The 67,957-nt window shown below is 37.5% G+C and overlaps 2 protein-coding genes across 5 annotated transcripts; one reads left to right on the top strand and one right to left on the bottom strand.

Annotated features, from left to right (window-relative positions):
• Positions 1–28,949: 28,949 nt before the first annotated feature.
• Positions 28,950–34,531, top strand: LOC306864363 (E3 ubiquitin-protein ligase RNFT1-like). 4 transcript variants are annotated; one of them, XR_013783774.1, is made up of 10 exons: positions 28,950–29,140; positions 30,427–30,833; positions 30,924–31,000; positions 31,507–31,607; positions 31,736–31,889; positions 31,976–32,134; positions 32,230–32,295; positions 32,380–32,481; positions 33,145–33,490; positions 33,767–34,399. XR_013783774.1 is itself a non-coding variant. In XM_079408352.1 (9 exons), exons 1-9 carry the CDS (start codon positions 29,118–29,120, stop codon positions 33,277–33,279), a joined length of 1,224 nt encoding a protein of 407 aa, XP_079264478.1. In that variant the 5' UTR covers positions 28,953–29,117; the 3' UTR covers positions 33,280–34,531. The 4 variants fall into 4 exon arrangements, 1 of the variants encoding a protein (XP_079264478.1); XR_013783775.1 differs by having other exon boundaries at positions 33,145–33,519; XR_013783776.1 differs by having other exon boundaries at positions 28,956–29,140; positions 33,145–33,544; positions 33,780–34,399.
• Positions 34,452–48,493, bottom strand: LOC306864362 (ribosomal protein S6 kinase beta-1-like). The gene is made up of 15 exons (XM_079408351.1): positions 48,094–48,493; positions 47,088–47,131; positions 46,847–46,964; positions 46,242–46,310; positions 45,229–45,376; positions 45,029–45,086; positions 44,160–44,260; positions 43,939–44,029; positions 41,418–41,508; positions 39,706–39,813; positions 39,553–39,615; positions 39,383–39,460; positions 39,164–39,271; positions 38,043–38,155; positions 34,452–37,706 (listed from the first exon to the last, which is right to left on the bottom strand). Exons 1-15 carry the CDS (start codon positions 48,163–48,165, stop codon positions 37,451–37,453), a joined length of 1,518 nt encoding a protein of 505 aa, XP_079264477.1. The 5' UTR covers positions 48,166–48,493; the 3' UTR covers positions 34,452–37,450.
• Positions 48,494–67,957: the final 19,464 nt, after the last annotated feature.

The following is a 67,957-nucleotide window of genomic DNA, read 5'->3' as shown; positions in this document are numbered from 1 at the left end:
TCAGATGCCAGCTTCATTCTCTGCTTTTCTAGTGGGGCTTGTCTGGCTGAAGTGCATTTAGAAAATGAAAACTTCATTGACGAGCACACAACCTATTAGCCACATTGGTGCTTCACAATAAATTACTTTAGGTCTATAGATTTGTACAAATATTAAAATAATACGTCCACTAAATTAAACACTTTTACTTTAGATAATGCATATTTGTCAGAGGTGAAATTCTAAAGGCTTTTGATGTGAAGGGGAAGGATGGATCCAAAGAGATTATTGGATTGATGGCTGCATTGATTTAGAAGGTCATGCCTAAACACAATAGATCTGTCAAAGAATGGCATGCACCTCTCTCCTCACACACTCACATATTCCCATTGTTTGTCCATTACATAACTTTTTTGTAACACATGCAATTATTTACAAATTGCCAAATAAAATGAATTTCTCTTTATTTAAAAAAAAATATTTAATGTTCATGTTCATTTTATTGTCATTTTTAACAATAATATTTTTGTTTTTGTCAATTTTCAGTTCGTTTTTGTCAATCAATCAATCTATATTTGACTGATGCATTTTATCCGTATGTCCTGCCTGCAAAGCTGATTCGCCACCTCCTTGACGTTTAAAATTCCTCTGATATCCACACACACACACACAAGTTCACATGTTGTCACACGGGGCACATAAGACACGCGCTAGCAGACCCAGGACTCATCAGTGGTCAGTGGAATGTGTGTCAATAGGAGTTGCAGGGCCACAGTTCAACAGCAGACCTGCTGTTTACACAGGCTAAGTGGTGATATCCTTCCTGCTCCTTTCAGCAAAAGTGGAGTCAAGGAGGGATTCAGAGGTTCAAAAAGGGTAATGCGTGTAAATACAGGAGCAGTCCGACTGCTTCTTTCAGTGCACACAAGAATATATGCGCACATGCATTCACTATCACACAAACACATTTATAGATGTCAAATGGCAACTCAACATAGTATCAAGATTATACAAAGCAAATGATTTAAATTCCTTAATATTATGAGCTACATTACTGATCAAAAGTCTGGCATCATTAAGATTGAATGTTTTAGAAAGAAGACTCTTCAATGAGAACACTCATCAAGGTTATATTTATTTGATCAAAATATAGTAAAAGCAGTAATATTGTGCATACATCTTAATGCAGTAATTCTTCAGCAATTACTTCATGATTCTTCAGAATCATTATCAGTGTTGAAAACATTGTGGAATCTTTTTTTTTTTTTGGAATGGTGATTCAGGATTATTAATCGGTTGAAAATTTAAAAAAAGTTGAAAAAGAAAAGCATTTATTTGAAGTAGAAATCTTACATAATATAAATGTCTTTACTGCCACTTTCATTTAATGCATCCTTATAGAAGTATATATGAATAAATATTTTAAATCTTACTTACACCAAACTTTTGAATGCATCACTGTTTCCACAAAAATATTAAGCAGCAAAAAGAGTTTTCAACATTGATAGTAAAAAGAAATGTTTCTTGAGCATCAAATCAGCAAATTATAGTGATTTCTGAAGGATCATGTGACATTGGAGACTGAGTAATGGCTACTCTTTTATTTTTAACTATTTAACTATTATTTTACTATTATTTAACTATTAATTTTCCAAACTTTTCGTAAATCGCTTTAAATAAGTTTACCTTTGAAATAAGTCTAACGATAATTACATTTTATTAACTTCCTTCATTTGGTCAAATGCTTAAGCAAAATGAGTTATTATTTCTGATGAAGTTTCTCGGTTCCAGATCTCAGCTTCTCTCTTTCCCATCATCACAGGTGTGGATTAGTCACCAGAGACACCCTGAACGAGGGGTCTTTGAGGACCTCTTTGCTCTTCCCAGCACTACAATCAGCCTAATTCCCTGTTAGCTCTTCAAGCTGAACCAGAGTACACAGTAAGGGTCCACGGTTATTTTGGTAAGAGCTCCAAACCACTGAATGGGTCATTTAGGGGATAATTGTGGCCCTGGCTGAGTTCTCCACTGGATGTCCTTGTTTAGAAACACTGAAGGATTGAACAAGCATCTCTGCCCCTCTCATCTCTGAAAATGCCCAGTGCTGTTTCTGTTTGCAGAGAGGACCTGCTGACCACAGACGGAAGCTGCCTCCGACCATAAACCTCCCCTGAACAGTGTAAGATTGTGTCAGTCAATACCTTTTCAGCTGAACTCTGGGAAAGCCTTCTCGTGTCTATACAAAAAAAATGTATAGCAAAATCTCACTTACTCACACAGGGAGTTTTCAGCAGGTTGTTAGCAGGAGGAAAACTGGTCACTGTTTGGTCTGTCTATTACCAGAATTCTGCAGCATTGGAACACCAACAATGTTCTACACATTTTCAGCCCCTTGTTTTTTCATTCAATATTTGTCTACAATAAAACATGTGATGATACTTTTCTCCAAAAAAAAAAAAACTCATCTACATCTTGGAGTAAATTTTAGCAATTTTTAATTTCTAGGTGAACTACTGAACAGACGGGACACAAAATGAGCATCATTTCATTGACCCTAATGCTTACAGTTCTCTTTGACACATTTTACCATGTTCTGCAGAATTCCACAGATTTGCTCCTCAAAAAAAAGTCAGCAGATTCCACCTGGATCTATTACTTAGAAGCTAGGATTGCTTTTGTGATACTGCTGTGGAATACAGTAGAGGCCAGGGCTGCAAGACTGGAAAACACTGTTGAACACACAGGAGATTAGCAGAAACATTCCCCTGTACACAAATGCAGACATGACAGATGCTTTTGTTGTGCACCTGATGCGGGGAGCGGTGTTCTGCAGGGCAGCTGCCTCTCCCAGCGACACACAACTACAACTGAACACCCTGCTGCTAAATAATCTGACACACTTTCCCTCTCCCTGCAGCCTATTGCCTTTTCAGCACTGTTAGAAATCATGTCACCTCTCTCCCTCTCTCTTCTATCTCGTACCCACTCCCTTCCCCTCTCTCCACGAGCAGATGGATGAAAAGCGGCAGTATCACGGCTTCTTTTAGTTAAGCTGCAGAAACAGCATGAGATTAATAAATTCAATATGAATAGAGAGTTAATGAAAGGAGCTTCTCCCCCTCCCTTTCAGCTGGGTTTTCTGCCGTCTGAGGAGCCTGTAAGTAGCACCATTGAAAAGCAGGAGTCAGCAGAAACAGCCCCTGGATCGCAGACAGACTTTGACCTCTGCAGATTCCTCTGTGGCAGCTCACTCTGTCATTCCTCTGCAGTTCCTTTACCAATAAACACATCAACACTTACGTCTGACACAATATGGGCACAAAAACACATTTTTGTAGTCAAAGGACAAACAGTTGTAGGCCTAAATGAATTCACTATAAAGTTATTGCATGAAGTTAATTAATTGTATTATAAGGGTGAAACAACTGGGAATGTTTCTTAGTTTCTCTCACTAAGGTTTTCTATACGGCAGGGGTTTTCAAACCTTTTGCAACCACAGATCCCCCCCCAAAATATTCAAAAAAAGAATTCAACGTAAACAAAACAAAGATTATTGGAGTACGCATTACAAGTAAATGCTGTCTTTCTACTTCAAAGTTTTCGGAGAATTTTCTGAGAGAACATTGTTTCTACACCAAAGTTTTTTCAGTGTACATATCAACGTAAGGAAAGGGTAAAATATATAGACAATTACATATATTAATGTATAAAGAGCCTTAAAAAGTATTCACACTTTCAGAAAGTTTTTTTTCCCTTTAACTTTGTCATTATACTAAAGCTTTCAAAGCAAGTTGTAAAAATAATATCTGGAAAAATACTTTTAAGACAGTGCAGTATATTTATTGTGGAAAAATGATACAATCACTTTCTGTTCAAGTGAAATCGTAAAATAAAAAGACATCAAGATTTTTTATTTCTATTTACTTTAAAGAAATGAATAGTTTTATTCAACATTATGCATTAAGATTTGGATTTCAAATAAATGCTGTTCTTACTCTTCATCAAAAGAAGCTCAAAATAAAAGTATTGCCATTTCATACACACACACACACAGTGGGGCAAATAAGTATTTGATACACTGCCGATTTTTCAAGTTTTCCCACTTACAAAGAATGGAGAGATCTGTAATTTTCATCGTAGGTACACCTCAACTGTGAGAGACAGAATATAAAAAAAATCCAGAAAATCACATTGTATGATTTTTAATAATTAATTTCCATTTTATTGCATGAAATAAGTATTTGATACAATAGAAAAATATAGCTTAATATTGGTACAGGAACCTTTGTTTACAATTACAGAGGTCAGACGTTTCCTGTAGTTCTTGACCAGGTTTGCACACACTGCAGCAGGGATTTTGACCCACTCCTCTATACAGGTCTTCTCCAGATCTTTCAGGTTTTGGGGCTGTCGCTGGGCAACACAGAGTTTCAGCTCCCTCCATAGATTTTCTATTGGGTTCAGGTCTGGAGACTGGCTAGGCCACTCCAGGACCTTGAAATGCTTCTTACGGAGCCACTCCTTAGTTGCCCTTGCTGTGTGTTTGGGGTCATTGTCATGCTGGAAGATCCAGCCACGACCCATCTTCAATGCTCTTACTGAGGGAAGGAGGTTGTTGCCCAAAATCTTGCGATACATGGCCCCATCCATCCTCCCCTCAATACGGTGCAGTCGTCCTGTCCCCTTTACAGAAAAGCACCCCTTTGCAGAAAAGCACCATGCTTCACGGTTGGGATGGTGTTCTTGGGATTGTACTCCTCCTTCCTCCAAACACGGCGAGTGGAGTTTATACCAAAAAGTTCTATTTTGGTCTCATCTGACCACATGACCTTCTCCCATGCCTCCTCTGGATCATCCAGATGGTCTTTGGCAAACTTCAGACGGGCCTGGACATGTGCTGGCTTGAGCAGGGAGACCTTGCGTGCGCTGCAGGATTTTAATCCATGACGGTGTAGTGTGTTACTAATGGTAACCGTTGAGACTGTGGTCCCAGCTCTCTTCAGGTCATTGAGCAGGTCCTCCCGTGTAGTTCTAGGCCGATCCCTCACCTTTCTCAGGATCATTGTTACTCCACGAGGCGAGATCTCGCATGGAGCCCCAGTCCGAGGGAGATTGACAGTCATCTTGAATTTCTTCCATTTTCTAATAATTGCACCAACAGTTGTTGCCTTCTCACCAAGCTGTTTGCCTATTGTCCTGTAGCCCATCCCAGCCTTGTGCAGGTCTACAATTTTGTCCCTAGTGTCCTTAGACAGCTCTTTGGTCTTGCCCATAGTGGAGAGGTTTGATTGATTGAGTGTGTGAACAGGTGTCTTTTATACAGGTAACAAGTTCAAACAGGTGCAATTAATACAGGTAATGAGTGGATAGGAGGGCTTCTTAAAGACAAACTAACAGGTCTGTGAGAGCCAGAATTCTTGCTGGTTGGTAGGTGATCAAATGCTTATTTCATGCAATAAATTTGAAGTTAATTATTTAAAAATCATACAATGATTTTCTGGATTTTTAAATTTTATATTCTGTCTCTTATAGTTGAGGTGTACCTACGATGAAAATTACAGATCTCTCCATTCTTTGTAAGTGGGAAAACTTGAAAAATCGGTGGTGTATCAAATGCTTATTTGCCCCTGTGTGTGTGTGTGTGTGTGTGTGTTTTATATATTATATATTTCGCCTATATAGGAAGCAACACAACCATTTGATGCAAATTCAGCTTTGCCCAATAAATTATATTTTAAAATATATTAAAATAGAAATAAGTCAAATTGGCATAAGTTCACTATCACTTTTACGGTTTTATCAAATAAAGGTCTCGATAAGCATAAGAGACATTTTCAAAGTGTTAAACCCAAACTTTTGAATGACAGTGTACATACTGACAAACACATGTAATGTGTGACATGCTTATTTTTTATTTTTATTTTACGTTTTCACTTTTTACACAAAAGGCAAGACATATTCCTCTGAGCTCCACCAGCAGATGTTCAGGTAAGGGACAGAGCCCGTAAGATTAAAATCCTTTTGACATTCAGTCAAATCTGCAGAGCACATGACAGATATAACAAAATAAAAGCACTGAAAGATATCAAATAAAAAAAATATTAAAATAGCACAACTTCAAATTTAGAATATTTTTTGACATTTTGACAAGTGTCTCTCGAGGGACTTGGGAACAGATACGCATCAAGCATTCTGTGGAATCCAGAAATAACACCCGTGAGCATCACTTCAGCAAGCCTGCAGAAGTCCAAACATGCTGAGACATCCACAACCAACAAGACACTGAGAAATCAGCCACCCACACAATCTGGCCCTGCTTTCCCTCCGCTCGTCTCAAAGGACAGAATCAATGACAAATGAAAACCACGGTCCGCTCTTAAATCAAAGCGTGCACACGCTGCAGTTTCCACCTTGTGTCTGGGTATAGAGGCTGCCAATTAGACATGAAGCAGTGGGTAGCTGTGTCCTTGCCAGGTTATCCTCAAGGACAGGCATCAGAGGAGGAGGGGGATGCTGCCACAGAGGACATGGCCACAGGTTGGCCATCTGACCACAGTCGTACAGTATTTTAACATGAGATACATGCAGAATGATTATGTAGGCATTTACACAGCTAATATGATGGGAGCCCCCTATATCCAGCTAAAAATAATTGTTCAACTGTGTAAAATAAATATTAAAAAGTTAAAAAGGTAAGTTCTCATTCTATATGGTGAAAAACTGTCAGATTTAATGGGACATTTCATGTAACCTGAAAAGAAAAAAAAAAATGGTGAAAATCCTCAGGTAACTTCGACTGAAGCGAGTCATGTATCTACATAGCACGGCCAGCAATGCAGTACTCGTTCCAGTATCTCAGGGAACCGAGGTTGCGTTAGTAACTGAGTATGTTCCCTATCAATACTTCACTCATACTGCGTCTTGCTTAAGATGCTAAGGGGAACCAGTACAATCCCACCGTGCTATGCTAGAGGAATGACTAATACTTGAACTTGCCTTAAGCACCAGAAAGGGGCCCAGAGGGACCAAGTATTTTGCAGGAAAAACCCGCAGGAGGCAATAGGGCCAAACTCCGAGAGGTCGGCCCGGCCTAGAGTAATCGTCCCAAGAAAATCTTTGTACAGCCTCGGAACTCAGTGAGGGCCAATAGCGTACTAAAGGCGGCAAATGCCAGAAAACACTGGTTTTGTCATATGACAAGAGAGAGCCAGTCATGCAGAAAGGACCCGGGCCTGTAAGGCCGGGATGTCCAGATTATAAAACCTGGTAAAATCGCCTGAACCATCATCTAGTGGCACATAAAGCCAGGTCGGTCGCACTGTGCAGCTCCTTAAAAGCTACGGGGTCCAGGCCGGACTCGTCCATGCAGCGGAGGAGTTTGGCCTAAAAGACCATGGAGTGAAGCGCCGAGGCCACTTGTCCAGCTGACGAATAGGCTGGTCCAGCGAGAGCTGAAGTTGCCCTACACTGCTTGGACGGGTGGGCGGCCTTTGCCTTCCAACCGATGGCCGTGGGCGGGCTAAGATGCACAGCCATTTACTCATCCAGGGGAGGCAGTCTGTCGAACCCTTTTTCTTTGGCGCCGTCGACTGATGTGAGGGCAGACGAAGAAGAGGCACGGAGGCGGACCGAGTAGGGGGCGAGCCAAAATCTGGTGATCTCATCATGGACCTCTGGAAAGACGGTGCCCTGGCAAGAACCATCAGAATGCTGAGTTCCTCTGCCCTGCTACTTTTTCCTCACAGGCTCCTGGAAGGAAGGAAGCAGGAGGGCGCAAGGGGCGGAGTCGCTTTCTGAAAAGAAAGCTAACCACGAGCGCAGAGAGGCGAGACTCCTATCCTTACAATGAGGACATTCCGTCTCAGTGAGTGCAGTTTCAGCATGTCCACTCACTGAGACGGAATGTCCTCTACGGAACCCAAGCATGAAACACACTCGCCGTGTTTGTCAGTGTTTGTTAGCGACAATAACGGCAAATTTGCTCTGACAGAGAATCGCCAGATGGCGGCAGGGGACCCGGAAGACTGCAGTTGCTGAAGACGCTGAAGGCGGCTGGGGAGCAGCGATGTCAGCCAAGCAGGAAGGGGTCTTGATCCGCTGCGAGGCTAGTTCACGGCGAAGGATTCGAGTCTCGTAAAGTGAAGATCTAGCAGTTGTCGCTGAAGGAGAAGAAATCTGAGGATCCTATGGCGAAATGCCTGCTTATAAAGCCAGATGGCCCCGCCCATTCTGGTGGGGTCTAGCTGGCTTCATCATCATAGGCTCGTGCAGCGCAACACTGCGTTGTTGAAAAGGCTTCAGTAATCTGAGAAAAAGGAGTTTTCCCTTAGCGTCTTAAGCAAGAAGCAGTATGAGTGAAGTATCGATAGGGAACTTAAATTGACATTCACAGATTTTTTTTTCCGTAGAAAATTATGTACATTAGGGTTTTCTGTTATCTCATGTTGTCAAATTAATGTTTATTAGATTATTTTAGTGTCGTGCTTTAGCAAGACTTGTATATGTGTAATACTGTACACCTTTTATATGGCTATTAGTATTTACCACAGCTTATAGAAAAGCTACTTTTGCAGTAAGCTACTTTACCACTTGCACTTTAAAAAAATAAAAATACTAAAAAAGGAAATACTTAAATCTTTCTTCAACAGTTTGTTTAATTCAATGTATGTCAATGCTGTTTCTTTGTATTTGGTTGTAAAATTTACTAGCAATTTATGAGTGAAAATTGTTTCTACATTTTTTTGTTATAAGGCGGTTATCATCAGTATATCTCATAAAGGCAAAAACTAATTTTAGTAATTGAACATATTAAAATGATTTATAAGTTAATTAAATATATTCCTATAACTGTAAGTGTAATGTCAATCTGTAAAACTTAAAATGTTGCTACAGTATTTTTTACAGTAAAGTTCTGGCAATCACAGCTGCCAGTTTTTACTGTAAATTTCACACAATTTTTTACTTATTTTTTTACACAGTGTACCGCATTAAATTGCTGCAGAAATACTGCTGATTTCATGCATAAGAGATTAAATTTGGAGTTTTTAAACAGTATTTTATGGAGTTGTAACTGGGGGAAGTGATGGCTTGTGTGTGACAGACTGACTTTTATCAGAATGTGGACACACATAATTAACGGGTAACAAAGAGCTATAAAGTGCGACAAGTGTGCGATAAACACTGATGATAAATAGTAATATGCTCAGTGGAGGATATGGCAAGGATGTGCAATCTGACTGTGTGTGTGTGCACATGTGTAAAATTGAAAACGGTCGGAATCAATATGGGTATTATAGCATTAGCCATGGAGAGATATACCATAAACTGTTATACATGCTCCCTGGCAAAGCAATTTACACACTTGCTCAGTGCTTATGAATAATGCATGCTCATATCAGTGCTGCAGCAGAGCCCTGTACTGTAAGTTTCTTTAATAACTGCATGAGTAAAGTCACCTTTGATACTAATTCAGTCTTTATAGAGATATGGAAGTGTGTGTCTGTCTTATCGGAGTTTATCTTAATGATATTAAATAATAATTTACTGTCTTATTCTAGTTATTTTATGGACTTTACCCGTTTACACAATAAAAGTGATAATCATACTCATTTTATTTATATTTGCATTATGTCTAACAATAATGGACACTACCTGCTTACATTAAAAATAACAATCATGATCATTATTTATATTTGCATTAGATTAACAAGACCAAAATCTATAATATTAATACTACTAATAATAATTTATTTATAATATAATGAATTCAGTATTTAGAAAAATAACATTTGTATTTTCCTTATTCTCATTTTAAACAAACAATAAATAACCATAAATATATTTTTATGATTAACAAATAATAATAATAATAAATTTATTATTATTAAAATAATAATAATTGGAATTATAATAATAACTATTATTTGTTATAATATTACAACAACAATAATACTACAACAACGTCAACAATCTTTTTTTTATTACTACAACTACTACTACTAATAATAATAGTCAGCAGACAGACACAGTACACAGAGGTAAGTGCAATACAATCAACTGGTTTGAGTAGCAGCAGAGGGGAAGGAGATGAGCAGAATGTCCAGGTAAGCAGGCGGGGAATGGGAATGTCTCTAGGGGCTTATCTGAGTGTGAATGTCCTTTTTCCTTTTCCAGGGGATCCGGAGGTAACAGCGGAGCGTGGAGACGGTGGAGAACGGGGATAGGAACACTGGAGCAACTGGTAAATAGACAAAAGGTAAGTGGGTCAGGTTAGTCAACGTGGAATGTTTGAGACCAGACAGTGAGTGAAAGCGAGGAGTGCAGGGATATAGTGCTGTTGATTAGTGCTGACAGGTGGCAGTGATCAGAAATCAATAATAGTACCGGTAATAATAAAAACAGTAATAATAATAATGCTAATATCAAATAATTTGTAATTATTAATTCTATGTAATAACAGTGAATGATAATTAATATTTAGAATAATAATAACTTATTTGTATTGCAATTATTATTATTATTATTATTATTATTATTATTATTATTATTTTTATTATATTACAACAACAAAACAACTATTATGATTATTATTATTTTATTATTACTACTACTAGGACTAATATTAGTAGTAATAATAAAAACAGTAATAATGTTAATAACTATATCCACTAATAAATACCAAATTCTAATAATCTATAAATATTATACACTACTACTACTACTGTTGTTTAAACGGGTAAGCAAAAACTTCTCTCTTTCCAGCATTCCCTCTTTTTATTTTTGGGTTATTTATAAAGCAGGCTCTCGTTTGCATCATCAGGATGTTTATCATGTTTTGATAGTTCTTTCAAATGCGTTTCCACACAAAACATACAACTCATGAACTCCAGCTCTGTGAAAGTTGTGAGTCTGGGAGCCCTCAAGCAAAAACATTGTGTAATCAGTGATTGAACAGCCAACAGTCTGCAAGAGTTTTGAAGTGTTCAGTCTGCCGTTTGAACATGAGTCCACTCCCAGGATCTCCAGATCGTGTTCAAACCATTAATGTGGGTCTGGTGATTTCAATCGCACAGAAATACTTTTGATTGAGGGCTCATCCACACACACATTCCAGCATGAAGAGCAGCTCAGTGATACGGGTACAGCAGTCAACCCATATTTCAGCTATGGGCAGCACAATCACACAGGTTTCCTTGAATAGTCTAACCTCTACCTCTAAGCAAATAGCTTTAATATGTCAGGGATATGGTGAAACACGTCCTCTGTGGAGACCATTCATCTTCACAGCATTTTGTTTTCCTATGTCTTTTGCACGGTGGATCTGCATTGCACAACTCATCTGTCACGAGAACCTGATTATTGTTTTTTTTTTTGTGGATAGGACATTGTTTCTTTATCATTATACTGTAAAAACGTAAGATTTCACAGCAATTTCTTACAATAAAAGTGTATTTTTCTAGTGAAATGAATTCAGGCTAGGTCATTTTCTGTGCCTGTTATTTATAAAAAATAAAATGACTACACTTTTAACAATCAAATATTAATATAATTGATAAATAATTAATAATATTAATATCTAATATGAAATTCAAATCTAATGTGAAATATTTAATATAAATTTACAAAACATGTAATAATTTTTTTTATATAATATAATTTATTTAGTAAATAATATTTACAATATTGCATTCTAAAATCTTAAACAACTTTATTAATAATAATAATAATTATTATTATTATTATAGGAAGAAATCAGTGCAGGCTAGATCATATTCTGTGGCTAAAAATGAAATAAAATGATTAAATGAATTTAAATAAAAAAATTACAGCATTAGATAACAGTGAAATTATCACACTGTGAGAAATAAAGTTACAATTATCTTTTATTTTATGGAGGAAATGTGTGTTTCACAATGTGTCATTTATTAGCAATAAATTACATGCAATGTAATAATAAAAATAATTTTATAACAATACTAAATCAATACAATGCTTCTACTACTATCTCCTAAATGACCTAAATATTGAAAGTTATTTATTATTGAAATAAATGTATTTAATCATTTATATTATTTATAAGACATAATACAATTATTTTAATGAATTATTGTTAATGAATTATTGTTAATTATTTACGGATTTCACAATATACAGCTGTCATTTTGCAATAAATTGTAGAAATAATACTATAAACATTACAGTGAAAGTACGGCAAATTGTATTGTACTTCAAAGACCTGTCATTTTCCACACTTTTAACATGTCACAAGAGTCACTTTCTCCACATTCTTATTCCGCAGTTGTGTTCCTCTTTTCTCTTCCTGCTTTTCCTCTATGGCTACAGGAAGCCGGCTTAGTGCGGTGTCTGAGTTTGCCAGGTTTTCTATGGAGAGAAATACATAATTAATGAAGAGTGTGCTACTTCTCTGAACACACAGGGAATCGCTCCTTTCAACTTTGTCTCAGACCCCCAGCAGGCAGCGTCTGCAGGGTTCTCATGACACACAAACACACACAAGCACGACCCCCTGGTGCCCTCTCCCCCCCCCCCCCCCCCGTCTCACACTGAACAGACACAAAGGGAGCAACTCTCTCTCTTTGCCTCCTTTTCAATATCTTCCATTCTTTCACCCTCTCCCTCCTTTTCTTTCTCTCGCCCATATTTCTCCTCCTATCGAACCCTAAAGTCTTACTCTCTCCTGTGCGCAGTGGCGGCATGCTGAGGCTAAATTAATTTGGCGGTGCTGCTTTATTTTCTTTTGTTGCTTTTCAACTTTGTGATTAGTCCATAGCCCTGGTTTCATGCTAGGCTTGGCAATTCCGTTTGGCAGACAGTGATCTTATCCTGCAGTCAAATATTGTAAGAACATGCTCCCGGTGGGAATCAGTGCCAGAAGACAGCGACAGAATGAGAAAAAAACTCTCATATGATGAAAAACACTACAGAAATATAGTCCTCTGATATACAAACATCCACTGATAAAACCCTGAACAAACTAGCTTCTTCCTTCTAATCTGTCTTTAACGCTGGAACAGACATTGTGTTGTACTGCTGTGAAGATAAGTGCAAAAGAGCTGCAACTAGTAGCTGGAATACACTATAAATTCGTACTAAGTCTTTTATGGTGTGCACAATACATCTTCACTTCCAACAGTAAGAGTAAAAGCCCTTTACCAGGAGCTGAATCACTCCTGAAAGAACAAAGGCATCTGAACTATACAGACAGTGAGATGACAAGAAACAAATGGGATGCGGTGCTGCACTTGTACGGCTCGTAAATAAGGCATACAGCAGGCTGACTACTGCATGTGCTGAGACTGCTTCTGTCACTTACCTTTAGAAAAATGCAGAGCAAATGTGGGTTGATGGAGAAACCAGTGGATCTCTTCTTTAATCCTTAAGGCCACAGGGGAAATGTCAGTGTGAGGATGCTTTAAAAGTACAGTATAGGCCATAAAATACATCTTTCAATATAAATTTGTCTCCTAAATGACTACCTAAATCTTAAAAATGTATTATTGATATAAAATGAGTTTAAACATTCAATTTAAATGTCAAAATTGAGTATTTAATATTAATAATTTCATAACATTTTATTTATAAAACTTACAGTATACAGCAGTATACAGTGCTGCTTGAAAGTTTGTGAACCCCTTGCAGAATCTGTGAAAATTTAATTTTAACAAAATAAGAGAGATCATACAAAATGCATGTAATTTTTTATTTAGTACCGTCCTGAGTAAGATATTTTACATAAAAGATTACTATATGTAGACCACAAGACAAGACAGGAAATTATTCAAATAACCCCATTCAAAAGTTTGGTTACCTGGATGATCCACGGATGATTTTTTTTGTGTTTTGTGATGGTTGTTCTTGTTCACGAGTCCCTTGTTTGTTCTGAACAGTTAAACTCGGCACTGTTGTTCAGAAAAATTGGATTCAATTGGATTCAATTTATTGTCATTGCACATGTAGGTACAAGGCAACGAAATGCAATCTAAGACAGTGAGATGACAAAAATCCGGCATGTCCTGCGGAATCTTCAGTTTTCCAGCATCTTTTGCATATTTGAACCCTTTCCAGCAGTGACTGTATGATTTAGAGAGCCATCTCTTCACACTGAGGACAATTACCTAAACCTAAACAACTGCCTTAATTTGAAGTTATTTGTTATTTAAATAAAATTACTAAAACAGAACATTAAAAAAAAAAATCTATTTAAATATTAAATTATTAAATATTCAAAATTTAAAAAGCAAATTTATGAAACAAAATGTAAATTAATATTTAAAATTATTATTATTATTAATCTCCCAAATAACTGCCTTAATCTTAAAAGTAAATAAATAAAATTACTAAAATAGAACATTTTAAACAAGTTAAATATAAAATTAAATGATTAAATATTCAAAATGAAAAACAATTTTACTTATGAAACAAAATAATAAATGTAAAAATTATAACTACTGTATTTTTATTATGTTTTGTAACAATCTTAAATTACATTTTATTTTATAATACTTAATACTACGAAATATAAGTATTATACATTTTATTTTATCAATTAGTTTTACTACTACTAAAAAGTAGTACTAAGAGTATTATGCATTTTTATTTTTAAAATCACATTAAAAAAATGTATTAATAATAAAAATTTATATTTATCAAGTTTTATTATTATTACTACTACTATTACCATCTCCTAAATGACTGCCTAAATGCTAAAAAAATATTTGTTATTCAAATAGCATTACTACATTTTTTACCAATCAGGATAAATATTGAATTAGATATTTAAAAAATAAAATAAAATAATCCTTAATTACATTGTATTATTATTATTATTATTAGGGGAAGAACTGATGGAGAGGAAGAGTACAGGCCTGGGTAAATATCAGGTTCTGCAGAAAAACAGCATCCATTATTTACATATTTTTCTGCACATAACGAATTTCACATTGGCATATCATAGTCACTGGGGTGTGCTGAGTATCACTCCACAAGTAAAAGCAGGTTTACCAGCCACTCAAGTTTGGTGAGATCATTATCCATTACAGTCCTGTCCTGCTCAAGGAGTAAAACATGTTATATTTAATGACTGTCAAGATACCACAACATAAAGCATCACCATCCATGGGAATGTTTGACGCAGCTGTTAAAATAAGCCTCCGCTGGAATATCGATCGATGTAAATCACTGTTGGGTCTAAGCAGCTCTCTAAAGATCTCTTCTGCAGTTACTCATAAAACCTTGCCTTCTGTTCTGGTTCATCCCAAGCAAATGTTTTGAAGGAGTGCATGACATCTCATGGAACAAATATTAGCATAGCCAAATGAGGTTGTTTTTTAGGTTCACCAGCCATCTGCTCAGTACATTACACAGAAAAGGTGTCAAAGACGCTTTATGAATCAGTCTCATCATTAAGAACAGTTAGCTTGACTGTAACTTGTACATGTAGAATTCGTAGAAATGTTGTGGCCTTGTAAATCATTGGCAACATTCTAGGGATTCTATTTATGTAATGTGTCCTCGGTCTAATTCTCTGTCAGCATTAGCTGCCACTGGCCTGCCTGACCGTTTTTCTCTGTGTGCTGTGTTTGAGGACATGGTTCCCTAATACTGGCCGACCACTCGCAGCCAGAGAGTCTGGCACACGAATGATTACCTGTCTGTATGATCAATTACCTGATTACTCTCTGGATACACACTCGTGGCATGTCTCTGGAGTCATGCTCGCACATGCACACTCAACTCGCGCGCACACACACACACACACACACACACACACACAGGGCACTTTCTGACAGAAATGGGTTGTGAAAAGAGAGGAAAAAGAAAGAAAGCGAGAGTGAGTGAGAGAGAGAGAGCTCAAGGAGTTGGCTCTTGGTGTTGTGGCTTGTGGCAGGAAACACTTTGTTTCTTGCTTCAAAATAAGTCTCTCTCCTCATCATGATTATGCTCATGTACAAACTCAGTGGTAGCGATATAAGAACATTTAATATTACAGACCACAATAAATTGTTGCCAGTTATTTTCCCTACGTTGATGTATTTCCTATTGAATTTTTTTTTACTTGCTGTTTCGTTAGGAAATACATCAACATAAGAAATTACAGCAACAACAGCAATCACCTAAAAAATAATGATAATTATAACCACCACATCACCAATAATAATAATAATAATAATAATAATATTTATTATTATTATTATGTTGTTGAGAATTTTTTATATTGGGTTATTTGGATTGTTATCATTTTACTATTGTTGTTGTTATTAAAATATTTTACATGTTTTTACAGTTAAAAAAAGTCATCAATATTTTTGATATGTCTGGTGCATGGAAGACTGTAAATCTTAATGATTAGTGAACTGTTTAATAATTTTTATTAGATTTTAACAACATTAATACTACTACTGCTAATGTTTTAAAAATATTTAAATATTAAATATGTAATATTTAAAAAAAAAAACAATATTTGTAGCCTTTTTTACAATATATAAATAATAAATTTATAAATCCCTAAATAAAATAAAACATTAACCTATATAATAATAATAAAAAAATTTAAAATTATTTACAATAAGTGTATTTTATATTCATATTCTTCAGGTTATTTTTTTTCAATGTGTAACAATTATAAAATTTATCATTATTATGTGGTAAATATCAGTATAACATGAATTTTAAAAAAATTATATCGCTTTTAGTCAGACATTTAAGCTGGAAAACAATGTTCAATTATTTCATTGTAAACTATTAAATTAAGTGACAATTAAGCAAACTGCAGAAATATCAGTGTCTGATGGCACCTGTAAAACTTGTGCTGATTTGTAGCCAGTGACATCAGGAGTGAGACCAAGAACTATTTGTTGTATCAACCTCAGTTTGACCTTGTATCATTTCTCAGACACACACACAGGATCATGCACATCAACAGACCCCTTGAACAGCAGCATGACAGTTCGCAGCAGCTGAAAGTAGGTTTACAGAGGAACACACTAACCCTCCTGAACCCTCACAAACACCAGCCCATCAAATCCCTTATAAGAGAAACACATTAGACCTAAATCACATACTGACCCGCAAACTCATATGACCACAGCTACAGTTTGATAACACAAGCTACTGGCCGGAGGGAATCATGGGTAAAGATGGAGAGATTACACAACAGAGACAGCTGTCAACTCATACATTTACCTATTAAATACACTCATCAGATCTACAGGTGGATTATCCTTTTTGTCAAGAAAAAATATTTTCAAATTGAGCTTATGTATTAGCTTATTTGTGTGTTAAATTGTTGCCAGGTGTTTTTCTGAAGATTAAATCTTTCCTATTGATTTTTTTTACTTGTGGTTTCAAGATTTAATTTTTTTATTTGAGGCATCAACACAGGAAAATATTTGACATTTATTCTATATGTAGTAGTAATACTAGTAAATAGTTATACGTAATCGTAAATAGTTGACGTATTTCCTATTGAATTTTTTATTTTCCAATACATCAACATAGGACATTATTTAACAACAATAACAACAATAGAAAATTTAAATGAAAAAATAATATATAAAATAATTAGGCTATTCTATAATAATACATACATACAAGCATACACCAAATCTAAAGAAATATTTCACACTAGAAAATCTGTTTATTAAGCCTTCATTATAAAAGGCAAAATATTACCAGATTGAGTTTACGCATAGAACAGTTTGGCTGTGGAAAGTGATTTTTTTTTTAGATCTTCGGAAAGTACGGTGACCCAGAGGGGACATCTTCGGTACAGTTAGTTTTGTCGTGGCCATGACATTAATTTGTGGGAACGTCATATTAACTCGTGGGAACATGATATGTTGTGGCCATGAGATCGTTTTGTCGAGGTAACTACATCCTTATGTCGTGGCCTCGAAATGTTATGTTGAAGGAACGACATCTTTCTCGTGGCACGAGTTTAATGCGTAAAAAAAAAAACCTATGTGACCATAGCTGTAACAGCACGGCCAGGCTCCCCCATCACTCAACTCCCAAGATCTGCCTCACCTGACTTCTAATCATGCACACCTGCACCTCGTCATCACCCTCATCACGGACACTTCATAAGCACTCACCCCAGTCACCACAGTTGTCCGATCTCGTTGCTACCTACCGGACTCTACTCAGAAGCTCTCCAGTTGATGAGTATAATCTCTGATTACTTACCTTGTGTACTAACCTCCTGTTCTCCGTCCCGTCCTCTTCTCTGTCTTCAGACCCGTCTGTGTGTGATCTACAAGTCTGAGATCTGACTCCTCTCCGGCCACGTTCCACCCGCCTGCAAAGCAAGAAGACACTATTAGCACTGTCATCCGACACCCGCAAGATTCACTACAAAGAAGCTACTCACCTTGTCTCACGATCACCAGCACCCAAGTCCTGTAAATAAAGACACTTTTATTGCACCTACCTTTGAGTCCGTCTGCATCTGTGACAGAAGATCGGACCAAGACCGCTAACAACATGAGCACGCCTGATCCCTTTCAAGAGCTAGTCGACTCAGTGAAGAGGCTCCTCACACAAGCTACCACCTCTTCACCACCCACCGTTCCACCGAATCCACCAGCTCTCCTTCTCCTGTGATGTTTGCCAGTCCCATGGCCAGACCAGCGCCCTACTCTGGTGAACCTGAAGAATGCAATGGTTTCATTTTGCAGTGTAATCTCACTATCGATCTTCATCCACAAATGTTCACCTCAGATAAGTCCAAGATAGCGTTCGTCATCGCCTCACTCACCGGTCCAGCGCTCAAGTGGGCGGAGACTATTATGTCCCAAGCTGGTCCCGCGACTCACTCCTTCTCCCAATTTATGACCCATTTTCGCGAAGTTTTCAGCCATTCACCAGGTGACTCCACGGTTGGCGAACAGCTGTATCGGCTGCGGCAGGGCTCTTTATCCACACATGAATACTCCCTCAAATTCCGTACCCTCGCGGCTGCGAGCGGATGGAACGAGCCCTCGCTTCTGACTGCCTTCCGCCAGGGCTTAAACCCCTCGGTACGGCCTGGAGAAATTTATTCAACTGGCAGTACGCTGCTCTAACAGAATGCGAGCCTGCAGCCCTGAGTCCCACCAAACCCATTACCCCAGCAGTACATCCACTCTGCCCTCGTCTGGAAGTAATCCACCTGAGCCTATGATCACGGACTCCTATCACCTCACTCCCGTAGAGCGCCGAAGACGTTTACAAGGAGGTTTGTGCTTATATTGTGGAAACAGCTCTCACCTCATCCTGGATTGCCCTCTTCGTCCCTCACGGCTGACGGTGAGTGGACTCCGACCTACCTTCCCGAAAATGAAACCTCTTACCACTCGGGCTCAACTAATCACCGACTCCTTTTCCCTGTCAGTCACCATCCTCCTCGACTCCGGCTCTTCGGGGAATTTCATCTCTGGTCTCCTCTGCAAGCAGCTCCAGACCACCACCACCGAGACAGCTTACCAAATCGAAACCATAACAGGTAAAGCCCTTTCCCGTCGTCTTGTGAGACGCTGTGTGGGTCCCTTACTACTACGAGTGGGCATACTACATCAGGAGGAAATTAATTTGCTGGTGTTAGAAGAGTCACGGGTTGATATCATCTTGGGTCTCCCCTGGTTCATTCAACATAACCCGACGTTGTCCTGGAGTACCGGTGAGGTTCTAAAATGGGGTAGTTGCTGTTTCCCAAGATGTTTCCCATCATTGCCGTCGCCAGCCTCTGAGACCCAAGTTTCTCTCCCACTCTACACCACCTCCATAGAGAGCCCTGTTGCCCAGCAGTCTGTCGACATCCCAACCGAATACAGCCAGTTTCAGGACGTCTTCTGCCCAAAAAGGGCTTCTCAGCTACCACCGCACCGGCCATGGGACTGTGCAATTGATCTGCTACCGGGTGAGTCAGTACCGCGGGGAAGGATTTATCCTTTATCTCTACCAGAGCAGAAGGCCATGGAGGAGTACATCGAGGAGGCGTTACGACAAGGTTACATCACACCATCTACCTCCCCTGCTGCGTCCAGCTTTTTCTTCGTGGCCAAGAAGGATGGTGGCCTCCGTCCGTGCATCGACTACCGTAAGCTCAACGACATCAGTCAAGTATCGGTACCCTCTTCCTCTTGTCCCTACGGCCCTGGAACAACTCCGCGGCGCCACCATCTTTACCAAGCTGGACCTCCACAGCGCATACAATCTCATTCGGATCCGAGAGGGAGACGAATGGAAGACCGCTTTTGTCATGCCCACTGGCCACTATGAATATAGGGTTATGCCCTATGGACTCGTCAACGCTCCCTCTGTCTTCCAGGGATTCATGAATGAGGTGCTCCGGGAGTACCTCCATCGTTTCGTCATCGTCTACATCGACGACATTTTGATTTACTCCCGGAGCCTGGCCGAACACCGCCAACACGTTGCGGAGGTCCTTCAACAGCTGCGGAGGTTCCGTCTCTACCTCAAGGCCGAAAAATGTACCTTTCACCAACCCAGCGTCCACTTCCTGGGCTATATTATAGATAAGGGTGGTGTCCACATGGACAGAAAGAAGGTGGAGGCCATCACCTCTTGGCCACAACCGAGTACCATCAAGGAGCTGCAGCGCTTTCTAGGGTTTTCAAATTTCTACCGTCGTTTCATTGCTCAATACAGCACCATCACTAGCCCTCTCACAGACCTACTTAGAGGTGGAACCAAAACTCTTGCATGGAACACCAACGCCACAACAGCTTTCCTGAACCTGAAGAAAGCCTTCACAACCGCACCACTCCTTGTTCACCCTGACCCGAATCTGCCATTCGTCGTGGAGGTAGATGCCTCCATCACAGGTGTTGGTGCGGTTTTGTCCCAGCAGCAGGGGACGCCTCCCAAGCTCCATCCATGTGCCTTCTTTTCCCGAAAACTCAGCCCGGCGGAGAGGAACTATGATATCGGGAATCGAGAGTTGTTAGCTATCAAGCTCGCCCTGGAGGAATGGAGGCACTGGTTGGAGGGGGCCCTTCATCCCTTCCTGGTTCTGACGGACCACAAAAATCTTCAGTACTTGCGTGAGGCCAAACGGCTGAACCCCCGCCAGGCCAGATGATCTCTATTCTTTACCCGGTTTAACTTCAAGATTTCCTACCGCCCAGGGCCCCGTAATTTGAAAGCAGACGCTCTCTCTCTCGAGTCCATGCCCCTGAGGAAGGTCCGGAGGAACCAGAGGGCATTCTGCCTACGGAGATGTTAATTAGTCCCATCCAATGGTCCTCTCCACCAGTCGCCTCAGAGAACCCTCCTCCCAATCCGCCGGGCTGCCCTCCAGATCGCCAGTATGTACCTAGAACTCAACGAACCCCGCTCATCTTCTCTTCTCATACCTCCCTCGGTACTGGCCACCCCGGGGCCAACGCCACCCTCTCGCTGCTACAAGATCGCTTCTGGTGGCCCAAGATGGCCAGGGACGTACTCGTCAAAGAGACATGCCAGTCAAAAACTGTAATGTTGTGCAGAAAATGGGGAAAACAGGCAGAGGCAAGGATCTATGTGCAGGCATTTCATGGAAAAACTAGAACAAACAATAAGCCAAAAACCAAAGGAAACAAAGAACTGAATGACGGGCAAACAGACAACCATTACATTCAACAACACACAATGTTATGTTCCTTCAACATAACATTACGAGGCCACGACATAAGGATGTAGTTACCTCGACAAAACGATCTCGTGGCCACACCATATGACGTGGCCACGACAAAACTAAGTGAACAGAAGACGTCCCCTCCCAGTCACAGTAGAAAAGCACTTTGACCTGAACGGTAAAGGATACTGTGGAGAAAATTGCTCAGAATGCTCACTTCAAGAGAGGAAAGATGTATTTTTACAGGGAAGAAAGAGAACTGGTCCTAGTACTTTTTCTAAGCCGGTCTTGTAGAGCAATCACACCTATTAGACTGAAGAAGACGGGGTTGACTGCTCACACACACACACACTGTAGACCGTAAGTGTTCTGAAATGAGAAGTCTTCACAATGATATGGTTTAAATGAGATTATCTTCCCCACACAGCCATTGCGCAAAGCCAGACTGAGGGAAAGCAGCTCTTTATGACAGCGAAGGCTTGATCAGGGGGGTTCTGGATTTCCATCCATGCTGATAGAGCCAAAGCAGATTCTTTTACATTCATAAGAGTTATGCTTCCAAAGACCTCATCTGCATTATCAGCAGGTGCTATAAAATGAAGGAAGACAGCAATGTTGTCATCAGTATGTTTGAATTATTCATGTGCAATTAAGCAGTGGCAAATATCATATCACAATGAGTTATTGCTCATTAAAGTGTGAGATAAAATGCTTAAAATAAATAAATAAATAACCTTAGTGAGTCGTTTATCGTCTGACGTATAAGGCAGTTTTTCAACTATGAAGTTGAGCTTTTACATTATGGTATGAAGACGCTCTAGGTTGACCCTTGACTCAAATGCACTGTGATTTGTGACTTATAAAAGAGACATTACACGCATGACGTCTTCCATAGAGAGTACTGCAAATCCCCTGCTACACTGTTGATCCCTTGTTACGCAGTATTCCCTGTTATACATACTGCAGCGTTTGCAGTTACACTTCTTCCCATGGGCCTGTTCATTCACACATTTTAATTAAGTTCATTTGGCCTGTTTAGAGGGAGAAAGAGTTCAGTACGTTTACTGATACTGTGTTTCCATATTTAGGGCAATTTTCAATCCCATCCTAAATGGATTCTGCTGATCTTGCAACTTTTTGCGCAGTAGTTATTTTAATATATTTTAAATGTACAATTTATTTGTTTGTTTTTTTATTTATTTGCGTTTTTAATGTTCATAATAGTTCAAGGGATTTTATCATCATTTATTCACACCTCAGGTTGTTCCAGACCTCTATGAGTTTGTTTCTTCTGTTGAGTACAAAAGATATTTTGAAGAATGTTGGTAGCCATTGACTTCCATAGGTTTTAGTTTTTTTTCATTTAGAAGTCAATGGCTACCATCAACTGTTTGATTACCAGCATTCTTCAAAATCTACTTTTGTGCTCAACATAAGAAAGAAACTCATAAAGGTTTGGAAAAACTTGAGGATGAGTAAATGACAGAATTTCCATTTTTGGCTGATTTTTTACAATATACAATATAAAATGTATTATAATATATTGAATAATACTTTAATACATTTTATTTTAAATGTATTTATTTTATTATTTAAAATTGAAATCACACAAATTAGGGTTTAGTAACAGGACTGCACAAACTGCAAATTTCATAAAAGAGGAATATAAAATAAAATAGCTCAAATTTCATTTGACTTCCTGAGGTTGACAATCATCATTTTCTGAAGGTTAAGTATCTCCTGAAAAACTGCTTTCGTATTGTCCAAGTGTTTCAGGCCCTGTGTTGGTATTCATGGAAAGTGCCTATTAGTCTAACATCTGACATGAGAATGTTCATATTTTGTGTTGGAATGCAGCAGTCAAGCAGCAGCTGTGACGTGCTGCTCGCTTCCTTTTCATCAAAAATCCTTCTGGAGGGAAGTCAGTCAATAGTAGGCAATAGGAGTCGACCTTGTGCAGTCAGCCCAGCATGTGTGATATATGCTAATGTATGTACATTTAAAGTACAGGAAGCTGACATTAATTAAGGCATAATGATGCGCACACAAGGGTGCTTTGCTACTGTGTATCTCTGAGAGATGTGTTGACGACCCAATGTAAAATAATTGAAAGTCTAGGCTTAATAACTGCAGTGTGAAGGTGGACCCATTGATCAAGCACTCAAGTGTAAGAGAAACTCCCGGAGGACTAAAAGACAACAGCATAAATACATCTGTCCACACATCACCAGGACATGCAGTCTGTGCTTACTGTACACCGCAAACAAATGGTCTTCTTTATAAAGAACACACCAATGTATGTATGCATGCATCTATCAGTCTATCTATCTATAACCATCAGCCTATCTATCTATAAACATCAGCCTACTCATCTACCTACCTACCTTTCTATCTGCACTTTATACTTTATACAAATTACACAGCACAAAATCTATCCATTTGCATTCATTCTTTTGCCCTTTCTTTCCTTGTCAGTTTTTTGTCTGAATCATCAAACTACTCAACTATCAATCTATCCATCCATCCATCCATCCTATATCTACAGCTATCAGCCTGCTCGTCCATCCATCCATCCATCCGCACTTTATACTTTCTACAAATTTCACTGCACAAAATAATAATTTATGTAAAACTGTCATTATTAAATTGCTGTTTTGTAAGACAGCATGGATATCAGCTAAACGTAACAACTGCAAGAGACCTGTCAATCAAATATGGAGATGACTAAGATGTATGATATGGCAGAGATGTGGCATTTATGTAAGCATGTTTTCATGCTGCTAAAAGCCATTTAGTGACCTCCTTGAATGGTAGATGCACAATCTCCATTTCAGATGAGCAAAAATCATAAATGTGAATAGAGGGGTTGTCAGTGGGGGTCTGGCAAAATGTAACCACACACACAGACACACACCTGAGGGCAGGTGATCATCTTCCTCTCCATGAAGCACCACATCCAGGAGAGATCAGGTTGTCATGGTAACTGGCCTACAAGCTGATTAAGGGAGCTCTGATAGAGAGAGTGCGAGTGTACTGTGGTGAAAATGAGACATTACACTCAGACAAAGAACGACATCAAACACGTCTTCTGCTTTTTTAAAAGGCTGAAAATTGCAGCTGAATTTCAATCACAGATCATCAGTTCACACCTTGAATGGCTAACCAGCAAACCTGATGAGATATTTAAAAGGAAGGAAAATCATATTAAGTATGTAACTCAAGGTTATAGTCACTTCAGCTGGACTGATCTTATATTTTTTGCCTGTGCCTCTCAGCTGAACAGGTGATGCAACAATTGTTATTGTTAGTTCATGTCTAGCTGACATCAATGAATTTGATCAGTTTTACAAAAAATATACTTATGGCCCAATGAATTTTGTCTTTATAGCCTGAATAAATACACATTTTAAACATAATAATGATATTTACATTTTTATTATTTAGTCATTTAGCAGACGCTTTTATCCAAATGAGGAAATGAGGACAACAGAAGCAATCAACAGTATAAAAACAGATCCAAAACTAAAAGCTAAAACTTTATAAATACTACCTATACACATTTAAAAATAAAGAAATTAAATAAAAATGACAAATGCACAACAATTTCAAAACTTAACATTTAAATGAAAAGCAAACAAAAAACTATTAAAAATATTAAAGAATAAAAGGTATAAGAGTATAACAATGATTCTAACAGAACACTAAGCCAAAGAAAAGTACTAATATATATATATATATATATAATTTCATTTCCATTTAGTTTGTTGAAGTATTAAAATAACTCAAATTAAATAAAACTTAATAAAAGACCTATACAGACATAATAAATTCAGACATTAACTAAAATTAAAATAGATAAATCACGACAGTACAGTTTATCAGTAATCCTAAGAAATAACACACATGCTAAAAACAACAACTTACTTGCACATAGTAAGAAATGGTTATAAAACTGAAACAGAAGTGAAACAAGTAGAAAAGAGGAGAAATAAAAAGTGATACTTATATCCTTTGCCGGTGTCCCAGAGTCGATGGTCTTTACACTCTTCGGTCATCACGCAAGGAGGCCTTCACACGACAACTGCCGCGGGAAACTAAGCTTTTTATACCCATCTAACAAAATACTAATTGAATTTAGCGGAACACACTTTCCTTATTTTTCCACAACAAATGGCCAAGCAAGCTCAGACACTGACAAGATACGCGAGACAGAACGAGACCAAACGATATCAGCACGTCTCCACACAGTACACAATAAAGTAAACAATTAAATGTTAAAAATAGTGTGAAAAGGTTTAAAAACTTTTTTTTTTACAGAAAAATACATAACTCTCTCAAAACAAATGAGGTTGAAACCTCAAAATATATAATATACATTATGTAACCTCTCTGAATTTATCACTGGACTTTTGTCTTATTAACAATATACAGTAGAAATGTCCTCAGTCAGGCCTTTGTTCAAATCACTCCTTGTTATGAAGCGCCATCTGCTGTTAGAAAAAGGACCATACTCGTTTGGAGGAGTTTGGAAAATGAAACGAAGTACATTAAAAGACAAATAGATCATTTAGGAGCTCATTTTATATTTTTATTGAAATAAGACAGGAAGGAGAGACAGAGATGTGAAAAATGAGAGAGAGGGAGTTTGTCTGTCACTCCTCACTATATTCACACCATACTCTTGATATGTCCATTCATATATGACAGGTAGCAATTTATCTGTCAAGTTAAGCTCTATAAGCTACCCTTACTGTATTCACTCAACTTCCAACTTCCAGCCTCCACATTGAGTTACATGATTACATTAGTGAAGGAGAGGGGGTGACCTCATTAACCTTGTTTTAGGCTTGACTCCTTGATGAGCGGTGCAGAGAGAGAGAAAGAGAGAGATTATCTCAAGCCTGATAACAAGCTGTACTCATTACAGAATTTCTGCAGATTTTATGAAGGTAAATTTAAGATTTAAAACTTTAAGAGCAATTAAAAAAATTAAAATTAAGGGGATACAGTACGTCAATATATGTAAATGTCTACGGAGTATTTCTATTAGAAATACCTCAGAGTTGGAAAATACAATCTCCATTACTTTTTATTTCATTATTAAAAAAAAAAAAAAAAAAAAATATATATATATATATATATATATCTTAAGGTTTGAATAACTCTCAAATATCAGAATGACAGTAACTTTACTATATCTTCTGATCACACTGCAAAAAAAGTGAAAATGTCTAATGATTCTTAAATCAAGACACATTTACTTATAGGAATGACATAAGATAAAAGGTCTTGATTTTCCTTATTTTGCATCTCAAGTAAATGTATCTTTATTTAAGGACGTTTACTGTAGATATTTGTATTTTAAAACAAAAATGCTGTGGAAGATATTTATATTTAGCAATGCATGCAACATTTAATGCAATGACTTTATCTGCTCTGATTGTAAGGCTTTAAAGTGTAGAGGTAGAAAACCATGTGTTTATAGGAATCATAATTTCAGTTCAGTAGATCTTACTGTTTATTTCAGTACAATATATCACAGAGAAATACTTACCTTAAAAGACCTGTTGGTATCTCTAGTGCTGGAAAATATCTGATAATTTAATAAGCACCCCCGGAAAAACAAGGCACACTCCCAGCTCACATTATCATCTTGTAAATGTACAAGGTACTTAAATTCATTCCTCCACAAATTAAGCTGCATTATCCTAAAGCATCATTTAACATGCTCGGTTAAGCAGAATGACCCATACATTTAGATTAGTATGAGGCTGTTATGGGTTTTTCAATTACATGATTATATCCATGTCTGGATACAGTGTCTGTGTAAATACAGTCTGGGGTAGATGGTGATTAGACAACTGATCACTAACCTGTGTGTGTAGATGTGAATGTCATTACTAATGAGATATGATTACTTAAATTTTTGCTTTTGCTTGACATGTCGCCTTTTTGCAAAATCAGATATGACAATTTCTACATGAATTAAAATGTTTAACATTGTAATATACAGTGGGATTGAATTATCAGCATGAACAGAAGAATTAGCCCAAATTTCTAGACTGTGTGTTTCTTTTTTTAAATCCTCCATTCTGGGTATAAATTAGATTTACAGTCTCAGATATTCAATATATTCTCTGACTTTTGGACCCCACTGTATAGCTTCATGGAAAGAAAATGCAGGGGAAACTGATATCCAATTTTCCTGTAACTCAAAGGTCAAGTCAAGAGGTCAGATCAGACATTTAAAGGGATATTCCTCTAGTCAAGCTCAATCCACTGCATTTGCATAATTGCATAATGTTGACTACCCCCCCCCCCCCAAAATAAAATAAAATAAATAAATTCCACAATTAATTAAAGAAAAAAAACGTTTTTATTTTAGTATATAAAAACAAAGCGAACCTCTTTTCAAATAATAATAAAATAATTAATTCAGTGTTTTAAAAGAAAAAACTATTCTAAGCATCACATTTCTGCTGTTCAGTACTCAAACATTTCAATTCCATTATATGTGCCTCACCATTTTCAGTTCGTTTACCTTTTTACAAGTTGAATCAAGTTCAAACATGCTTAAATTAATTTTTGTTGTAAACATTACGCCACATACTATAAATAACACTTGTTATTGAACCCATTTAACCACTGGGAAATGAATACTTTAATTTAATTCAGGCTTAATAACAAATAAATTTTTGTAAGTACAGTACTTACAAAAATAGTAATCACAAAGACTTACTCAGAGCAACAGCAAAGTGAAAGATGATAGCCCGTAAGCATGCTGTGTTACCATCACATGTTCAAATTCAGAGCAGGCAGACAGACAGACATCATGCTGTGGTGTGGACATGAGTGGACGTGTTCAGATTGGCTGGACTTTGATTTTCTAATGTAGACATGGCTTATCTATAGGCGACTGAGGAAAAGGATATAGCCTTTTATGATTCAAAAGTTAAAGCAGAGGGACTGTGTTTCTACAGTGGAAAAAAGAAACAGATAGCAATTAATGGAATGAGGGCACCTTGAAACTTTATCAACCAACCAGAACATTAACCACAAACCTGAATGCAGGTGAATTAAAGGGTTTCTTGCACCAACAGCTTCTCAGTGTCCATTCACTTTCATTATAAAGAAAAAAGATGCAAAGGAAAGGTGATTGCGACGTTATATGTCATTGTGCTTAACATCTCATTTTGTTTTCCAAAGAAATAAAGTAAGTAACACGGGTTCGGAACAACATGAGGGTGTGTAAATAAATTTAGTCTATCGCCTAAATTGGGCTTTTATTTTGAAGCAAGAAACAGCCTTAATGAGGACTTTTACTTTGCTTTCCAGCAGAGCCACTGGACTGGTTCCTTTAGTTTAGTAGGCTCCCGGAACATTGTCAAGCTGAAACCAAACTCCTTTAGCCGATGAGCTGTTTTGATTATAATCTCTTTAAGTAAATGTGTTTTGATCGTTCAAACACCACCACAGCCTGAAGAATGGAGATGGGTGCTTTATCATGAAACTCCGCGACTATGACAGGTATTTATTTATTTATTAAGACCTTTACTCTAAGTGCAATTTTATAGCTTTCATAAAAACACCAAGAACCTAGATATAAACCGTTAGAGATGCTATATTATCCTTGATTTAATGCGGTTATGGCTAGCGAATATGTTCTGTGTAACACCGAGGTTTAGGTTCATTATGCACTTGAACAATCATGTAAACAGATGTGGATTAACATACGAGCGGGAGGATTTACATTTTGGGTGGGCCATAAAAAGTTGGGGGTGGCCACAATTTTACAGTGAAGTAGTTATGATATTATATAGAATACGATAATGTTTGCGATATAAAAAAAACGTTTGCGCAAGAATAACGTAGCTAAACTTGATTGGTCAAAACGTAAATTATATATATATATATATATATATATATATATATATATATATATATATACACATACAGGTGTTGGTCATAAAGTTAGAATATCATGAAAAAGTAGATTTATTTCAGTAATACCATTCAAAAAGTGAAACTTGTATATTAGATTAATTCATTACACACAGACTGATATATTTCAAATGTTTATTTCCTTTAATTTTGATGATTATAACTGACAACTAATGAAAGTCCCAAATTCAGTATCTCAGAAAATTAGAATATCAATTAAGACCAATGCAAAAAAAAAAAATTTTTAGAAATGTTGGCCAACTGAAAAGTATGAACATGAAAAGTATGAGCATGTACAGCACTCAATATTTAGTTGGGGCTCCTTTGGCCTGGATTACTGCAGCAATGCGGCGTGGCATGGAGTCGATCAGTCTGTGGCACTGCTCAGGTGTTATGAGAGCCCATGTTGCTCTGATGGTATTACTGAAATAAATCAACTTTTTCATGATATTCTAATTTTATGACCAGCACCTGTATCTACCTTTGAGCTCGGAATCACGTGTAAGCTATTTTTTTGTATCAAGTAGCAACTGGTTTTGAATATAATAGGCACGAGGCAGGTGTTCATATTCACAACGGCATGAATATTATAATATTTTATAAAACAGTTCTATTCAGAAGTAATTAAAATAAGTAACTTCTGTTTCAGACAAAATGTAAAAAATGTCTAGTTTATATATTTCTTGGTTGCGAACACCAACGCATCGCGCTGATTGGACAAGACTCCAAAGTCTTTGGAGCGGATCAATTTCCCGTCACACCCACAAGGCCCTCATTTGTAGAGTTCCGCTTTATCATTATAATAAAACACCTCTATACTCGCATGGAGTTTGCCTGTCTTCTGATGCGCTTATCTGGATTATTTTCAACAGAGAAACATATAGCGAGTCCAGAAGAGCGTTTAAACTGAGGGATTCACCTTATCCGATGCAAACCCATCCGAGCCCGCAGGGAGGGAACGGGCTGTCATTAACCCTGCAGCCGGAGCTGCTCGCCCGCGTGCCCGGCGCTGGAAGTACCAGCAGGCCGGAAACAGACGAGGACGTCCGGGTTTCTATCGGCAGCGGACGCGGCGCGACGTCACGGAGGCCGAGAGCAGCGAGCCAGAGCCACAGCCACGGACACACACACAGCCACGAGCACGAGTCAGACAGCAGCGAGTCTGACCTGGAATCCAGCAGCTCGTTATCGGAGCTGCGCTACCTCCTGCGCTGGCTCAAGAAGAGTCTTCCCTTCATAGTTATTCTCTGTGCGAAACTAGTCATCCAGCATGCCCTGGGTATGTGTTAGTGAGAACAGCTGTTTATGCAGTGGTTATGATGTGTAAAGGTCATGACCCCTGTCACACGTCTGTGTTGTTTTTCTGTAGGTCTGGCTGTTGCAGTTGGTCTGTTTACCACCTTTATGTATGTCAACAAAAGCATTCAAACGCAAGTCTTTCTCCACGTGAGTCTACCATATGATTTGATATTTAAAACATGGGAGTTCCTCTAGTATGGTTATAGGCTAATCTGTTGTGGTGATTGTGCCCTTTATTCACATGAAGAGCAATATTAAAACTCAAGGAATTTGCATTAAATTGATCAAAAGTGACTTTAAATATATTTATGTTTCAGAATATTTATATTTTAATAAATGCTCTTCTTTTGAACTTTCTACTCACCAAAGAATGATTTCTGAAGGCTCGTGTGACTGAAGTAATGGCTGCTGAAAATTCAGCTTTGACATCAGAGGATTAAATGTTAAAATAATTTACAACATTAACATTTTAAAACAGTTAAATTGTAATAATATTTCACAGTTTTTATGTATTTTTGATCAAATAAATGCAGCACTGGTAAGTGTAAGGGACTTCTCGTACTAACTCCAAACTTATGATGGTTGAGTTTGTGTGTGTATGTATATATAACTAAATAATCTGATGGCTCCTTTGTTTTTTCTCCTGTATAAAGGACCGAAGGACAAAGTTGCATTGTGCCTGGCTCTTGCTGTTCCTCACATCCTCCAGTCTCCTCGTGTTCTACACTTTTCACACTCAGTCACTTTATCGCTGGTAAGTTATCACCAAACCTCACTTCACCACAAACTGTTCTACGTTTAGTGTAATATATCAAGTAAATGACAAATACGTACCATGTAGATCTAATCGTCTCTCTCTCTTTTTTTTCTTTCATCCCTCAGCCTCATTTTTGTCAATGCTACAATAGATTCTCAGAACTTCTGGGAGGTTTTATGGAGTGTCGGTGTGACTAACTTCATTTTGAAGTTTTTCTTCATGGGGCTGAAGTGTCTTATTCTCCTCATCCCCTCCCCGCTCATGACATACCGGCGAAGGGTGAACATGATTTGTGACATTATTTATTTTGCTGCTCTGAATCAAAAAGAATGTTAGCTTCACTGTATTCATCCTGCTTTCCATAGGGTCAGTGGTACATGCTCATAGAGGAGGTGGGTCAGTTGTATCAGGTGATCGCTCCTGTCCCGCTTTGGTTCCGCTATCTGGTCAGCTACGATGAGATGGAAACCTCAGTGGGTCTGACTCTAGGAATCCTGCTAGCCTTGCTCTACCTCATAATGAAGGTGCGCACAATCATTACAATGAACTGCTGTTTGAAACCAATACATTATTAGGAGACATCCCAATAATCTGATCTTATTATGTTTCTTATTTTTAGCTTTTGGCCTTGTATGAACTGTCAGGATCATTGCAAAAACAACTACGGAATTTTTTCAGTCCTGAGGTACAAAATATCGCTTTTAAATTATAGACAAATGTCTTGTTTTCTGTATGTGCTGTTTAATGTTGTTTTTACCTGTCTGTAAAGGTGAACGGAGCTCCAGCCAGTCCTGCTCAGGTTCGAGAGGCAGGTGACATTTGTCCAATCTGTCAGGCTGATTTTAAGCAGCCTCGGGTCCTCGTGTGTCAGGTGAGAATGTGGTCCTCGAGTTTGACCTCTGATGTCAACCCACTTAACCTCCACTTTCCCAGAATAAACCATAAAGCTTCTTGAACACAGTATTTATTACAAAGCTAATCTCAACCCACGTGAAAAAGACAATTTTAAATTAGAAAATTAGCTCATGTAATTCTTTTGTAAAAATATCAGTATTTCATACACAAGTTCCTTACATTTTTGTCAGTTTTTGCCTTTAAAATTATTTTCCCAGCAACTCTGTAGCAACATAATTATATATTTCAAGTAAAAAAAACTGTTTGATTAATATATTCTTATATTTCATTTTATATTATTCTGCATCTCCCTCTTCTTGATATATACAAGAAAATATATATGAACATTTAGCCAGCAATGTTTTTTTTAATATTTAAAAATTACTTTTTCAAAACTACACGATTATTTTACATGATGATCATAATCATATTTACATTATTTATTTTTCTGTAAACAGACAAATGTGTTGGCGGTAATTTTACTGCAGCTAGTATTCCGTTAAGGCTAATAAGCTTTGAATGTTACAATGTGTCCTGTTAAATCATTCAGCACATGACTTTTGTTTCTGTAGAAGTAATACACAGTGTCACATAATACATGTGCATAAATGTCAAATATTTACTGTTTGATTGTCTCCAGCATATCTTCTGTGAGGAGTGCATTGCCCAGTGGCTTAACCAGGAGAGAACCTGCCCCCTCTGCCGCACCATCATCACAGACAAGGTGCATAAGTGGAAAGATGGTGCAACATCAGCTTACTTACAAATATACTGAAATCTCACTGTAAGGACGGAAACATAGTGTTGTGACATCTTGAAACATTCAACCAGCAGTGGATCCACAGAATGTGGATTGTTCCTCTCCAAACATCTCCGTTGAGCAAACAGCACTTTTTACAAGGCAAAGGGCTCTAGGAAAAGCTCCAGTTTTGAGTTTTTGAAATATAGATAACTTGTCAAAAGGACAAGTGTATTCACCAGCTCTTGTATTATTATTATAACCGTTATTAATGTCGCCTATGGGTCTCCTTTATATTTTAGTAGGGCTGCACGATATATCGCATGGGATATTTAATGTACATCTTGTCAGTAAAGCCAGTCCTGGCCACGAACGTGGATTTGCGCAGCTTTTCAGGGAACAACGGCTCTGTGGTAAATGCAGCGCCATGTGAAATCATGCACGTGATGGAAATTACCGCCGATTACAGGACCCGATTTACTGACAAGATGGCATTATATATCGCATGCAATATATTGTGCAGCCCTATTTTTTAGTGTATATAATTTATACTCTTTTTGTTCTTGCATGCCATCTCTGGTTTTAGTAATTACCTTATGGGTGTAAGCAGACAAATACAGAGAAGACAAATGGATTTCTTCATATTGTGTTTGTGGAGAAAACAATCATAAAATGTGGCAGAAATCCATTTGTTTTCTCTCTAAATGTGTTTTATTTTTCATGGATACTGGGTCTTTCGGAATGATCCTTTGTCAGATACTGTGGTTTTTGTAACTGAATTTGTTTTAAATGCTTTTAAGACTCCAATCATAAAGAGTTCTGGATTTTGCATTAAATTTGAAGTATTCTGATTTCTTTGGTAATAATCTTGAATGTGAGGTAAGTGCACATGAACTACTGATTTATCAATTGATGTAGCATTAGAATTTTTTAACCATGTGATTTTTGTGACTGAACAACATACAATGGATTTTGAATTATTATTATTGTAATTCAGGCCTTTCCACAGATACATGGTACTTTTCTAATCATGTTGTACTTGCACTGTAATAAACCAAAGCTTTAAAGGGGAAATATCTATTTTAGTACCATCATACAGTATGCAGTTAGTTATATTTATATCCAGTATATTTGACCAAATAAATTTCAAACTGTTAAAAAGTGTCACTGAAATGCTTTTCCCAGTAAATGCAAGTTTGCTTGGTAAATGCTCGAATTCAACTTTATTGATTTTGTAGAATTCACTAAGGTTAAATTAAGTAGAATTTTAAAATAAACAACAAATCACAAAACACCAGATTATAACAATCTCGCCATTCCATACTTTACACCCATTCACTGTTTAAACGTGCCACAGTCTAATAAACACAGCACTTAAAGCATTTGCATTTAAAATGCAAAATGTATCCTCATCTGCATCGCAATTCTTTTTACAGGTATTTTCTTTTCACTTTATAATCCAGGAAGTTTCAGAATGGGTTCCAACTCTAACCTGAAGGAGTACCATAGATTTTCAAGATCACGTTCAGTTCAACGCTTTCTAAAGCGCGATTACAACACCACATAAAGAACATATAATGAAGATAAAAACCCAGACCATTAACACATAGCACCAAGTTATGTCTTAATATTCCAACATGACTGCAAGAATCAGTGGAAGACAGTTTGAGAGGTTTTAAACCAACGCCACGAGTCTAGTGATTATATGGACTGGGCTCATGGACAATATCCAACTCATCAGACTGACACAAGTGATACATAAAGCCATTTACCCCACATTACAGACCCCTCTCTCTCAGCCAGCGTTGCATAGAATAAATGGTCGATATTTGTGTATGCGAAGACAAAATCGGATACTTCCATAGTCAAAGTACCAGTTAAGAGGCAATTTAATTAAGCTGCTGGTCTCGCACAGATTTCAAAATCAAAGGCTTTCACATATGAAGCCATTACTGGCTGTTAACTGCCATGGTACAACAGGCTGTTGTTTAACAGTAGGCACTGTACCTGACAGCTTAAGATATTCACAATCATGCTTCCTGTGCATAGTGAGTACAGCCAATTATTGGCTTGATGGAAACGGCTGCAAAGTCCAGACAGTTCAATCAGAGCAATGGCCTCCTAACGTCCAACCACAATTACAATCTACACGACAGAAATTCAAGTTTGACGATGTGAGGTTAACGTCACATTCAATCAGTGAGTTACAATGTTCTCAAGCAGAAAACAAGCTTATTTTTACATTCCCATGGGAAAAAAAGTGTCTCATTCAGAAATTAAGTATTGTTAACAGCACACAGATGCATCGCAGCCTCACACGCAGACGTTCATTGATAACAATAACACTTATGAGCACAGGAATGCCTGTGAAAGACGATACAAAGAACCACCCATGATGACAGCACAAACTTAACAAGATGCAGATTCAGTGTCCACCAGTTCAAGGAGTCATATCATACAATACATACTGTATCTGTAAGAACTATAAAACTAACAAAGAGTACCAACATTCATTTAGAATCATGTCTATGCACAGCACTGAAATAAATACTGTTTTTATTGTGTGTCAAAGATTTACCATTTTATTGTTTTTCCATCATTCTGGATTGATCTAGAATCGAGATGTTATTTCCACTTGACCACATATATTCAAGCTTATTTAATCAAAATTAAACAGAATAATAAATAATCCAGTGGTTTTCTAGTGTACAGTACACATCCTGAAAACATTTAAAATCCCAACATTTTTTAATGTCCCCGAGAATAATAAAATCGTTTTGACTCCAACACCATTGTAGAAAGAAGTACTAAATAATACAATTTAAAGGGGGCTGGCATGTGTTAATGTAACTAATCCGACTAAATCCTGAACAGCACTTTTGATTATAAAGATTAAATAATTTGCATAGTTTACAAAACTATATGGCACCTGAAAAAAAATAAATAGGTCAAAACATATTCGGGGGGGTCAATTACTGATAGGGGAAGTGTTAAGGAAACTATTTCAAAACTTGTCTTGCGGTCTTCAATACTAGGGTTAAAATTAAATAAATTAAATCATTCTTTTTAATGTCAATAGTTTTCACAGATGGGTAACAGCATATCAGTATTACTGGCATTTGTGTTCGTGGTTGTGTCTTAGAAAGAACTAACTGTACTCTGGATTATGAGGCATTATCCAGTATTATACAGTAATCTAGTATTTTTTATATTCTTTGGTCAGGAAATTAGGTTAATTAGCTTTTTACTGATGAAAAGAGAAACCGTGATTTGATGCTCAGAATGCAGGTAGACTCATACTTGAATCAAGAGCAGATCAAAATAAGAGAATACTACCTTGATGCCTTGAGGTCATCTAACACTGTTTCATGAACTTAAGGCAAAAGAAAGAAAAAAAAAAACAGCTTATATTTTTACTCCATAGTTTATCATTGGTAGGTTAGACTAACACAACAGTAGATCGCCAAGTTCCCTACATCTGTGATTCTAGGGGTCCTAACCTAACAACTATTGATGAATTAAGAATCAAAAACACCGCAAATGTAGACCTGGATCTTCTCTCGCCATTTTAAAAAGACAATTCACCCAACTATTAAAATTGTGTCAACATCTACACTCATGTCATTCCAAACCTGTATGACTTTCTGTTCTTCTGTGAAACAACAGAAGACATTTCAACCGTTTTTTTGTCCACATAATGAAACTCAAAAGACAAAAAACTGAGAAAATCTTCTTGTGTGTTCCACAGAGGAAAAAAGGCAAGTTATACAGGTTTGGAATGACAAAGGTGAGTGCATGACAATTGATCTTTTTTGGGTGAACTGTCCATTTAAATACTGTTACTTCTAGCTAGAGCATACAGTCAAGCAAAACACAATAACAAGTGGCTATAACTCAGTGTCTCAGATCAAACTTCAAATATACAACAGAAGATACTATGTATTCTCCCTTATGTTTCGCATGAGCATGGCATATAAAAGATAAGCTGTGAAACTCGTGCTCAGAGTTTCCTGAAGTGCAAGGTGTTCTCTTAGACCACCTCACCATAGTGCAAGCAGAGAGAGGTCACAGGCTTTGTTCTGGACAAGCTCTACATGTTTGCATGAAGTACACTGGCGCGACAAGTGTTTAAGAGACAGAAACTGGGTGCAGAAAGGCCTTTTGGGTAATTTGATAAATTCCTAAAATACAAAACTTAAAACGTTCATCAATGATTCATCCTTAAATGCTTGGGTCTCCTGCCGCCTGCTGGGTGAGTCGGTTTCACGAATGACCTCGTGTTGGATGGTTTTTTGATGGGGAGAGGGGCTGACACCTCCATGTTGCTGCTAATGTCCATCTGCTCCACATTAGACACCACCATGGGCGCATCAGTGGGCGGCAGGAGAGAGGTGGTGGTTGTGGGCACTTCTGGGAAGGGTGGACCCCGAGACCAACCGTCTTCCCCTTCAGCCTTCACAGGGCTGGAAAAAGCAAGTATAGCATCACGGGTTACGGATCTCAATTCATTAGAAACGCAAAACCAGGATAAACATAACCAGATAAGCATGTTAACAACCTTGGACTTAAAGCTTAGATAAATGAAATCAATCTCTCCTTCCTTACAAAATCACAGTGTATCAATTATTGATATTTATTAAAAGTAATGTTTCTTCACATGCAGATCATGATTAATCTGAGAAAAAAAAAAAAAAAAAAGCTATTTTTTTTACCCAGCTCTACAAAATCATAAAACTGGACATAACTACTTTATACACACTTCAAATTGTGATTCTAAGTGGAATGAGAAAAACCATTACCTCACTGGTGTTCTTGGGCTTCCCAGAAGCTTGCGAGGTGAACGGGATTTTGGCTCAAAAGTGAATTTCTTATTGATGTTTTCGAGCACAGATGGAGCTATGTATGTAAAGCCCTGAGGAGAGACGACATCCGAGAAGAGATTAAATGAAAAAAAAAATAAATAAAGTTTGGGTAGACAAAATAAAAGGAAAAAAAGGGGGGGGGGAAATAGATGAGTGTAGAGGATGTGCAATTATGATGAACCAAAAAAGGAACGTGTCACGCTAAGAGCTGGAAAAAAACAGTAATAATACAGACCAGATGAGAGACATTATCCCTTTCTCGTAAGTTTGTCTACAAAAATAACTAATTTACCACGCACACACAATCACAATGTAGGTCAGAAGTCAGAAACGAATCTCATACACATTCTTGAGTACTCTACGCAGCATGCTGGTGATAATTAAGATCAAATGGTGTATAAACAAATTGAGGCTTCAGTCGGGTTCTAGTTATGTTTGGGCTACAGTGTCACGTACACTGAGGCCTTGGTGGTGAGTAATATTATTCTATTTGTCTAAAGAAAATCTGTGTTTATAATAAAAATTTGCTTAATATTTTATCTACACTGCCGTTCAAAAGTTTAGGGTCGGTAAGGTTTTTGAAAGAAATTAATACTTTTTTTCAGCAAGGATGTATTAAATTGATCGTAAATAAATGCTGTTTATTTGAACTGCTAAAAATTTAGTTTTGCCATCACAGGAATAAATTGCATTTTAACATTTAAATATAAAATTAAATAAATAACAATTCACAATTACTGTATTTTTGATTAAATAAATGCAGCCTTCGTGAGCATAAAAGCCTTCTTTCAAAAACATTTAAAAAACTAATGAACCCTGAATGGTAATGTATACAAACCAGTACCCTATACTATCAGTAGCCCATAATATTGGTAATATCATACTTGTAATATTTTCTATTTATATGTTATTGGCTAATAAACAAAAAAAAGTTAATTATTGGTGCATTTCAAATTAATTTAACACAGTTGGGAGTCCTCACAGCAGTATAGTGACCATATATTTAAAAAGTGCAGAGATACATTTAGCCCAAAAAGTGACCAGGAAAACAAACTGACCAGGAATACTTGATTGGCGCTTTCGCTGAGTGTCGAGTCGTCAGGACTGTCCACGGGAGTCTGACTAGTGAACTTAGAGTCAAACTGGCTAACATCATCTGCTGATTGCTGCAAAAATAGAAATCTGTGAAGAGTTATCAGATACTACATCATGAGCTCTATAATAATAACTCCAAACACGCAATAAAACAGATTGTACAGAGAGACCCTTTCTCGTACCAAAACAGGCTTAAAGGGAGGTTCAACTTTAAAAGCCAGCAGATCATCCCAGTTCATGTGTCTGAAGAAGGAGTGGGCCTAAAAAATAAAACTTTTTAAAATATATAAAACTCCACTACATGTAATCTCCTTTTATGATAATGAGTCCACCGCATAATAAGGCCAGATACCTGGACATCTAAAGCATCTCTAGGACCTGCTCCCATCCTCGTTGATGTGTTTCTTCTCAGCAGCTGGGTGTGAAACACACACACACCCCTGTGAGTTGAGCAATGGGAGAATTCCACATTGGCGTGAAACATGATTGACTTTAAGACTTCTACCTTTTTCAGAAGGTCCCGTGCTTCTTGGGTGAGGTAAGGTGGAAGGTTCAGTTTGCACTTTAGGATTTTGTCTATGGTTTTTTTCCGATTCTCTGCAGTGAATGGTGGCTAAAGGAGAAACTTAAAGAGGTTAAACAGCTGTCTGGGTAAACTTAGTTTCAATAAGACAAATTCATAAGATACTTGATGTCTTCAGAACAATGCGCGTTGTTTTTAAATCTGTCTGAAAGGGAGGAAATTACATTCAACATCTAGCATTTAGTCCTCTAAGGGCTCATCCATACAAAGCCAGAGCTTTCCCGATCCAATCTTTTTTTTTCCTTGTTTTTCTGTGAACACAGCGTCCTCTCAAGAAATATCTGTACACACAAAACCAACTCAAAATGCTGTAGTATACATGCCAGACCAGTATGTGGCACTGGAATTCTGCCACAGAGAAACACTAAAAATGGGTTAAGGCTAGATGGTATACAGATTCGTCTACTGGGCATGCACACATCAATATAGCGTAATTGTCACCGTACAACAATAATTACTGTTTTTGCATTATTGTAAGGATAGGGTAGGTTAATACATAAATAGGTAGAAAATTTAATTTACTGTTAACTTCCGGTTTTAGCTGTATCCCTTCTAGCCACAACCCTAAAAACGGATAAGAAGACTTGGAGCATGTGCAGACGAGGGGTGATGACATTATCGTTTTACAAAACATACAGATTGGCTGTACACACGAAAAAGCAAGGTTATCGTTTTCAGATTTCAGGCTCCCAAAACGCAGAATCTGTCTGGACGAAATGCCAATATGATACAAAATATTTACATATACAGCTAAACGCATCTCAGTGTGGATGGGGCCTAAGAAAAGTGGAAGTGGTTTTGCAGGAGAAACTCTGTATTAATGCCAATAGATTTAGAATTAATGTCAAACAAGCGCATACAAATACGCCGTTCAGGTGTCTGCATACTTTTGGTCATGTAGAGTTGGTTCCAGGTTTATCGACATTTGTTTACATTAACTGTTTAAATAAGGTTCCAACAAAGTCATTTTTGGGTTCAGTCAAAACAGTGTCGAAAGAGGTCACAAACTAGGTCAATAGAATCTCTTTCTAGCAAAAAAAAATAAATAAAAAAAAAAAATAAAAAAACCCCTCACCAGAGATTATAAACAATGAATTCACATTCAGTAATACATTCTAGTCATTAAAAAAAACAAACAAACGTGGTTTCCACAACAATATTAAGCGTCACAGTATTAAAAAAAAAAAAGCCTGATAAAAGAAAGTATTCTTGAGCATTAAATGAGCATATTAGATTTATTTCTCAAGAATTATATGACACTGAGTGTGTAGTAATGGCTGATCAAAATTCAACTGTCATCGCAGGGAAAAAATAAATATAAATAGATACTGGAAAAATTAACAAAATTAGATGATAGAAATTTAATTTTAAGTTGTAATATCACACTATTGCTGTATTTTTGATCAAATAAATGCAGCCTTGATGAGCATAAAGGATTTATTCAAAAACATTTAATCCCAAACTTTTGAACAGTAGTGTATGTATTTAGATATATCTCTCTCTCCCCATCTATATGTATATATTTATCTACCGATATTATATACAGCATTCTGATCTACTTTGTCTCTAACCTAATGTAAAACATTAATGGGGAAGCAACATATCAGAAAGGAGATGTAAGATGGGACACTCACAGCTCCTGTCATCATGTCATACATCAGGGCTCCCAGACTCCACCAGTCCACAGCTCGGTTATGGCCGCTTCTCATGAGGATCTCTGGTGCCCTGAAAGAGGGAGAGGACAACAGAAATGGAGAGAGAAATGCAATGACTGAGTGAGTGAAGAGAGAAAAGGACAGCACACCAACCATTGCTGCTGTCTTTTTTTACTTTGACCTAACGGACACCGGAGGCCCCAAATAAGGCTTCAGTTGACATGATTGATGGACTCTCTGACCTCCATGAACTGCTCTGGACGGACTTTCAAGAGGCCACATCGTTGAAAACATGATTTTTTTTGCTCTTTTAAAGTGAAGTCAAGATGTTAAAATAAAGCTCCCTTTCTAGCCTACACAGACCATTTATTTGAGAAAAATATGCAAAAACAGGCTGCTCAGAAATTTTCATGGTTTTTACAACATCAACTTGGCCAATTCAGATGAACTTTGTTTTTATTAGGGCTGCAACTAACGATTATTTTGATAATCGATTAGTTGGCCGATTATTCTTTCGATTAATCGGATTAAAAAAATATTGACCAAAAAAAAAAAAAAAAAAAACCACTATTCCACATTCTGCCCAATGTCCTTCAAACAAACGTGACAACTGAATGCTATGAAAACATACAGTGCTTAATTTATTAGACCACATAGCATAATAAAGAGAAAACATATTTTAGAAATTTGTCAAAAATTGTTTAAATTTAAAAATGTTATTGTCATTTATTAGACATAATAAAAAATGGCCTCATAACAGCTTGCATTCTTGCTGGTATTGTTTATGTACTTTTTGACTGCAATTGGGTATCGCGAAAAAAAAAATACTCAAATAAAAAATACAAGAAAAAAATAAGTGCTCTGGTTTTCTTTCATAGATAACAGCAATAATGATATTATAGCATTAAAAATAGCCTACTACTGTTACTAAAGAGCTTACACATATTGGAGTACTAACCAGTACAGAAAGCCGAAAAATTATTTTGGTTATCACCAATACTGTTACTTTAGAGCAGCAGTGGCACAAACCTTACATAAACACATTGTTAAAAAAAACTTACATAAATTTGTTAAGCATTGTAAAAATTGAATATAGTTTAAACCTCTATTAAATTAAAATAATAAAGATAATAATAAAGACGAATAAAAACACAAACTCAGTGTTAACCAACAGGTAAGAGTAATGTTCTGCAGGAACTACTTTGATCACAGTCACCTCGTCATTTCTTTATCCTGTAAAAGGCCGTTATGGAGCGTCTCATGTTTATATTCAGACAGACAATTACACGCTGTTATCCCTTTAAAGTTCCTACTCTCAAAATATTTTAATTTATTTTAAACCTTAAATTAACTTTCAACAACAGATAATTCAGCACAGTGGATATGTTTGCGCTGAAAAGCCTATTAATTGTCTCCCTCTCTACTGTGTTCTGTCCGTCTGACGCGCGTGCGCGCGCCCGCCGCGCCGGCGCTCATTCGGTATTTTAAACTTCACACAGACTGTCAGGACGGACCTTTATGCAAAAATGGAAATGCTCGCGTGAATTTGTGGCATTTATAGATAAGGATATGACCGTAAACTGAACTTTTTTGCGCTGAGGACGCACACGCATCTGTCAAAGCGCCTGACAGGGCAAGCCATTACTCTTATGCATTAACTTAAAGCTTAAAATAAAGAATTATCATGTTTTGGGCAGCTTGGATCACGTGCTTCTCCGGCAGAATCTCTGTTTCCTCCACTATTTTTAGATGCATTTTGTCCATAGAAATGCATTATTCAGTGCCGTAATTTGACTAACCAGCTGAAGTTGGACGTGCACTGTGGGCAGACCCGATTAATCGATAATGAGAATCGTTGTCGATTTTCATAATCGATAATAATCGATTTTATCGATTAGTTGTTGCAGCCCTAGTTTTTATAACCACCATTTACATCTAGAAGTAACATTAGCATAACAAAAAAGATGGTTTAAAAGGTGCACTAAGCAATATTTGGAAACGCTTTTGACCACAGTGTTAGACCAGGTCCCAAAACACTTCCAGCCAATTAGCAGTAAGGGGCGTGTCTAGTACGGATGGGGAGAAGAGAGCACTAAAAGCAAAAAAAACAAAAAAAACAACAAATGAAGGGTTACGATCAGGCAAGAGGTAGGACCTGCGTAAATATCAGAGCAATGCCGTTTTCCATGTGAAATGGAGCTAGACCATTTAAATGTTAAAACGGGCTCTACTAACAAACACATTAGACCTGAATTACCATAGTAAAACACTTTGCTTCACTTACTAATGACATCCTACCCTCAGCCAGCCTGCAGGCATAGCAGATTCCGCAATTATCGTTGCCAGGGTGGAGTATGAACGTTTGGGACAGATATATCAAAATAGGGGCGAGGTCCTGTTGGGGTATGGCGTGTTTGTTTTGGCTTTCAAATATAAACATCGTTTGGCAAAATTTGCTTAGTGCACCTTTAATTGGGTGAAAATGTGAGTTTGTACATACATGTACTCTATGGTTCCACAGAAGGTGTGTGTGACCGTACCATCGTGGATCGACTCCTTACAGAGTCCGAAGTCTGTCAACTTCACATGACCTGAGATGAGAATGAAATGAGCACAACAAGAGGAGAACAATCTTTATTGAACAGGCAGTGGTGCTGGTCTGAGGACTATCTGGGATAAAAGGACAGAGGTGTGTGAGTGTATATGAGTGGGTTTTATTACCATTGTTATTGAGCATGATGTTCTCTGGCTTCAGATCTCTGTAGATAATGCCTTTCTGATGAAGGTGACCTAAGGCCATGGAAATCTCAGCCAGGTAAAAACTAGAAGGAAATAAAATTAGAGGGGGGTAGGTAGTTAAGGGAGTAAGTAAATAAAGTTGATAGAAATTGAAATCCTCACAAAATCCATGAACTCAATTTTGTTAAACAAACAGTCCACCCCAAAATGAAAATTGTATTTTTATTTCACCACATTCAAGCTATTTTTTAATTGATTTTTTATGCATTTAATTTTTTTGTTATTTCCCCATATAAATTAGGGTTCGAAAACAGTGCAACAGTCATACGGGCTGCTTTCAAGGTGATTTATTCCTTTTTGGAGCTTGACAGCTTTTGGTCAGAATGAGTTGTTATACAGAAAAGTAGTACGTAAAGACTCATTACATAAGGAGGAGAAAACTATGGTGTTTGAGGCTCACGGTATGTCATTTCCATGTACAGAACTGTTATTATTTAACCATGCCAAGGTAAAATACAATTTTCCATTCTATGGCACCTTTAATAATTCATATTTTTCTCCAAAGCATCACAATATATAAAAAATTATATCAATTTGTTTTATAAGTTAACAGCTATAATGATCATTATTTCCAATAAATTAAGGAATTTCTTATATTTGGTCAGACAAACTACCAAAGCAGCATTTGGGTAGGCTGTACAAATGACATTTGTTAAGCCAATGAATTTTGAAAGCCTCCCGCACAAGATCAACGTTTACACACAACAAAGGCGTTTCAACCAGATAGCAGACAGGTCATCTTGACCCCAGAATGATCTATATCCTGACAAGACTGATAAAGCTCCACTTGCCAGGCTGTGTCCTCCAAAAAGATCCCCTCCCTCTCCAGCTGCATGAACAGCTCTCCACCTGTTACAGAAACATTAACTTGATTCCAGAAACTCTCAAACAAGTCATGATTCAAATTCTCAAAACCAAGACAAATAATACTACTGCTAGAATTTGCTGACTTTTGTGCTCAAGAAAGCACCAGTAGCTGTTTTGAACTCACCGCTTAGGTACTCCAGGATGAGGTAAAGTTTGCCTCCAGTCTGAAAGGCGTATATGAGGTCTACAATGAAGGGATGCTTAACTTCCTCTAGGATGCTCCTCTCTGCTTTAGTATGAGCAGTGTCCTTTGCATTGCGAACTATCATGGCCTGTTGAAAAACAAAAGCAACAGAATACATTAAGAAATGTTGTGTTTTTAAGTAAATGTCAAGCACATGAGCACTGTCTGTACGTTTTGTTCCTGTGAACATCTATTCGCTGGAGGGTTGTAGCACCCCTAATCACAGCTGTGAACTCATCAGGTTGGTGTCATTAATGCTTTTGTTGTTGTTGCTGCAATAAACAGACATGCGCAAATCTAATTTGGGAATGGAATCCGGAGCATTTCAATCCTGCAAACCACGGAGAACAATGCAGCATCAGTCTCAAAATAATTAAACTGCATCCACGGCCTCAGTACACAGCCATCGCTTGCACTCCTTCTGTTATAGAGTGGCTTAAAGATAATTTGGCTAAAACAGCTACAGTGTACAATGAAGAGTCTACTAACTATTGATAAGAACAGAGCCACATTCTTTTGGCATGCAAACCTGGCCGACTGAGATTGCATCACACTGTGACCACATCATCTTTCTACCATGTTGATAAATGACCAAATCTGCCACTCATGAGTGGTCTTGCCAAATTAGACTGTTAATTAAGCATTTTAAGCAAAGCCATATTCCTCCTAATGAATGCTACAGTGCGTTTCTGTTATTACGATCCACTTGTTTGCAAATGAAAAGTGACAAAATAAGGGATTCTACTATTAAACCATTTTATCAGCTGTTGTGAAAAGGAAAAACAAACTACACAAACAATCATTATTGAAATTGTTTATAAGTAATGATGAAACATTCCTTAGACATTATTCACAGGCCTGCAGCAAACCACACCAATACAATCTGTTAACCAGCAGGACCAGGCATGATGGAACAACCATGCTGACTTTCAGGGAATTTTTGGAGGCCATACCTTTTTCAAGACCTTCATGGCAAAGATCTTCCCAGAATCTGCCCCTGCTACCTTGCGAACTTGAAAAACCTGTTTTTTAACAGAAAAGGACTGTTAACATATAAGTTGACAGTCCAATAAAGATGACACAGTTAGATCTACAATAAAACCTCAGTGCAAACAAATCCTGTGCAATATTGTTCAAAAGGTTTTTTACAAAAATTAATGGATGCCAATCAGCAAGGATGTATTAAATTGATCAAAAGTGACAGTAATGACATTTATAATGTTACAAATGATTTCTATTTCAAATTAATGCTGTTCTTTGGAACTTTCAATTCATCAAAAAATAATAAAAATCCTGCAAAAAAGAAAACAACTTGCAAATTGCTAATATTTTAAATTACATTATAAACCATTAATTTAGAAAACATTTATTTTAAATTATAATACATCACAATATTACTGTATTTATTGCATTTTTAATCAAATAAATGCAACAATCTTTCAAAAACTCTTACGGACCACAACCTTTTGAACGGTAGTGTTGGCTACATTCTTTTGCGGCATTATTCATGTTCAAACTACCCCACATGCAGGGAGGAAACACTTCTTGTCTTGCTTACCTTTCCATATCCTCCTTTACCCAAAACACGAAGCAGCTCAAAACATTCCGGACGAATCTGCTCCGTGCCTTGATTCACGCTATTCTCAGAGATCTCGAACTTCTCGCAGTCTTCCATACTGCTCCAGAACATTCAAATATCAACATTTTAATTAAAGGGAAGACATTTCACTTTTTGAAGGGCTAAATTAAAATGACATCAAATTACGCAAATATAATTAGTAGCACTTTGACATACTCACAATTCAAAGCCACTGCACTGGTCCATGCATTCATTACTCTTGGCCTGTGGAAAGAAACTAATTTTTGGTGTTTGTGGTAGGTTTAGTGTTTGAGGTGCAGACTGCAGTTTTGTATCTCTGCAGCTTTTCCACCAAATGCACAGTGTGCAGATCTGACACAGTCACTGGTATAGATTGAGCTTTAATGGCTGATGCGCACTGGCTCTTTTCCATCAACTGGAGTATCGCTGTTATCACATTACAAGACCCAGTCTAACAATAGAGACAGTGTCAGACCTACGGAGGATTTTTTTGTGGTTTCAGAAGTAACTCAGGCGCAAAGCTTGTCTAAAAATCTAACATGAGAACTTCTGTAAAACTCTTGAACACTCCAATGTCAATTTTAGTGATATGAAAAATAACTGCAGCTGAAATGTTTCAAAAGTTAATTTCTCTCATATCTGATTCAATTCTGAAGTGTGTTTAGTCTTCATACACCTGAAATGATGCTAGGTATCCAAAACTCTGGTTTAAGCAGGTAGCTGTCTCTCTAGCTGGTCTGAGTTTGGTCACTATGTCCGGCTAATATGATCTACAAAAATCAGCTAAAATAGAAAGAATATCTTCAGTTTGACCAACTGGTAGCTGCTTTATAGCTAGTCCAAGAAGGTCCACCATATATAACCAGCTTGCTCGAACCAGCTGGAAACCATTCTAAGCTAGCTTAACCATCTTTAGCTATAAATTACTTGTATTAAATCAGACAAATATGTCCACTTAAAATACCGATATTGATATGTTTTGTCATAAATCAAGGTAAGTACTATCCTCTGTAAAACATTTTAAACCATATAATAATCATACAGTACCATGGTAGATATTAAAGTACCGTGGTATTGGTATCTAATAGTTTACTACAATATAGCCATAGTACTTTTCTGCCGTGTTTCTGAAGCGTGTAAGGTGTCCTCAGGCCGGTCCAGGCGATGCGGAAAAACTGAAACCGAGCCGGTTAACGGTTACATACCCCGTCAGCGAGCTCCTCGTCCGACACGTTGTCCTCCGGCGGGTCCAGGTCGATATCAAAGACACCAGCCATGACCACGGTTTCTTTACACACACCAATACTGGAATAACGATGAATACGGCCACCTCATGGTCCGGCACGACTCACCGACGCCATAACCAGCTCCGGTACGCAACGTATTCCTACGGAGATTAACTACATTACCGGTAAACGATTATCACGCGAACAGCGAGTTCACAGCGCGTCAGTGCGCATGCTCCGGAATCTGTAAACAACTACATTTACGTTAAACACACAAATGTCTTTATTTTACTCCGGAAGGTTGTGGCAGAGGTAAGTGGGTGTAGGGATACAAAAACGCGTCATTCTATGCGTATAGGAGGCTGATTTTATTTGTAGTACCTCGTCACTGCCAGTAGATGTCGACAAAACACCTTATTTTGCTTCAAGCGCGTGCTAACGTTACACCTCACGGATAAAGCTGCTGCATAATCTGTAGTATGCCTGTTTTCAAGCATCATTTATTTAGGAAATAACTACACGTTTCTTCACTAGAGGATATAAATATTTTCCGGAGTTGTAGCTACACAAAACAAAGATTACTGGAGTAGCGTTACGTTGTAAAATACTATTTCATTCTTTCAGCTTCGAAGTTCTGTTACTTGTCCTTTCTTTGTAATTGTCTTTTTTTTTTCCAAAGTAAATCCCACACTATTTTTTTCAGTATATGTATAAACATATATTGTGTTGCTTGAGCACATTTGTGACCCTGGACCACAAAGCCAGTCAGAAGTAGGCCTAGTATGGGCCAAAATTATAGATTTTCCTTTATACCAAAATCATTAGAAAATTAAGTAAAGATCATGTTCCAAGAAAATATTTAGTAAAGAGATTTGGGAGATATCGATGTAAGAGAAAAGTTTGATCCTTTTGCCAATATTGGATTATCCATGAAGGTAATTATTCAAACCTTTTAACCTATCCTAAACTACTTAAAAACGTTCAAAAGTCAGCGAGCTCGCCAAAAGGCATGGCTTGAAGAAAGATGCAAGCTCACACATACATTGTTAAAAAGTGCTGGATAGCCACAATTCTCTGCTCCCCACTTTAAAAACCACATGAATGGATCACAATGGGCACTTTGTGTGTCACATATGCTCCTAGCAGAAAAAAAGAAAAGAAAAAAAAAAAAAACACCATGCAAATTATAGTTACAGGGACTTTCGAGGCATAATAACTCATTCATTCTTTACACAACCTGACACCAATACAATGCATTTCACGATGTATGGCTGTTGATAAGACTGATATATCAAGCTAGTTGAAGCTTAATTGTTTGCTATAAAACGGGTCTCCTGTTGTAGATTGTAGACACAGATTGTCCTCTGCTCCAAAATGTTTAGAATGAGATCAGGAAACTAACAGTTTATCAAAGTCTCATTGTTCTGCTAGTTTTAATGATACATACCTGTGGATTTCGGGAGAGGTAAAGATACCCAGTATGTGCGTGAGGTAATGTTTACACCTGCTTCTGAGTCAGTTTGGGTGTTCGGTGACAGCACATCATTGATTCATGCGATGGGTTATATGGGGACCTGTTACAGTTTTACCTTCACACAGATAACATGCACTTCGTTTAGGCCAGGGCTGTCCAAACTCGGTCCTGGAGGGCCGGTGTCCTGCAGAGTTTAGTTCCAACTTGCCTCAACACATCTGCATGGAAGCTTCTAGTATGCCTAGTAAGAGCTTGATTAGCTGCTTCAGGTGTGTTTAATTAGGGTTGGAGCTAAACTCTGCAGGACACCGGCCCTCCAGGACCGAGTTTGGACAGCCCTGGTTTAAGCTGTAAAACGTGAGGACACTTTAATTTAGGCCAACACAACAATTAATATGCACATTTTAAATATTATTTTATATTAGTTTTAATGCGTGCCTTTTATATTTTAAATGTTTTATAATATTACATATATTTTTAAATATTGAAAATAATATCCAGAAATGTTCATATGTGCCCCCTACTGGTTGCTCGAGGTAAGGTGTGCACGTTGAAAATCTAACTAAACCCGCAAAAGTGTGGTGTTTGCTCGCATGCTAAGCAAGAGCACCTGACCTTATTGTGCAACCTACACAGAAGATTGGTCATAAGATGGAAGAGGGTTGTTAAGAAACAACAACTGAACTTGTCAAGCCTTATTTGAATATTAAAACCTGTTTGATTTGCATACTGATGAACCCTCAGGCGAAGCTGTACTGAAGTGGGCGTGATCGTTCCTGAATTAATCACATCACTAAAGGAAGAGTCACCCAACAACTATTTCATTCTGACAGGATGAATATGATATTATACAGTACACATATTTTCAGAGTCGTTTTTATAATCGCTTCTTATTGGCGCATAAAGGAATGACATTTGCAGGATTTATTAGCTACTGCAGCTTCAGATTTTTTCGGTGTTTATACATTTTAAAAAGGTTAATATCTTTATTTTCATACATATGTATTTATATAAATAGGTATATTATTTTTTATATTTTTAACTGCTCATATTTTGTGTTTTATACATTTCTGAAGCTTGTAGAGCATTTACATTTCATTGCATGACTTATTGCTCTGCATTAAACAAACCTTGATGTGAGAAAAACATTAAAACTGAAATAGCAAAATATATAATTGCTCTCGTTTTAGAACTTAAACTTTAAAATGTAAATTTATTTTAATTTCTGAAGCTTGCAGGTTACATTTCATTGTCTGCAGTTATTGTTCTGTTGTATTGTTGTGCATTACACAATCTTCGATGTCTAAAACATACTGTAAAACGTACTACAAAATTTCAGATTTTTTATATTTTCTCAACTTACATTTTTTAATTTGACCTGAACTTTGAATTTCTGAAGCTTTTTAATTTGTATTATTTCTTATTCATCTTTATTTTCATATACTATGTATGCCTATATAAATAATGTACAGTATTTTTATTTTCTTATTTTATCTTAAATTTTAAACTTTAAAAATATACCTTCAAATTTCTTCAGCTTGCAGAAATCACATTTAATAGCCTGCAATTACTGTTGCATGTGGTATTACTGTACACTAAACAAACTTACGATATATTATAAAACTCAATAAAATATATAAAACTCAACTCAAAAACCAGGAGACAGATTGACATTTAATTCATTCATCTTTATTGATTCACACTCAGGACACATACACAGACAGAGGGGGTTCCCTAAAGTACAGGATGTTCTGAACAGTTAAAGGAAATGATACGACTCGACTGTGAAAGCCAAGCAGATCACCCTGTGGTTTTACAATGGAGAAAAATAGAGGGAATTGCAGAATTAACATCTTTTTAATTTAATAACAAATACCAGTTGCACATGTTAGATAACGACTGAGCAGTTATATGACCGAGAGAGAGAGAGAGAACTGTAGAGCAAGTGCAAATGATGGGGTGGGCAAAAAGATATAACTGAGTGCGTTGCAATAAGGTGCGTTCTTTCTGGATTCTCAAGAAATTCAAGTGGACACAACCAAGTGCCGAACGTGCGCGCGCACACGCCCTTTAATGAGACAGGCTACACGTCAATCACGCTCTCTGTGAACACACACACACACACATTGGAAATATTTCTTTCATAACGACCCCTCTAAAATTAGACACCAATATCGAGACAACTATGGTTATAAAAATGACAACTACTAATAAAAACAAAACAGACATCGATTTAAAAACGAAGATCTTTACAGGGGATGAAAAAGCCCAAAATGTCAGACAGCCTACAGACTGTTGTCGCCGGGCGAATGTAACAGCCAACACCAGTCTGATAAGCTATTTGACACACAGGGAGAGACTTCTCCACACCAATAAAGACACAGAAGGAAGAATTAACTCACTTACCGATGATGAGACGAGAGGGTGGGGCTGGAAGAGGGGCGTGGTCATCAAGTCTAACAATATAATGATTTAAATCCCGTTATGGAGGATCCGAAAGCTTTCTTCCCCTCAAATCAACGGAGCGCTGTGTGAGCGCTGTATGAGATAATCGATAACTTCTTCTTTCTGTTTCTCCCTGGCTGTGTTTCGAATCCTAGCGAAGCTTCTATCTAGACAGCATCGTCGCGCTCTAACGTTAGAAAGACTGTCTCGCTGGATTTTGAGACAGAGCCTCTCTCTCGCGCTCCCCCTCGCTCTCTCAGCAGTGTTGCCATATCCGCGCATTATAAGCTTTAAATTAGGTCTCATAAATACTGGCAATCGTGCGTTTTGGTTGCTGAAAACAAATGCATGTTTTGAGATTTCAAAGTCACAGGAGTGTAGAACTGTATAAAACAACAATATTTTTTATTCGTACAATTTAAAATTCTCTTGTTTTTTAAATGTTTATTATTTTTGTATAAATTAAGTTTAATTTGTTATTAATTCAGATATCCAATTGTATATGTGAAATATTGTTTTTGCAAAAGTATATACTTACATGAAACATTTAGTTAATGCAGTCATTAAAGTCAAAGTCATAAAATCTGTTTATTTTTATTGTATTAGTTTAATTTAAATTTATTTTAAATCTCTGTAATCTAAATGTTTCATGCTGATTAATAAAATCGAGCGTTTCCATTGGCCTGCTTTTCTCACGAGATCTGGCAACACTGTCTCATGCGCTACGCCAGCAGCGGGCAGTGCATTGAGTTCAGCGGAGGGTTCATTTAAGGTAACAGCAAAAGAAACTCCACAATGTTCCAATTTTTTATACGCCTGCAGCTTCCAGACTCGCATACCAGGGCAGCGTTACAAAAAGGCACCGAAAAAACATTTCACAAGCAATTAAAAGAAAAAAAAGACGCGAAAAGCCTAGCTAGCCTAGCTGCCTTATGTTATGCCACCAGTGCAGTGGTTCTTAATCTGGTCCCGATGGCCCCCAACACTCCACATTTTAGATCTGACACACCCATTTCAGGACACGGAGCCTCTAATAATGAGTTGAATCAAATGTGTTAGATTAAAGAGACGTCCAAAATGTGCCGTTTTGGGGGACCACCACGGCGCTAGCGTCTAAAAATGCATTCGTTTTAAAATGAAACTACTCGACACTGTAAAAGAGGCAAGATACTAACCTCAAATTGACAGACAATCTGTCCAATCCAGCAGCGAGCATCCTCCAGCATGACCGGATGCTCTTCGGATGTATAGAATGTGAGCGATAAGGAGCTACGCGCGAAACGTGGCAGCCGCCCACGTACATATGTGCCCGAACACACGCGCTTCTTAATCTGATTGAATGCGTTATTGCATCTGGTGGAGTGGCCCTGTAGTGAGTCATGTGGTTACATATACACACACACACACTCTCTCTCTATCCTTCTCCTCTTTGGATCTCTGGAAACAAAACAATAACTCTAGACGAAAGGAACATTATGATTCAACAAGCTTTTAGAAAGCAAGACGATCTTTCCTCAAAAGTAATGTAAGGCAAGCACTAGTCAATATGCAAAACATCCTATAGCGACTTTAGAGTCAGCATTACTTTACATTAACTTCCTGTTATAGCTACCTAAATCCAAATTCTGAAATTAGAATTATATGAGCACTGTGAATTGGAATATGCTGAATTTCAAAGAACATAAAGTGACTAAAAGGGCATTTTAAAAACAAAATTAATGCAGTCTGTCCCTTAAATGTAATAGAGCACACAAAACATAAGCCATGGTGCACCTTAACATCTCAACCAATGGGATCAGATAACCTGTGCAAGACAGAGCTGAGAACATGAGTATCTCAGCACAAACCACCAGCTGAGCAAGCACATTAAAAAGTAAAAATGTTAACCGATAGCCATGGTACAAAAGAAACTTCAAAGAAAATTGAGAAAAATAAACCTGTTATTCTAGCAGTAGCTCTCATGAGATTGAGAAAGCTATTTGATTTTAGGTTAAAATCGGTTCCTTGATTTAGTTTTGCTCTACGTTTGTTGGAAGCCATAAGTTTATGATGCAACAAACCATGCTGATCACCATCTTCTAAAACCTGTAAGGAGAGAGAAAAGACAGTCAATTATGCTTAATCATCAATGCATTAACTCATCAGAAACATCTCAGGTTAAGCAATCACTCAACTCAACATGCATTTCCCTTCAATCTCTCCCGGTTTCTTTAAAACAAGATTTACGTTAGTGACACGCGCACGGTGGCATCGTTTCTTCCTGCTGGTTGAACAAGCACGCAGCTTTCCTTTAGTAACAGCAGAAGGTTCAAGTTACCAGAAAAAAGGAACATTGTTCCAGAAACATCCGTAATCTCTCATTGTGCAACTTCATCTCTTTCTTTCTCTCTCTCTTTCATTTCCTCCTCCCACACGTACGCACGCATGCACACGAGCTGGAAAAGCGCTTTAGATGAAACGAAGGATTCGCACACGGGCAGACGAAGGTTAAAAAAAAGGTGTAGCTCTTTGTTTCTGTGTGCACTTGTGAGGGAACAGCGGCAGCAGGAATCGAGAGTATAGCCTCAACCTCCCCCCTCCTCCTCCTCCTCCTGCTTCTCTTCCTAACGTCCCCCAACCCTCCTCCTTCTTTTACACCCAGTGGCCCCTCCCGTCTCCGGCAGCCTGTGCTGGGTTCAACAGGGTTCGGCTGCCAAAGGGGTGGGGGGGGGGGGGGGGGGGGGGGGGGGGTAGTGTGACGCGGGGAGTGTCCGGTTCACTCAAAGACCTCGGAGTATGACTCAGCATCCCTCCTCAGCCAGACCCCGAACAGGCCCCCACGACCAACCACCGCACGGCCCACGCGGAGCCCCTGACACTACGGTCTGCCACATGCAAACAATAACACCTCAACAGAATCACACGGTAGAATAAAACCAGTCTCGAAGCGATAATTAGGGCAGGGAGGTAATTAGGATGTGGAATAAAAAAGAAACAGGGGTGCGCGTGATAAATTAAAAGGAGGAATGGAGGACAATATACAAAAATACAAAAGCCACGTCTGGGATTGAGGTAAATTTAAAGGTTGAACGAAGGAGATGAGTGATGGGACTTACGATTGGGGTGGCCTCTTCTGCGCGCCGCCCGCTCACCCGCCTGCCCAGTGTTGTAATTTTGCCCTCTGGGCCTCAAGGTACTCCCTGAAAGGCTTCTGTAGAGAGGCGCCAAACAGGGGAAAAGCTCTGTGACAGAAAAGGAGAAGAGGAGGAGGGGACGAGACCGGAGAAAGAAAGGGAGGGAGAGCGAAAGAGAGAGAGGTCACATAAATTTCACTTACCGACTCCGTAAGGTCAGTGAGTTTCCTTTACCCCGCTTCTCCTCTCTCCGCTCGCAGAGAGAGGGAGATAGAGAGGGAGCTCTGTTATCCCAAAAGACAAACTCAAATAAGCGAGGAAAAAAGCTGTAAAGTACAGCTTGTTCTGGGAACTAGATATCCTAAGCACTTAAAAAATGATGGAGGGAAAAAAAAAAAAACAGAGAGAGAGAGAGACGCACAAGAGAAGAAAAAAAGCTTGTCCTGAATGCATGCTCAACAGGGAGCCATTCACACTCCCCTGTAATGTCCCTCAGCCAGGCTGAAGGAAGAAATGAATGATTTCTCAGAACTCTCACATTTATCACTGGTGGTTCCTGTAAGAACTGGTTTCAGCCAATTAATGAGGAAGTAAGTCCATACTGTGTGATTACTGGTCGAGAGAGTGTATAGACCCTGCCTACTTCAAGCAGGAAGGTGGGGCTCTGTGAGAGACAGCCCATATTAGGAAACCCTTTTATGAGATTTAGCCACTACCTACAACCCCCCCCCCCCCCCCCCCCCCCCCAACCCCCCTCCAACGGACATACACACACACACACACACACAATCACATGGAAAGGAAAAGAGAAGGAGATTGCCCTGGCATGGCAAATGGCCCCTCCCAAAGAAGTGGAGGAGATTAATTAAAAATAATATATATACATATATATATTATTTTTAGATAGATAGATATATATATTAAACTAAAAGCAAAATTCTTCAAGGCATTTATTATGAAAATGACATTGATTTTTTTTTTTTTTAACATGACCTGATGTTCACTTTACACAGTCATGTGGCCGATAACGGTCTCTTTGAACTCTTCATTTCACAGACGCAAACAAGCCCCTCTGCCCACTCGAGTTTCTGAAAGTGCAACTTCACGGATAAACAATAGATGAGCTCATACCAGTTATTTTGTTAAATCATTAACCAAACACACTATCATCATCCACCCGTGATGTGGGTTAACTAAACGCAAACACATCAAGCCCAAAAGAGTGCAAAACGAGAAGCAAAAAGATGCAGACTTATAAGGACGTTACTGAAAATCCACCATCAAAACCAACACCCACACACCTCAGAGGAGAACATACCAAAATCCAACCAACTGTAAACACTCAGAGAAGCTAGCATTAGCACATCTGAAGCCTAATCTCATATCTAAACCATCATTAGCTTTTTTTTTTTGTCAGCAGGGTTTTGCAGTACAGGTAAAGTGAAACGCTGCTGCGCTAGAACAAAGAGTCAGATCAAAAACTTGTGTCTTTGTGTTTGAGAAATTGGCGGGTTCCAATCGAGCCTTGTCCGATGAGCCATGGTGAGTCAGTGCCTGTACGAGTCAGACATTACACTCCTACCAACCGTCAGAAGCATGCTACTAAAACATGAGGTCTATCTCCATGCCCATAAAACAAGGATTTTCACTTCTGGAACGTTCTGGGGCAGGGATCTCTTTGGAAAAACATGCTGGACTAAGAGATATATATTCACTCTCAACATTGCATGATCTGGTCATATTTACATTTTTAGATGACAAAATGTGTTGATATGCCTTGGAAAATGCTTGCTAAGAGCATATTTTGTTCACGGTGGAACCCATGCGATTTGTACAATGAGGGGAAATAAAAGTGAGTACTTGAAATATTTCCAAAAATATATCTGGCATGGCTTAGGAGTGAAAACATATTTTATGGTGGGAAAGTATTATTTCTGCTGAAAGTGTATAACGTGAGGTTATCAGAAGAAAAACAACATATAGAGTCAGAACCAGAATTATTGTGCATATCTGAGCAGGAAGGAAAATCCATTTTGAGATGTTACTTACGACATGTAAATACTGCAGAGAGATGGAATGCCTTTGTTTTTCAGTTGCATGTGTTTTCTAATATCTTTATAAAATCGGATTTAAAAAAAGTTGTGAAATGTTTTAAAAACTGTATATTTTGCTAACTTAAATTATATAAATGAACAGACACACCAAAACCTATTTCCAGATAGATATTTCCATAACTATACTCTAACAATATTAGAACATTTGTAATAAATTGTTCATACAAGTTATTATAAAAATTGCATTGACAAATAATGAATGCTAAATTTGCTTCTGTTCCCTGTTTATAAGTAAAAAATTATATATATTGTTATGGCTGGAACCCTGTAACGCTTGTAAGATTAAAAAAGTCCATTCAAATTTGAAGTCAATTTATCAACTTGGCAACCTAAATTATTTATTTTTCAGATATGTAAATAAAAGTGTAATTTATGCAAACACGTCATTTGCTTATGTCTGTTTTGTTGAAACTGTTAAATGTGTGTTAATTAGGAGAAAATCTGTGATTTGATTTTATTTAACTGTGAAATAAATGCTTAAATGTGCAATTGCAAACACACCTCTAATGTACAGTGCATACTATGTATATTGTGAATAAATCTCTAATGTACAGTGCATACTATGCATACTGTAAATTTCCCTTCGTTTTTGTATTAAATGTAAAGTGTGTAACACTGTTCTGTGTACTCTACGGTGTTGACTTGTTTTGCATCATAATTTCAATTTCTAACTTTCCATATGTCTTTCATTGTACGAAATTTCCTTTATGATTTTTCTTATGAAAGTAAAATACTTCAATGTCATTGCACAACATACAAGCAACAGGTAAGCATTCATTAAAATATTGGAAGAGAAATAACAGATTAATAATTAACTATTGCTAAAAAAATATTAAAACTCACAAGGATTAATCAATAAAAGATTTTCTTTTCATATCAGTTATTTCAGTTAAGCAGGATTTACAGGAAAGCCATGCATCATTGTTTATCAAATCTGATCACGTAACGGCTCTCTTGCATTGAGGAAAAAGCAAGTAAAACATTGTTTTTTTTTTAAATATGTTACCTTTTGTATTAAACAATTTAATATAGCAATTATTCAAGATGTTTTATTTGTCACATACACAATTATACAGAGTATAACCAGCAGTGAAATGTAGGTGTTTAGTATACTAATTATATTAGTAATGTATACTAAACATGTTTTTAGTCTCTCTATACATTTTAAATTCAAGCACAAGTTATTTATATTTCATATATTGTATCTTACTATTTTTTATTGTATCAGTTAAAATCAATACAATTTAAAAAAACAAAACTGACAAGACTCTTAATTTACACCAATACAGATTGTGCAAATGCACCTAATGGGCGTATGTCAGCAGATCAAGACCAAGTCTTCCCACAATGAGTGCAGCAAGCTAACAAAGTTATCAAGGTTTGCCATATTGATTAGTATTGATTAGTCACATTTAAGTGATGCTGAGGATATGCTACGTCCAGCGATAAAGCACAGGTGAGCGTACAGGGGTATCTGAGGTCATTTCATTAGTATGCTGGCTCCTATGTGTCTGTCCATCTCCCAGCTGAGTGACATCAGCAACAGGAAATGGGAGATGATTCAAACACATGCAGGGAAGGATGATGATCCTCAAGAACAGGATGATGAAGATGCCGGTCATCAATGATATGAAATCTAGATAATGACAGCGCAGGCTACCTCGGCTCAAGGCCTGTTTGACTGCACAAGCTTCTGACTCAGCGTGCTTGAAGTCTTTGCTAATGTCAACAAGATCCGGCAAGAAAAATTAAGAGACAAAAAGAGAAACAGAAGTTATCCTGACAAGTACAGATGAGAGGCTGACACACTTGAGGAGTGAGGCATGGTGGCGGAGAGGAAGACTGTGTGATTAGCTACACACATTAGCATGTGAGTATACTCAAAACAACAATATGCTGGCTAATATTAATTCAAATGTGGACAGTAGAAAATGGGCTCTCTTACTAAACTAAGCTGTAAATACATCAAACTAACTTTCAATAGAACATATTCAATTCAAAATAAACACAAGGTAACCCCTAAACTTACAACATACTGTAATAAAAACTCCTTTAAATCCCAACATAATGGAACATTAAACACAAACAAAGTTTCCCTCCTTTCCTTATCTTGCTCAAAAACGCAAAAAATAGCCTAAACACTTAATTCTAACATTTAATCTTCCCATTCGGTTCCATGCAAAGTACGCTGGGAACTGGAAATCCCCTGCCCGAGTGCATAAAAATGATTCACGTGGTCCTGTTGCAAATGGATTAAGTAATTGTATATAAATGTATTGAAATGAACTTTAAAATGTGTGCTGCATTAGCTCCTTTTAACCAAATAAATGGAAGAAGCAGCATTTTTAAGTGTAAGTTGAACATGTATAGTGGATGCAAAGAACAGAATGAGGCCTTGTAACACCATTAACTGAATTACCTGTCAACACTTGTGTTTTACAAACTGTAATCTTTGGAGAGGTGACTAAACCTTACCCAGAAGTAACATCATGCAAGAAGAACCATGGGATCAGCATGCAGGAAGGTGAAAACATTCATGGCTCTGTGTTCCCCAGCGAACAACATGGGGATTTTTGGAGGTAAACAGGTTCCAGCTTCCCTTTACTTCTTGTGCCTCTATTTAAAACAGTTAATAATTCTCAGTCACCATCTGACAACATTCTAATGAGCTATCATTTCCTGTAGTTCTTACAATTTCTGTCTCTTATTTTTCCCCCCATGCTATTCATTTCCTTGAGACTGAATTCCTCAAGCCTTGAGTCACAGGTGACCTCTGACCTCAGGTCCCCTCTAAAGCTGCCAGTCAATGTTCCCTCTAAGCTGTGCATGTGCACGGTGGTCACACACTTCTGATGTCGCTCCCATGCAAATGGGAAAAAAATTCCAACAGATTCTAGACTTAAAAATAAAATAAAAATAATAATAAAAAGAGAGACTAACCTTGATATTTTATAATTCAGAGTTTAAAAAAAGGATGGGATTTCAAACTCAAGCCCAATGATTTTAGTAAGGAAGTGTAAATATTCAGGGCTGACTAATTCACAAGATAAAAACAAAGATTACTAGACAATTTCTAGAGAGGCAATGCATCATTTTTTTTGTTTGTGTTTTTTGAGTCTGACAAAACTTATCTTGACAAATTGAGTTATCAAGTCAAAATCTAAATTCATAATGCATACTGAATCATCTATTTCTAAGGCAATAACTAATTATGCATTTAATCATGTAAATTTATCTAAAACACAAAAATATAATAAATGCAAATGTATTAATTGTGTATTTAATACACACACACACATACACACACACACACACACACACACATACACAGGAATGCATCTGTATAAATGTAAAATGTATAAATATATAAGTTTATAAATGTACATCATTAACAAATATACATTTATATTCTATGCCTGTTTAATAATCTATATTATATATATATATAATCTATAATGTTATATACTTCTCTGTTCAGGTGGATGAAGGGCACGCCCAATAAAAATTTTGTGCTCAGCAGGAACAAAAATTAGAGGGAACATTGCCGCCAGCTGATGAGGACAGCCATCTTTAAATAAAGGGTGGAGGCCATACACCAGTATACATCTACAGCTTCTCACACACAGAGACACATCTGTACACACTAATGACGTGAGAGGCTTAAAAAAAGGCCTTGATGAGTTCTGTCTTAATCATTTACAGTGCAGGTATTTTAAAACAAAGAAGGCCACACTCTGCGGAGGAATTGATAACTGCACTGCCGTTCACCTCTGGTCTGGTTCTTAAAAGCGTCAGTTAAAACTAGCTCCATGTTACATGAGGATCTTTCCCAATGACCTCATGAGCAAACCATGAGGACGTGTCCTGAATGGAGATCCCCGAACTCAGGGTATTAATCACTCTCTCTCTCACACACACACACACACACATACATTGCTTTACGTGCTCACATTCAGCTGTGCCAGTCCCATGTTTAAACAGTAAGAATGAGGTAAAAAAAAAAAACACAGACTAAACAAAGGAGAAGAGGAAGACAGAAAGAGAGGGGTGAGATCACTCCTATTTTGGAAAAGACTTATCAGCACGGGACTGGGAAACAGGGAATACTGATCTCTTCCCCTCTGGGTCTCAATGCTGGCTCAGAAGAGAAAAATTATAGCACACTCATACAAGTGTCACTTCCCACCACTCCGGCTAGACACTCGTCACCTCGAACGCACAAACACGGTACACAAAACAGGCAAGTGTGCATGCAAACTCACAAGAGAGCCAATACATTTACATTTAAAATCAGATTAAAGATCCAAAACCTAGTGAGCCACTTTTTTACCTACTGCCTACATGCAGTTGTCTAGCAGTCATGGATCCTCATTAGATATCAATTAGAGATAGGAACATTATCACAGTAAAAAAACAACGTTTTTCGAAGTTGTATATTTAAAAAAATATATATATTTACAAAACACTTTGTTTTCTACTTCAAAATTTCACATATATTTCAATGTGTTACTTGCAGTTTGTAATGAGTGAAATTTACTAGCCATTTCTGAGTCATTTTTTCCCCACTATTTTTTTCCAGTGTACATGCTTGCAATTCCATGCACCACACAAAATGGCAATCTGACACTCATTCAATTATTGTGTAAAAACGTTTAATAAACGTTCATTTAAAGCTGCAGTCCGTAACTTTTGGCACTCTAGCGGTTAATAAACAGAACTGCGTGCTTTTTAGGGAAGAAGCTACTTCTCTCTGTTTATGTCTATGACGAATCACGCAGGTACTGGGCTACTCTGCAGCGGTACCTACCCGAACCAGTCTAAAATAGTCAGAATATAAACACTTATTATAGGTGTACCGGAGTGATTCAGGACAAGATTCAGGAAAATGTATTCATGGTGTACTAGCGTATTATATTCATTTTGCAAATTTTGAACATAAAAAAAGTTACTGACTGCAGCTTTAACATTTCTATTTTTAAGAATTTTTCAGGACTGAATGATACTTATAAAATAAATACTGTTATAAATAAATATATATACACACACTAATGTGTGTGTGTGTGTGTGTGTGTATATATCTGATGTATATATGTATAGATAAATAGATCAGTATATAAATACAAATGCAATACATATAAATAAATACTGTATTAAGTATATAAATAAATACTTAAATACTGTAGAAGTACTGAGGATAATAATAATACATTTTTATTTATGATGCACATCTTATTCAAACAGAATCCCAAAGTGCTACAAATTAAAAAACAAAAAGACAAAAGAAAAGTTAAGAATCAATCAATCAAAAGCTTTGCATTACTATAAAACGGCTATTTATACTACAATAAATAATAAAGACAGACAGATAAAATTTAATCAAAAACATGTTTCTCAGAACAGTTTTGGAACATTTTGGACCAGCTTTTGCTTCGGAAATGTCTCAATGAGGCTTAAAGCGCTGCCTAAAAAGCTGTCGCTCACTTGGTCTTGGAACAGAGCACCAGTGATCAAAGAAGCTTCAGCTAAAATATCAGCTGAAAATACCAAATGACGTAAACAAATCATTCCTATGTGCCAATGCAACAAGCTTAGGCACGAGAGATCAGCCAGACATCAGCCATCCTCAAAGCGAGCTCTGATTACACAGCAACACAATTCACAAAATCACTAGGGTGGACTGCTTACTGACTCACTGGAGGACCAAACATGCCCAGGATGACTGTGCGGGCAAGGCCAGGCAGGGCTGCTCACGGCTGGGCCAGAGGAGGAAGGAAAGCTGGGGTGTCTGGTTAAGGAGGATGTGAGGGAGAAAGTCGGTGTTGCCACCCTTTAATGCCCTTCCCTTCCCGTTAATCACGAAACACTAGCACTTCGGCACGACCCTGAGACACACTGGCTGGTGAGTCTGCAATCTGCCTATTCTGGGTGACCACTGCACTGGTGACCCTCTGCATAACTGCAAATCCACTGAAAGACACTCTAGTTAGAATAGATGTCACCAATAAGACCACACACTATATTGACTAATAAATAAGCAATAAATAACGGTTAAGTTCAACAAAGATCAATTTTGTGATAATGAAAAGTGTGCAAACAAGAAAACAGGATATTTAAACCTCAGAGCAACACTCACAGTGGCATCCAATATTGACGCACTTGCGGCTGCACTGCAGGTCTAACTCACTAACAAACATGAAAAATAGGTTTGTGCAACGAAACTCGTTTTGACAGGAGTGATGATTAAGACCGTGAGTTTTGAAGCGGAAACACACACGGCAGCAACAGAGCTCTGCTTACGTACATATATCAATACAAACACGAAGATCGAAAATCGCATGTCACATAGAAAATATCTGCATAGACTGATTGGACTAAACTGAGAAAATACTAAAGTATGAGCATCAATAACAATTTTAAGGATGTCATAATTAAACATTTCACCTGTACATGCAAATTCCCAATTTTTCTTTTGCTACATGCAGAAGAGCTATACAACACGAATGCACTCACACACCTACAGAACTGTAACCACAGAAACGATGCTTTCTGTACAGTCATACAGTGAAGCAGCTGTAGGTTGAGTTATCCGGTGAGCTCTAGGTCTGCGGGTAAACCGTGCTCACCTTCAACAGGATATCACCTAACCAATCACCCGTGACCCAAAGAGTCACAGCCGAACAGACAAACAGAAATCAAAGCTGATAAATATCATTTAAAATGTTTTAAACCACTATCAAGAACTCAAAGTCCTATTAGGATTTTTCAAAACACAATTCAATATAATCTGAGTACAGTTTACGTTACCATTTATACATATATTTCATTTATACTATTCATTTCTGGAAAGTTATTACAGTAGTTTGCTTTATTGTTTATTTCATTTAGTTATTCTCATTAATTCTGTCATTTCAGATGCATTAAATCATCAGCATTAAAATGGCAATATGCTTTTGCATCGAAACTTTAATATGTCTGCATCAAGATATTTTCTAGAGCAAACAAAACACATTTTCTGTATTCATTCCCTCTCCACAAATTCCTGTCATTCTGATAAATAAATAAGCAAATAAATGAATAAAAAGAGATAATTTAATATTACACAGTTTATTATACAAAAAAAACCCATAAAAATAAATTAATTCTAACAAATTCTAACATGCCCTTTTAGTTTAATACTCTATGTACTGCATAAGCAAAGAACTCACTCAGATATTCGCATTTATCGAGAGATCTGAATAATTCAACAAAATGCCCCTAATTTTCCCCTAAACGCATAACCCACTATCATGCGATTCATGTTTCGTTCTGATTTATCTCAGACTTTAAGAAAAACTCCTGCAAAAGCACCTATATGCAAATGTTCAAAATTCGGCACACTTCTGAACTTAAAACTTTTGTGAGTAAAAAAAAAAAATCCCCCTTTCCACACTAACATTGCACAGGGGGGCAACTGTAGTGAAATTGGTCAGTTTAAACATATCTACCTGAAAAAAGGTGGTAAATCAGGCCCCAGATTCCAGATGGCCTTGGGCAGGTCAGGGAAACAGTAGCTGCAGATAAAGCTGTCACCTCGCTCACATCTAATGAAATAAGTCATTGATCGATTCTGTTCTGTCTTCGCTGCATAAAGCCTTAGTAAGACAATTAAAGACCTTTTTGTTCACTGTTCAAAGCCTAGTTTCTGTAGTACACTATGGCGTAACTTGATTTGCACTCAGTTATTCACCCTCTTGTGACTCTGATCCGGTATCTGTCTACTCACAAATACTGAGAATAAAGGGCTGATTATTTTCTTGCGTATTATTATGGTCAGTATTAGTAAGATAACTCATACTAACATTCCAGCGAAAAGCTTGGTCACCACCTAGTCACCCTCCATGGGGACTCAACCCTGAGACTTTCGACTCAATGCTGTCTTTGTCCAGTGACGCCTCGAGAACAGGTGACTTTGCCTTCCATGCTTTCCAGAAAAGAGCAAAAATTTAACTCCTCCATGCCAGGAATTCAACACCAAATTAGTTATTTATGACCACAATTTTAAGCCTATGAGCATACCAGAAATAGCAGTGGTGGTCACTTAGTAATGTCTCCTATTAGCACTGGAATGAGTTCAGATTAGTCGAGCTTTGATTTGATTTCTCCTGTCAGGAATATCTTTCCCATCCAACCACTGTTTTCTCTAGGCCTACTTCTCTTTTCTGTCTTGTCACCATCAGTCACATTTAAAGTACTTTAATTAAAAACAGGGCCATCTGCATATTCTTTGTTTTGATAATGTGACCATTCACGAATGTTCTTAAGGAGCAGCAGGAGATACTGTCAGATGGAAATGCATGGAGAAAGGATGCATTCTCTGTTAATCAGTTAGGTGCCGTTCACTTTGAGCTCATATACTGAGTCCATGACTATCAATACGGTGGCAAAACTGTATTTGAATAGGTACAAAATGAGCCACACACAAAAACATTTTTGGAATGAAAACAACTGCTTGTCTTCACCAATCAACGGTAATGATATCATCAATGGGAGGGGTTAACTGAGGTGAGACCACAGACCGTTTCAGTATGATTTAACTAACTACACAATACACACGGCACTAAGCTAACACTTAAAGTGATAGTTCACCCAAAAATGAGTTGCTTTATTCTACACAATGGAAGTGGATGGGGACCAGACTAGAGGCTGTCAAGCTTTAAAAGGTAAAAACACCATAAAACTAGCATAAATGTGCTATATTCAAGGTCATCTGAAGCCATGTGATAGTTTTAAGTTGTTATCATGAGAAAATGTTACTTTGCAGCTTTGGTCACCATTCTCTTTCATTGTATGGAAAAGAGCAGCTTGCACAATCTGCTAAATATCTAATTCTGTGTTGCACGAAAAAAAAAAAAAAAAAAAAAAAATCATTTTTGGGTGAACTATTCAATTTATCCTTTTGGTTAACACAATCCGAAAGCAAGCCTAGATGGAGTGGTTTAATATCTACAAGCAAGCCTGCCCTGGGCAAGGCATTAGTTCTAAGATCTCGCTTGCGATTAGCCTGCAAATCAGGAAATAACAACAATAAGTAGCATTAATATAAGACAGAACAATAAGCCACACTCCATCTGAGACAAAGGAAAAGCCTTAAACAGGAAATCAAAGCCTTTCAGGACTACTAGACTACAGTAATGTCAAATGATGCATAGTCTGAGGATAATTTGCACTGAGTGAACAAGGACACGGTTCCATTCCAGTAATTGCTTGATTTCTCGTTTTGTTCCAAATTTTAAATTCTGTTTCTCCTCTCGCATCCTGTAAAAAGCTGCTTCAGGACCCTGATATCTCCTCACGATGGATAATTTGGTTAAGTGTACTTCCACAAAATAAGGCAAGACCTGAACTTACTGACGTCACAGTTATTAAGCCACACAGGCCCTCACAAATCAGCTAAACTTGTCAGAGACTTTGCCTAAACGTAATGCATAAAATAACTCTTCACTGCAAAGATAAAAGATTTTCCATTATCAACAGTTGTAATATATAGACATCCCACTTTAAGACAGGAAGATCCATGTAGCAATAATAGAACACACAGACCAGACTGAAAACAGACATCCATCATCTAATCGTATGTTTGCTCTTCATTTAAACAATTCTTTAGGGCCACCCTGGCCAAAGCCATTGACCTGGTCGTGAAATACAATACATACTGAAACTGTAGCCTACATATATATTTTAAATTCTTGGCAGACAATGCAAAAAGGCATTTCACTGGTATTAATCTTAAAATGGTCTCACAGAAAGGATGCATCAAATTGAGCTGTTTTTCTTATTCCCTTTTTTCTTTAGACAAATGTTTTATGCTATTTTCCTATCTATAATACTGTATAGTCTCATAGAACTTTGCTTTGAAAATAGTAAATGAACAAAAAGTCATTTGTTGTTTGTTAATGTTTCATTACATGTCCATATATTACAGAACAAACAGCTGATTTTTTCCTTTATTTTTATTTTATTTATTTTTTTCCAGTCAAGAGACCGTCATTGAGTTAGTCAGATCTAAAGCTGCCCCCTGATAGTCGACTAACCATTAGTCGATCAGAAGAGGCTTGGTCGACCAAAATTTTATTAGTCGCAGAAAAATAAAAATCCACAGGTGCAGTCCGTGACAGACAGATTGTTAAAATCTAATGTTCAATGACCGCTAAATCTAATGTTATCGTAGAGAAATATGCGCTATTCGTGTCTATGCGGAGTGTGGAGAACAGCGCTCACTGCAGGACAGATGGAGGTCGCTTCATTTTTGGTCATACAGATAAGAGTAATATATCTTTTGAATCTGTAAAAACTCTAGGTTTAATTAACAACAAAACACTGCGCTTTTGTAAAATTATGAAAGCACACAGAACTTGAGCGTGAAACTCCGTGTATACTTGCCTTACAGATAAGAAAACATATCTATAGAGCGCGAAATGTCTACTTTCAAATGAACGAATTCAAATGGAAAACAAATATTTTAAGATTATGTAGTCGGTATGAAACATGCATACAGGCGGAGATGACGAGTCAATGTCGCCGACTTCATCTCTTAAACCGAGAACAAAGAAAGCACTAGTTTATCAATGAATTATTAAAATGTTAATGCAGCCTCCTTATTGTTTTTCCCTGACACATTCATAATCATTACTTCTGCCGGTGCACTGTGGCAAGCTTTA

This window comes from Barbus barbus (assembly GCF_936440315.1).
Source record: "Barbus barbus genome assembly, chromosome: 45".
NCBI classification, from domain to species: domain Eukaryota; kingdom Metazoa; phylum Chordata; class Actinopteri; order Cypriniformes; family Cyprinidae; genus Barbus; species Barbus barbus.
The sequence above is the reverse complement of the archived record's forward strand: the minus strand, read 5'-3'. Positions and strand labels throughout refer to the sequence as shown.

Excerpts from the sequence above, each read along its gene's own strand:
- LOC306864363 (XM_079408352.1), top strand. The coding sequence starts at position 29,118 with ATGAAACTCCGCGACTATGACAG. Across the intron at positions 31,608-31,735 it reads ACTCAGTCACTTTATCGCTG|CCTCATTTTTGTCAATGCTA; the intron begins GTAAGTTATCAC and ends TTCATCCCTCAG. Across the intron at positions 32,135-32,229 it reads TGCTCTACCTCATAATGAAG|CTTTTGGCCTTGTATGAACT; the intron begins GTGCGCACAATC and ends TCTTATTTTTAG.
- LOC306864362 (XM_079408351.1), bottom strand. The coding sequence starts at position 48,165 with ATGGCTGGTGTCTTTGATATCGACCTGGACCCGCCGGAGGACAACGTG. Across the intron at positions 45,377-46,241 it reads CCATGAAGGTCTTGAAAAAG|GCCATGATAGTTCGCAATGC; the intron begins GTATGGCCTCCA and ends GTTTTTCAACAG. Across the intron at positions 39,814-41,417 it reads ATGACATGATGACAGGAGCT|CCACCATTCACTGCAGAGAA; the intron begins GTGAGTGTCCCA and ends TTTCTCCTTTAG.